The sequence below is a fragment of the Crocuta crocuta genome, unplaced genomic scaffold (genome assembly GCF_008692635.1).
Source record: "Crocuta crocuta isolate KB4526 unplaced genomic scaffold, BGI_CrCroc_1.0 scaffold90, whole genome shotgun sequence".
Taxonomy (NCBI): Eukaryota; Metazoa; Chordata; class Mammalia; order Carnivora; family Hyaenidae; genus Crocuta; species Crocuta crocuta.
In genome coordinates, this window is record NW_027527449.1 from 5,532,767 (window position 1) to 5,604,855 (window position 72,089).

The window sequence follows — 72,089 nt, forward strand, 5'->3', positions numbered from 1 at the left end:
GTCTTACCTGAATACCCAGGACCACATAAAACTGTTATTACCCATCGCCTATACTAAACTCCATTCTGAAGTTAGAGGGTAAAGGTGATTCGGTGACTTGCCCTTGTCTGCGCATGGGCTTACTTGTCTGTACAACAGGGACCTGACAAGATTGTTGTGAGGAGTAGTGGGTCCTGTGTAACAGGTCCTGCTACCATAGGTACAGTGGGTACAGAGGAGGCAGATACAGAATGGTAGCTCTAGATCTCAGAGTCTAAGGTGAAATTTTGTGAACAGTGTTGATATTTTTTCCTTATGTAAAAAGATTTGCTACTTCAACTGAAAAAGATTCAAGGGGCGTTGGGTAGCTCAGTCGGTTAAGTGTCCAATTCTTGGTTTCGACTCTGGTCATGATCTCACGGTTCATGAATTTAAGTCCTGCATTGGGCTCTGTACTAATACTGCAGAGCCTGCATGGGATTCTCTCTCCCCGCCTCTCTCTACTACTCCCTTGTTCACTCTCTCTGTCTCTCTCAAAAAAAGGAAATAAATTTAAAAATTTGTTTTAAAAAGATTCAAATATTTTAGCTCAAATATCAGAAAAACTATGTTTTATTCTACTTTTAAATTTTTATTTAAATCCAAGTTAGTTAATATATAGTGTAATAGTGATCTCAGGAGTAGAATTCATCACTTACATATAATACCTGGTGCTCATCCCAACAAGTACCCTCCTTAATGCCCATCACCCACTTAACCCAACCTCTCCCCACCTCCCCTCCAGCAACCATCAATTTGTTCTCTGTATCTAAGAGTCTCTTATGATTTGCCTTCCTCTCTGTTTTTATCTTATTTTTCCTTTTCTTCTCCTTTGTTCATCTGTTTTGTATCACAAATTCCATATATGAGTTAAATCATATGACATTTGTCTTTCTCTGACTTATTTCACTTACAATAATACATTCTAGCTCCATCCATGTTGTTGCAAATGGTAAGATTTCATTCTTTTGATTGTCTCAATTGTCTGCTTGTCTGTCTCTCTCTCTATAGAACATATATATATTCGTGTGTGTGTGTGTATTATTGTATCCTTCGGATAAATACCTAATAGTGTAATTGCTGGGTGTTAGGGTAGCTCTCTTTAATTTTTTGAGCACCCTCCACTGTTTTCCACTGTAGCGGCACGGTTTGCATTCCCACCAAAAGTGCAAAAGTACTACCCTTTCTTCACATTCTCGCCAACATCCATTGTTTCCTGAGTTCTTAATTTTAGCCATTCTGATAGGTGTGAGGTGGTATCTCATTGTGGTTTTGATTTGTATTTCCCTGATGATGAGTGATGTTAAGCATGTTTTCATGTGTCTCTTAGCCATCTGGATGTCTTCTTTGGAAAAGTGTCTATTTATGTCTTTTGCCCATCTCTTCACTGGATTGGTTTTTTTGAGGGTTTTTTTCTCCAGTTGAGTTTGATAACTTTATAGATTTTATATACTAAGCCTTTATCTGATATGTCATTTGCAAATATCTTCTCTCATTCTGTTGGTTGCCTTTTAGTTTTGTTGATTGTTTCCTTCACTGTGCAGAAGCTTTTTATCTTGATGAGGTCCCAAGAGTTCATGTTTGCTTTTGTTTTCCTTGCCCCCAGAGGCACATCTAGTAGGAAGTTTTTGCAATGGAGGTCAAAGAAGCTGTTGCCTGTTTTCCCCTCTAGGATTTTGATGGTTTCTTGCCTTATATTTAGGTCTTTCATCCATTTTGAGTTTATTTTTGTGTATGGTGTAAAAAAGTGGTCCAGGTTCATTCTTCTGTATGTCTCTGTACAGTTTTCCCAGCACTGTTTGTTGAAGAGACTGTTTTTTTTCCATTGGATATTCTTTCCTACTTTGTTGAAGATTAGTTGGCCCTATATTTGTGGATCCATTTCTGGGCTTTCTGTTCTGTTCCATTGATCTGTGTGTTTGTTTCATTGACTTATGTGACCTATGTATCAATACTATACTGTCTTGATGACTACAGCTTGGTAATACAGTTTGAAGTTCAGAATTATGATGCCTCCAGTTTTGGTTTTCTTTTTCAATATTACTTTGGCTGTTTGGGGTCTTTTCTGGTTCCATACAAATTTTAGGATTATTTGTTCTAGCTCTATGAAGTATACTTATGTTATTTTGATAGTGATTGCCTTGAATATGTAGATTGCTTTTGGTACTATGGACATTTTAACAGTATTGTTCTTCTAACCCATGAGCATGGCTTTTCCATTTCTTTGTATCTTCTTCAGTTTCTTTCATAAGTTTTATATAGTTTTTAGCATACCGATCTTTTACCTCTTAAGCTAGGTATATTCCTATGCATTTTATGGTTTTTGATGCAATAGTAAATGGGATCGATTCCTTGATTTCTTTTTCTGGTGCTTCATTATTAGTGTATAGAAATGCAACCAACTTGCAACCTGTGACTTTGCTGAATTCATGTATCATTTCTAGAAGTTTTTTGGTGGAGAAAAACCTTATATTTTATTTTAATCTATTTTTATTTTTAAAATTTGTTTTAATGTTTATTTTTGAGAGAGAGAGAGAACTCAAGAGGGGGGGGGAGTTAGAGAGAGAAAGAGGCACAGAATCCAAAGCAGGCTCCAGGCTATGAGCTGTCAGTACAGAGCCCAACGCGGGGCCTGAACTCAGGAACCACAAAATCATGACCTAAGTTGAAGTTGGATACTTAACGGACCGAGCCACCGGGTGCCCCAAAAAACTTTATATTTTAAAAATCAGGGAAGGGGCTCCTGGGTGGCTCAGTTAGTTGGGCATCCGACTTTGGCTCAGGTCATGATCTCGCGGTTCATGGATTCGAGCCCTGCATTGGGCTCTGTGCAGGCAGCTGGGAGCCTGGAACCTGTTTCAGATTCTGTGTCTCCCTCTCTCTCTCTGCTCCTCCCCTGCTCATGCTCTGTCTCTCTCTGTTTCAAAAATAAATAAAAACTATTTAAAAAATTTTGTTAAAAAAATAAAATGCAGGAAATGTGTTGTCTAATATGTATTGTATGTCAACTCTGTTGTTAAATTTGCCAAACTTTTAAAAATTTGACAAGCTTCTAAGTAAATGCACATTTAAATGACCTGTAAAATGTAAAGTTCTCATTATATGTTACTTATTAATTTTTTTGGATAAATTTAAAAATGGAAAATGCAAATAAAGATGTAACAGACCCTTTGCTTCCATCTCCCAGAATCAAGTTATAACTCTCTTGACATACTTGATTTATATTTATTTAGAAAGAATAAAATATTACATAGAATTGAACCCCCCACTGCCCCCTATCCTTTCCTATATTCCTCCCACAGGAAACCACTATCCTGAATTTTGGGTATAGCCTTCCAGTCCATTTTTATATTTTTATAGTAATTGCATGTGTTCTCATGAGTAATATAGATGATTGCTCTTGTTTGCTTGAAAATTTTTCATAAATGGTATCATAGTTTATATTTTATTCTTCAGCTTATTCTTTTTACTCATAATTGTATTCTTTTTAGCATATTAAAAATATATCTTTAATTGAGTTGTGAAAATAAGCTTGAAATGTCTTTCATTTCTTGCATTGTTTTTGCCTTTTTAGTTTCCTTTAATTTTTTTAAATTCTGAAATTATTGCTAACTTATAGGAAAGTTGGAACTATTTCTGATACATGTTTCATTTTTTTCTTGAACTCTTCAGAGGGAGTGGCTGACATGGTGTCCCACCACTCCTGAATACTGTAATATGTATTTTATAAGGACATTCTTCATTATGAACACAATACAGCCATTAAAATCTAGATATCAGCACTGCTATATTACTACTGTTTAGTTTTCAGACCCCACTCATCTTTCACTGATTCTCCCAATATTGTCCTTTATAGCAAAAGGATCTAGTCCAAAGTCTTGCATTGCATGTAGTTGTTGTGACATGTATCTTGAATCAGAGTCTCACGGACTCAGAGTTTCCTATTTTATTTGGTGGGTCATAATGGATTATTTTCTGTCGCTAACATGATTCATATTGTTGCTAACATTTCCTAGTTGGGTCAGTGGGAGTTTCTTTAGCTGGCTTCTGTGTACTTTTGACATGTCTCCTTTATTACTGGAGTGCTTCTTTATTTTTTTTTGACTGGACAACCAGATATTCCAGTCTCATCCCATACTTCCCCTGCCCTAGCCTTGAAATCAGCCCCTTTTCCAAAGAGCTTTGGTTTCTTTTAGAATAGAATTGTATTTAGAAGCCAGGATATGAGTGCTAAGTGTGAGTGTTGCTATTTGGTGTAGCTGCTTCCAAGCCATCTCAGTTGATAGAGCTAGGGAATGCCTATATGTGTGTGTATATCTATACATACACACATGCAAACACATGCATATTCATATCCGTATTTATTTCTATATCTATCTGTATATATTGGGAATCATGAGTTCATGATACCTCCAGTTCTAGTCCAACATCACCGTGCTCTTTCTGGTTTTCTCTCTTTCCATATTTGTAGTTTCCCTTACCAACAGTGAGAAAGTTGGCTCCTATTTTCTTTGATATATTTATGTATATGAGCAGTGCCTTTGTAAATATCCATTCTCTCAATGCCAATCTCTCACCAAGTCCCCATGTGGATGCCCTTGTCATCCACTTAGGTTCGAATACCCAACACTACCTCTTCGCTCCTACTTGGTCTTTGACTCTGGACCCTATATTGGGTCTATTCCTCACCCTTCTTGGGCTCTTTCACCCTATGCTGAACCTCCTCTCTGTGTGGAAGACCTCCACATCTCCCCTCCCCTGAACATTGACACCATGCACCAGTCACTCCCATGCAGGGCCACCCCCTTCACCCCACTTGGACTACCTACTGATGCTAGTGCTAATCCACACATGGATATTCCCCTTTCCCTCTTTGGGATTGGACATTCAATGTCTGCTTTTGCAAGGTTGTGAAATGATTCTTCCATGTTTTCCCCTCTAAAAGCTGTGTTGTTTTACCTATCGTATTTAGATTTGTTAATTCATCTGGAACTGATTTTTATATAGAGTGTGAGGCAGGTGTCAATATCCATTTTTAAAAATATGGCTATCTGATTGACCTACCATTTATCATAAAGAATATAATTCCTCAGAAAAATGATATACTTCAATAAATTTTAAAGTATATTTTTCTTATATGTGTTCTCATTCTACCATTTTAACCCTGAAGTTCTTCAATTCCAGATTGCTAAAGTCAAGTAAGATGATTATTTCCTTACCCGGAACATAGATTAGAATTAGGTAAAAGGGATAGTGTAATGAAATTTTCTTTAGACCTCTAAAATGGGGAAAACCACATTCTCTTGAGTGAGACCAGAACAACCTGGTCCTCCGAGATTCTCGTGGGTTCTTTGTTTGCTGTTGAGTACTCAGTATCTTCTACAACACTCATGTTTTCAATACATAGAAATGAAGGGTCATTGATGTACCAAAAAAGTTGGCAAAGTTATGCATTCCACTTGCCAGAGCCTACCTGCCACTGTTTCTGCTCCACACTGAATGGCTCATTATCTCCTTTGAAATTGGTAAACAGTGTTTATTATCAGATCACTTACTCTGAGGGATATTAAATTGCTTCCCTCTCTAATGTATTTATTTCCCCACTACTTAAGCATTTGGTGAAATATTCTTTTTTTTAATGTTTATTTTTGAGCACGTGAGAGAGAGACAGAGCACAAGCAGGGGAGGGGTAGAGAGAAAGGGAGACACAGAATCCAAAGCAGGCTCCAGGCTCTGAGCTGTCAGCAAGAACTGACATGGGGCTTCAACTCATGAACCTTGAGATTGTGACCTGAGCTGAAGTTGGAACCTCAACGGACTGAGCCACCCTGGTGCCCACAGTGAAGTATTCTTACCTATACTTATTGGTATTGAGAATTGAGGAATTTTGTGAAGAAAATTATTTTCCAGATTGGTATAGAGAAAAACTGAAATATGGGAAGATTTAGAAAATTGTTAAAAACTCTGTAACTTGTCAGTGCCAGACTTGCTGATTCTGACACACTGGTTTAGCCCAAATCAGTTTATTTTAATGTTTTTTCACCATAACAAGTTATAGCTTTATGAGACGATGCTATATCATTTTAAATTTTATGAAAGCATAGATGAAGTATAGATATAATTAATACTAGAGCTAAAAGTTCCTATTTCTTGATACGATACCCCGGTTCACCTGTACTTTCTCAGTGAGGTAAGGCTCTTTTTATTTCATTTGGCCTTATATCAGATAGACAGTGGACAATATTCTGTCAGGAGATATGCTGTCTCTAGTCACACATGTCAGTCAGTTCAACAACTTCCCTGAGACTCAGGGAAATCAGAAGTATCTAATTTTTTTTATTGTGAAATTCATTGCTACAGAACAGAGTTAAAATCTGTACTGCTGCTGAAAAATATTTGTGAGTCACAGTATTTCAAAATCTTCAAATGGTAGCTTCTCCTAGAGAATCCTCTTTCACCTATTGACTAACAGCTGCAAATTCAAGAATCTGGAACAAATTCAAAAGCACTGCACAAACACAAGCTAGTCAAATCTATTCTTAGCAATTTATTACCAGACTAAAATACTTCTGGGCTTTTTTAGATCCAGAAGATTTTTTTTCAAGCCTCAGATCACAAGGCTATCACTCATAGCTGAGATCCACAGTAGTGTGAACAAGTAACCAAACTATTCCTAGGGTATAATAAATTAGGGAAATTTTCTTAAGGCAATAAAGGGGGACTGTGCTGGTGTGCTGGTGACTTAGGAAGTCTATGATTCATAGTGGGCCTTTGAGCTGTCAAATGCAAATACCTCTACTTTGCCTTCTCTAAGTTTCCTTTAGTGTTGATTTAACCCGATTTCACCTGTATAGAATGAAGCCTACAACTCACTAAGGATGGCCATTAGCTTTGGCTTTTAGGAAGCTGATTGCCATTTTAAGAGAACTTACTAATGGTGGTAAAGGGGGCATACAGAGAAGGTGGAGTTGGTTTAAGTCTGAGAAGTTTGATGTGCTAAAGGGATAGACCCTAGATCGCAATAAAGGTAGCTTGAGAAGGATAGGTATTAGGGAAAGAGATACTTTAAGGATGGTGTATAGTAGTTGGTCCATGCTTGCAGGCTGGGAAGAGTCAGTGATAGAGAGAGACACAAAGGAAGAAATAGGTCGGGAAGAGAACATGAGGAATGAAGTAATGAGCATGATTTCAACCAAGAAGACAGAGGACCACCAGTCTCTTTGAACATGTGAAGGTTTGGCCACTTTGTAGAGATGATATAGAGCTTTCCTCTCTGTGACAGAGGCTAGCAGTCCGGAACGAATGCCCCTTCTCTGAAACAAGGCACTTCAGGTAGTTAAGTGCCCATGTGAAGTTTCTTGTGGGTAAGTAGGGTTTATCAGTTTGGGCAAATTTAGAGGTAGTGGTCTCTGTATCCTCTTCTAGACTGAGGAGTCTAATTCAGCTCAAAGTATGTGACCCCCCCTTCTTCTGATGATAAACTGCTTTCTGGTTGTTGGACACTAAAGGAGCTGCACTGACAAAGGCCACTTGGTCACACTTTAATAATAGTAACATGTTTTCTTTGCTATATGGAGATACCATTAATGTTTACTCCCAACAGAGTGAATGAGTTTGCAATAAGAAATCCATATTCCTTACTTGATTTCAGCTGTGAGCTATGACATGAGTCAGAGGTAGTGTCCATGACCATTGGAACAGAATGAAATGTCTAAATTGAACCAAGAACCTAGTCACATTGATGGCATGCTCTCTCTGGAGAAAATGGCATGCTGGCTAATATTGATAAAGACAATGTCATGTTCGGGTCTGGACTCTTTGGGCTGGTAGAATTTCGAGATCATCCAGTCTATCTCCATTTTTCTGCAGATTAAGGGGTTAAAGCCCAGGGGAAGAGCTGCAGTTAGGATCCAGAACCTTCTTTAGAGCTCTTTCCATGACAATCTCCTTACCTGTTGCATTACTTAATATTTTTATTATTCCACACTCCTTTTCCTAGCACTTATGGAAGAGATGTCTCTTATTATAAAGAGAATAAACATGGGCTACAAGTTAAGACTGATATAAATAAAACAAAACTATAGAGAGGAAGAATTATAATAGTGTTTAGAATTCATAGATTTAAAGATTTCCAAAACATATTACTTATTACTAGGGAATATTAGTGAGTTTAAATGCTTTTTTCTTTAATTGTTTGGCCTTGTACAAAAGTTAAGCTCTCTGATACTTTTTCTCATCTGTAAAATATTTATTTGGCAAAGTAATAAGGATTAGAAATAATGTATAAATATGACCAGTATTATGTCAAGAATTTTGTAAGCATTCAATTAAGAGTCTATACACTCAAAATACATATAGTCAATAAAGGGACCTTAGTCCTCTTTATAGCTATAAGATTATAACCTATAGTTTTTGTTGTTGTTGCCATTCTTTGCCTTTGTTTGAGCAACTGGAGTTTTTACTTGGAGTCACTATAATTTTGTTAGTCCTCTAAATCCCTAAAGTATATAAGAACAGCTTTGAACTTACCATTGAGAATAACAGAATATTGCCAGTGAGTCTTTGGTGGAGTCAGGTTGCATGAATTCAGGCTTTAAAAATTTTCCTCCTCAATGAAGAAAACTTCCAGTGAACTTCATGAATCTGATGCATCTCAGGATGAAATGTCAACGCTCCTGGGATTGTTGGGAATAGGCATCTAGTTCTGTGAATTTTCCAGCTTGATACAGTTGTGCTCATTTGATTGGCTCTTGATTTTGGACCCCAAGAACAATTAGATGGCATAGAAATAATATTTTGAATCTGGGATTAAATGGTGAAATGTATACAGAATAATAGTTTTTAGGAGGAAATGTGTCAGATATTTTTATATGAATTATCTTAATTTAATCCTTACAACAATCCTGTAAAGTAGAGATTATCATCCTACTTTTTTGATTGATGAAACTGAGGTCTGGGAAGATTTCATGATTTCTCCATAGTTTACAGCTAGAAGATAGTGGAGCTAGTTTTGTTTCAGGTTTGCCAAAGCCCAGAGCTCATTTCTGTAACCACCATTTTGTAACTAAAAACTTGGAGTAAGTTGTATTGAAATGGAGTCTAGGAGATACTTTTTATAAAGCTCACTGAGGGCTTTGTTGTCCTATGGAAGCTTTATAATCATCCTAAATGAAAAGCTTTTAAATCTCTTGTGCAGAAGTAATGTGAAGCAGCAGAGACAGGATTCAAGAGCATGGATTCTAAAACCAGACTACCCAGGTTCAAATTCTATCTCCACTATTTACTACAGGAAAAACCTTAGCTAACTTTTTTGTGTTTCAGTTTCCTTGTGGTAAAATGGGAAGAAAAGTAATGCCTGCCTCACAGCACTGCTGTGAAGACTGAATGAGTTCATACATGTAAAGCACTTAGAACAGTTCTTGGTACAGAGCAAGAGACATGTTAAGTGTTAGCTATTGCTATTATTTTAGCATTGATCAAGGATTTTCCAGAAAAAGAATTTGTGACTCATCTAAATAAGGAACAATATTTAATGTTGTTTCTTTTGGTCCTAACCATTTCTTTTTCTTTTTTAATTTTTTAAATGTTTATTTATTCTTGAGAGAAAGAGACAGAGTGTGAGTGGGAGAGGGGCAGAGAGAGAGGGAGACACAGAATTGGAAGCAGGCTCCAGGCTCTGAGGTGTCAGCACAGAGCCCCATGTGGGGCTCAGACTGTCCAGCAGTGAGATCATGACCTGAGCTGAAGTCAGATGCTTAACTGACTGAGCCACCACCCAGGTGCTGGTTCTAGCCATTTCTAATCTTATGAATCTGTCTATTTAACAGATTGGTGACAAATACATATTTATATTAATAATGTTCTTTTAAAAAATAATAGCTTTTTTGAGATATAATTTACATATCACATAATTAACTCCTTTAAAGTATAATTCAAAATGCCAACACACTGGGCAATCTGGAAGGAACTGACAGATTCTCAGAAACTCAAGAACTATCAAAACTGAAACAGGAAAAAATAGAAAATTTGAACAGAGCTATTACCAGCAAAGAAATTGAGTCAGTTATCAAAAATCCCTCAACGAACAAGAGTACTGGGCCAGGTGGCTTCCCAGGGGAATTCTACCAGACATTTAAAGAAGAGTTAATACCTATTCATCCCAAACTGTTAAAAAAAAAAAAAAAGAAATGGAAGGAAAGCTTCTAGACTCATTCTATGAAGTCAGCATTACTTTGATTCCAAAACCAAAGACCCCGCTAAAAAGGAGAATTAGAGGCCAACCTCCCTGATGAGCCTGGATGCAGACGTTCTCAACAAGATACTAGCAAATTGAATTCAACAGTACATTAAAAGAATTACCACAATCAAGTGTGATTTATTCCTGGGCTGCAAGGCTGGTTCAATTTTCACAAATCAACAGGATACACCACATTAATAAAAGAAAGAATAAGAACCATATGATCCTGTCAGTAGATGCAGAAAAAGCATTTGAGAAGATACAACATCCATTCTTGATAAAAACCCTCAACAAAGCAAGGGCAGATGGAATGTATCTCAACATAATAAAGGCCAAATATGAAACACTCACAGCTAATATTGGGAAAAACTGAGATCCTCTCAGGAACAAGACAAGGAGATCCACTTTTATCATTACTATTTACCATAGTACTGGAAGCCTTAGCCTCAGCAATCAGAGAACAAAAAGAAATAAAAGCATAAAGATTGGTAAGTAAGAGGTCAAACTTTCACTCTTTGCAGTTGACATGATGCTCTCTCTATGTAGAAAACCTGAAAGACTCCACCAAAAAATTGCTAGATCTAATACATGAATTCAGCAAAGTCACAGGATATAAAATCAATGTACAGAAATCTATTGCATTTTTACACACCAATAACGAAGTAGCAGAAAAAGAAATCAAGAAATCGATCCCATTTACATTGCACCAAAAACAATAAGATGTCTAGGAATAGACCTAAGTAAAGAAGTAAAAGATTTGTACTCTGAAAACTATAAACAGTGATGAAAGACACTGAAGAGGGCACAAAGAAATGGAAAAGCATTCCATGCTTATGGATTAGAAGAATAAACATTATTAAAATGCCTACACTACCCAAAATAATCTACACATTTAATGGAATTCCTATCAAAATAGCACCAGCATTTTTCACAGAGCTGGAACAAACAATCCTAAAATTTGTATGGAACCACAAAAGAACCTGAATAACCAAAGCAATCCTGAAAAAGGAAAACAAAACTGGAGACATCACAATTTTGGATTTCAAGCTACATTACAAAGCTGTAGTCATCAAGACAGTATGGTACTGGCACAAAAATAGACACATAGATCAATGGAACACAATAGAAAACCCAAAAATGGACCAACACCTATATGGTCAGCTAATCTTTGATAAAGCAGGAAAGGATACCCAATGGAAAAAAAGACAATCTCTTCAACGAATGGTGTTGGGAAAACTGGGATGGCAATATGTGGAAGAATGAAACTGGACCACTTTCTTACACCATACACAAAAATAAGTTCAAAATGGATGAAAGGCCTACATGTGAGACAGGAAACCATCAAATCCTAGAGGAGGACATAGGCAGCAACCTCTTTGATTATGGCCAGAGAAACTTCTTATTAGACATGTCTCTGGAGGAAAGGGAAACAAAAGCAAACATGAACAATTGGGAACTCATCAAGACAAAAAGCTTCTGCACAGCAAAGGGAACAATCGACAAAACTAAAAGGCAGCCTACAGAATGGGAGAAGACATTCGTAAATGATATATTGGATAAAGGGTTAGTATCCAGAATCTATAAAGAATTTGTCAAACTCAACACCCAAAAAACAAACAACCCAGTTAAGAAATGGACAGAAGACATGGATGGACACTTTTCTAAAGAAAACATCCAGATGGTTAATAGACACATGAAAAGATGCTCAACATCACTCATTCTCAGGGAAATATAAATCAAAACTGTGATGAGAGATCCCATCTCATGCCTGTCAGAATGGCTAAAATTAACAACACAGAAAACAACAGGTGTTGGCAAGGATGCAGAGAAAGGGGAACCCTCTTACACTGCTGGTGGGAATGCAAACTGGTGCAGCCATTCTGCAGAACAGTATGAAGGTTCCTCAAAAAACTGCAAATAGAACTACCCTGTGACCCAGCAAATTGCATTATTAGGTATTTACCCAAAGTTTATAAAAATACAGATTCAGAGGGGTACATGCACCCCAATGCTTATACAGCATTATCAACAATAGCCAAACTATGGAGAGAGCCCAAATGTCCATTGACTGATGAACACACACACACACACACACACACCCACACACACACACACTATGGAATATTACTCAACCATCAAAAATAATGAAATCTTGCCATTTGCAATGATGTGGTTAGAGCTAGAATGTATTATGCTAAGTGAAACGTCAGTCAGAGAAAGACGAATACCATATGCTTTCACTCATGTGGAATTTAAGAAATGAAACAGATAAACATATAGGAAGTAGGGGGAAAAAGAGGAGAGAGGGAAGCAAACCATAAGAGACTCTTAATGATAGAGAACAAACTGAGGGTTGATGGAGGGAGGTGTGTGGGAGATGGATTAGATGGGTGATGGGTACTAAGAAGGGTACTTATAATGATGAGCACTGGGTTATGAATGTAAGTGACGAATCACTGAACTCTACTCCTGAAACCAACATTGTACTGCATATTAACTAAGTAAGATTTTTTAAAAAGCAATAGAACATATTGTTAAAAAATAATAAAGTGTAATTCAATGGTTCTTAGTACATTCACAGAGTTGTGTGATCTGAATTAGATTCCTCAGTCTAAAGGAGACTAAAGGGACCACTACCTTTAAATTTACTCAAACTGATAAACGCTTACTTACCCTCTGTAAGCTTCACAAACAAAGCATTTATCTGAGCTAAGTGCTTTGGTCCAGAGAAAGTGCATTGCCCATTGCTTTGGCCTCTGTCAGAGGGAGAAAAGCTCTATGTCATCCCTACAAATGTGAAACCTTCATATATCTGTCTTCTTTGTCCAAATCCTACCCATAACCTATTCCTCTAGTTCTGTTCCAACTTATTTTTCTCTATCTAGAATTTCTACCATTGAAGACATTTCAAAATACACACAACACAAATATTTGACACGAATGGAGGCAGTAGAAGACTTTTAGTACTTGTTAGCACAAATGAGTCCATTCGATGGCAGAGCAAGCATTGATCAGAGAGACTGGAATCAAGTACAGGTGTATTCATGAGGAGGAATGAAAAGCTCTGTGACATGAAGCAGTACTCTGAAAGGGTTGGGAGCTTTGGGAAGTCAGATAGCAGCACCTGGAGCCCAGATGTGTGAAAGGGCAGGCTGAGCAACCACAGCACCTGTGGACATAATTGTGCCTCAAGCAGCTCTTATCCATGACTTTGGTTGCATAACCTCCATGCTTTTGTGAAACAGAGATATGTGCATGCCTAGGTGCATATACATATGATGGCTAATACACATACCTGTGTTTTTCAACCCCTATACTCCAGAAAAGGATATAGGATCAGAATTTGACCTCATGAGAAATAGTTCTCAAACTCACAACATTGTTTTGCTTTTGGTGCAGAAATAATAACTTGCACCAGGTGAAAAACTGAATAAATAAAGGAATGGAATAATTGTTATCCCCAAATATTTGGCATCTAATATATAATCTTAAAATCTATTTATGGTTAATAGTTATGATAGAGGTAGTAATTGGGTTTTAAGAGCAGGTATTGTATTATTCTTTGATGGACAATGGAATTGTGCTTTGGGTTTGCGTAAATTTACAAATACTGACATGCCTTATTCCTAGAGAAAGGAAAACATGTTGGACATTCTTTGCATATTTAGACAAAGTTTTCAGGTAACTAAAAAGACAATGTTAATATCTGATTTTGTGTTCTTCTGAAATGAATGATTAATAATACTATTAAAAATTTGGAAGGATAATTACAAGCAACCAGTTCTTATATGTGCTTTGTTTTAAAATTAATCACATGAAGCATTCTAATTAGTTTAAAAATGTTAATTTGTAAATGTAGAGAGAAGTATTCAAACATCCATATTGTTATGCCTGTATTCAACATCTCTTACTTGGTAGGTTTTCAAATAAATATTTACTGAGTGCTCTCCAAAATGAACAGACTTGAGAGGATTATCTTGAAGTGGTCCTAGAGGAGATGAATGGTTTATTTACTTCAATTATCTGAACATCTCATTCTTTCTTGAATCACCTTTTTTGTGCTTAAGATTCAGATGGCACAGCATAAATAATAAGAGAACATTAGGTTATGATGACATGATAATAGAGTAATGGTTATAAGTAACAGTTTTGCAAGGCAGAAATCAAATCTGTTTAAAGGTCAACCTGACAAACTTGCAACTAAAGTTGTTAATAGAAGAAACCCAGAGTTCCATTCTGTTTATCTTGGAGTGTTCTCATGTTGGACAAACTGGAGATTATCTTACATGGAGATGAGTAACCTCTTTGTGTGTCATGTTAACCGTTACATTTTACTCTGCTTACACAGGTGCAAACCTATATGATAACTAGGAGTGCTTTTTATTCACTTGTTTATCCTATTGGTAGAGAGCGTAGCAACTCTACCCTATGTTTACTTTGAAAAAAAAAAAAAACACCTATAATTTAGTTAATCATGAGCCCAAAGTCCATAGATACTCTTATAAGATAGTTCTTATTCTTAATGGATAGTTTCGTTGATTAATGTTAGCTTTAATAAGCTTGTAAATATAAACGTAGTGACTCGTCTGCTTACTAAGGAAATGTGTTGTTCTGTGAGCAATATCAAAATCGGTTGGCAGTCTTTGTTCATGGCGTGAATTCCAATGTAGAATCTAGTGTGAACTTATTGAGAGACAAAATGCTAGTATGGGAGGGTTATACTGCTTTCTCATTTTTTTTTTTTTGCTTTAATTCCTTTCCATTTTAACATTGTATTTTTATTTTGTACTTTATATATTTAAAAACAATGTTCATATTGCATTTATTTTTTTCATTTTATTTAGGTTTTTAGTTTAATCCCAATTAGTTAACATACAGTGTTATATTAGTTTTGGGTGTACAATATAGTACACCCATACTTCCATACAAGACCTAGTGCTCATCACTACAAGTTTACTCCTTAACCTCCATCACCTATATTACCCATTGTCCACCCCCTTCCCTCAGATTATTCTCTATAATTAGGAAATCTGTTTCTTACTCTCTCTCTTTCATTTTCCTCCCTTTGCTTGTTTGTTTTATTTCTTAAGTTCCACATATGTGTGAAATCATATGGTATTTGTCTTTCTCTGACTTATTTTGTTTAGCATTATAGTTTTTAGTTCCATTCATCATTGCAAATGGCAAGATTCCATTCTTTTTTATGGTTGAATAGTACCGTATATATATATCACTGCTTCTTTATCCATTCATCAATTGATGGACACTTAGGCTGCTTCCATATCTTGGCTATTGTAAATAATGTTGCTATAAGCATAGGAGTGCATATATCCCTTTGAATTAGTGTTTTTGTATTCTTTAGGTAAATATCCAGTATTGCAATTGCTGGATCATAAGGTAATTCTATTTGTAACTTTTTGAGGAACCTCCATACTGTTTTCCAGAGTGGCTGCATCAGTGTGCATTCCCACCAACAGTGCACAAGGGTTCCTTTTTCTTCACATCCTTGAAAACATCTTTTGTTTCTTGTGTTGTTGATTTTAGCCATTCTGACAGGCCTGAAGTGATATCTCACTGTATTTTTATTTGTAGTTCCCTGATGTTGAGTGATGCTGAGCATCTTTTCATGTGTCTGTTGGCCATCTGGATGTCTTCTTTGGGGAAATGTCTGTTCATGTTTTCTGGCCATTTTTATTTTATTTTTTAAAATGTTTGTTTATTTTTGAGAGAGAGAGAGAGAGAACGTGAGCAGGGGAAGAGTAGAGAAAGAGGGAGACAGAGAATCCCAAGCAAGTTCCATACTGTGAGTGCAAAGCTATATATAAATTATTGCATTCATTTCTATTTATTAATTCTCTACATGTTGAAATGTCTAGATTTAATTGTCAAAAGAATAATTTGTATTAAATATAATGAACATGCAGCTTCAGGACATACTTCCCAAGCCTTGGTCACATAGTCTGAATTACTAGATTTAAGCTTTATCTCTCTTGAACTTTGAATTAGAAGTATACTATTAAAAAAACTACACTACTTTTTTTTCTTGTTATTAAACATGTGAAGTTAAGCCATCCATTATTATTCTACTATATACAAATATACAGTGTGCATTAATATACAGCATAATGTCTCATGTACACTTTTATCATGAAGTCTTTCATTCTTTTTTAAAAAATGTTTTATTTATTTCTGAGAGAGAGAGAGAGAGAGAGAGGCAGCATGAGCAGGGGAGGGTCAGAGAGAGAGGGAGACAAAGAATCCGAAAACAGCTTCCAGGCTTTGAGCTAGCTGTCAGCACAGAGCCCGATGCGGGGCTCGAACCCACGAACTGTGAGATCACGACCTGAGTGGAAGTCGGATGCTTAACTGACTGAGCCACCCATGTGCCCCAAAGTCTTTCATTCTTTTTTTTTTTTTAATTAAAAAAAATTTTTTTTAATATTTTATTTCTAGGAGAGAGAAAGAGAGAGAGAGACAGCGTGAGCAGGGGAGGGTCAGAGAGAGAGGAAGGCACAGACTCCGAAATAGGCTCCAGGCTCTGAGCTGGCAGTCAGCACAGAGCCCGATGCAGGGCTCCAACCCACGAACCGTGAGACCATGACCTAAGCGAAAGTCGGACGCTCAACCGACTAAGCCACCCAGGCACCCCAAGTCTTTCATTCTTAATTTTACCTCTTTCTAGTACAGTACACTGTCTTCAGCTGTGCTTCCTGATTCCCATTTGGATGTTGTTTTACCTTCTACAGATAGTTCCTAGAGGACTTCCACTGGAAAGGGCCATATGCTATAAGAAAGGGGACAGCTGTGGGGATTAAGTATTTCTCAAACAGCTTCTATTTGCTCTTCCCGATAGTCATGCCGCCTTTATCCCCTAGTCCAGAAATGCTATAGCTGATAATTTCCATACCTTGGCAAGATTCTGGAGGGTATATTGGGTTGTTTTTCAGTTTTCTCCATTGCTACTTTGGATTTCAACTTTCTTGAATCTTCTAAGTCAATTACCATTTATTTGTTCTATAGCTCCCAATCTTCTAAGTTTATATCCTTCCCAGACCAAAATGTTTTAAACTAACATCTGAAAGAAATGTAATCTACTTTGGGTATGTTCATTTCCTTGATCTCTATGTATTTTATTCATTTTATCTGAATCCTTTTGTTAATGAATTGGTTTTGGTGCAGGGGCTCCAGTTGCAATCTCAGATGCCTGAGGGGCCAGGCTGGTGTTCTGGCTTGTCTCACTAGATCAAAACCTTAGACGGGTCAGAGTCAGAAATAATTGGTTAAGTCTGGGGGAATCCCAGAGCAATACAATATGTGCCCTATTTTCCATTTGGGACAGAAGGAGATTACCTGCTCCAGGCCCACTGGCAGCAGCTGTAATAGGGTAGAGATGACTTTGTGACCAGGGGGTGAGACAGAGGGCCTGAGACGGTCCCTACCTCTCCACCTCCACACCCTGCCAGTTTGATTGGTTTGTGTGCGGCAGTTTGAGAAGCTTCCCAGGTATCCCCAGTGAGGATCATAGGAAGTAGGTAAGACATGTAAGTTAAGGACATTGCCACATGGCCACCATAGTGAGAGGCAAGGTGACAAAACAGCCAGGGGCCAGGTGGAGTTCAGGGCTGAGTTGCAAAGGATCCGTGACTCCAGGGAAGGCTGAGCTGGGATTTCCTGAGATGATGCTGGAGGTGGGTTAGTTGCCTGCCGCCAACCACGTGGAGAAAACAAACCACAAGTGAAACCATGAACTTTAGCTGTGGGTACAATAGGGCCCCAGGAGGCAGCAGCCCCTCCCTTCCTCTCAAGTGTCCTGAAACTGTCCCCTTTTGGAGATGCCATCTTGGGAAGGAGGAGGCAGCAGTGGTGAAATTTTGGGCAAGAAGAGATAGCCTTCAGGGAGGTCTGAGCCTTGAACTTGATTGAATAGTTCATCTGAAAGAAGCATTTAAAATGAAAGAGACCATTTCAGAGCATAAGCAACTGTTTTAATGGAAAGGGAGTGAATTATCTTTAATTAGCAAATTTAAGTGTTCGTCCTATCAGTAGAAATTGTGGGCTTATAAGAAAGAGTGAAGGACTTACAAAAACTAAACCATATTTTTCTTAAAATAGCTGGGTTGTTAGTGTACATGTCAAGATATGATTGGGTCTCTTGTTGGAATGTTGCTTTTATTTGAATGCATTGAGTGCCACTTCATTCGGTATTTTAAAAATATTTTATGTATTTATTATGGATATTGCATCTGGTGGTATAATTGTTTGAATATGAAACTAGAGAAATCTAGGGAATTTCTTCCTGACATGCACTATAATAAAACAATAACAGACAACTGTCATTTGGTATTTACTACAATTGCAAAAACAGCTTGTTAAAGAAAGGTAATTAGGCTTCCCCAAATATCTTGATGTCATAATACAAATGTAAGTTGTGGAGTAGGACATAGAAAAAAAGTATTGCTTTAAATGTCATTCAGTCACTGCTAGCCCCAGAGAGAAAAGCTGCAAAACATAGCTAAATGTGTGTTTACACATATATTTATAGCAGGCATTTGTCTCCCACTCCTTTTCTTCAGTAACAATAAGATGAATGTCTAAAAGCCTTGGTTTTAGATTTGGAGTCAACAGTTTGCTATACTTCTGCGCAAAGCTATTGATGTCTTCCTGCGTTAAGTGCGCGTGAGGGTGTGCGTGCTCCGGTCTGGGTTAAGACTCAAATTAAGCTTTGGGATAAAGAGTGACTGTGTCGTAGCCCTCTGGGGGCCGCGTGCGAGCTCTTGCATGGGTTTCGCAGTACAGCTCCCCCTCCACGAAGAAGTAGCCCTTCTGTTTGAGGTTGAGGTTACAGTCGGCACACACGAAGCACTCGGGATGCCGGTACTTATCCCGCGCCTTCACAACAGCACCACTGTAGAGAAAAGGGAGATCAAGTAAAACAAAACAAAACAAAACAAAACACAAAGCCAAAAACATGATACAAAGGGGGAGGACGCTGCAGATAAGGCAGGTGTTATCTGTTTCATATTCAGGAAACGGCCTCCAGCTGTAAAACCAGCAAGGCTGTGAAACTGATGTCATTGTCACATCCATGAGGACCACAATAACACATCACGTGTTTCTCGCTCACGTTGACGGGGGCATATTTTTCAGAGTTTTCAAACAAGTCCTTTCTACATCAGTTATTTGGTCTCACCTCATGATCTTTGCCGATTGTTTCTTTGAAAGAAGAAAGCATGATATAAATAAGACTAACACCTCTGCACGGGATTCTGATTTTGACCAAGGTTGCCTACAAGGCTAGAAATCCCTCTGCCTGCTTTCTGTATTGGTGGTGCAGCCTTTATTCTATGGGGCACAGAGAAAATCGACTCAAGAGCAGAGATGGGATTGCCATGGGTGGGTGGGCTGACCTCTGCTGTCAAAACAGTTTACTCCAGCGTGGGTGAGGTCACTGCTTTTGGTACCATTATAAACTCTTGTGTTTTATGAGATCCTTTCTGCTCCGGAGCTCCCTGTCCTGCTTCTTTCTTTCCATGTCACATTCTGCCACTTGCTGGAATCAGGCTTGGCCTGCACTACCCTCCTGGGATGAATCCCGGAAACTTGGACCAATGGTACCTCAGTGTGGAATAGAGGAACAGAATAAAGGGGTGGGAGAAGTGGCCATGTGAGGCATTTGCGGTGGAGAGATTGAAATGACTTGGTTCGCTGGAAGATTTGAACTAGCAAGTGTGGCTATTCGAACATAAGGCCCTTGAATGGAAGCTGACTGCATTTTTAAAAATTATATTTCAATATTTGTGCAACTTAAGAAACAAAGTAAAGATAATGTGTTCTAATGAACAACCTGATGATCCAAGTATTTGGTTCCCTGAGTTTATACAGAAAAGTAAGTATTTAAAGATTGTATATTAATAAAAAGAGGGCTTTTTGAAGTGAAATTGTGATTCTTGGATGTGGTTTTTTAAAAATACTTCTAGGAAAATTTTTTATGAGAAAATATATGAAATTATAAGTTCAGATTGCTGATTCACATTATATGCCAATTTTAGGGTGCATTGAATGCATTCTGGTCAAATGTACTAAATGTCATGGATATCTTTTAAGTCACTGAATAGACATAGAGAGCAGATACCAAGATTTATAGTGAATTCCTGGGTTAAAAATGAAACTTACACAATGCCACTCCCACATTTGTCACAGAGTGGCATCTTCTGTGTGCTGCCAGAGCTACCGTGGACTTTTGTAACTGGAGCTCTCACACTCCGAGTGCCAGCAGGACGGTCATCTGAAAAACAAAGTGTTTCCATTTATGGCAAGGGAACAGCTGGCTACTGGCTAGTTCGTACTTTGCTTCTATTTTAAGGTGTGCACTTTAACTTAAGGAATTCTTAAGTTGCACGGCTACCATCATTTCAAAAGGAGTAGGACTGCTTCAAGCATAACTTGCTCTGAAGCAGGCCCTTACGAACCAGAATTAGTTAAAAGTTGTTGTTGTCATTGTTGTAAGGAGCTGTTTTAAAATGAACAAAGAGGCAGAAAACATTTTGCATTTTTTCCTGTTTCTTATTGGCGTAAAATATGCATAACATAAAATTGACCATCTTAACCATTTTAAAATGGGTAAATCAGTAGCAGTAAGTCTATTCACAAGGTTGTGCAACCATAACCAATAATTTTTTTTTCCAGAACTCTTCCATCATCCAAACAAAAACCCTGTACACATTGAAAAGTACCTACCTATTCTCTCCTCCTCCCAGACCCTGGTGACCTCTATTCTACTTGCTGTCTTTATGACTTGCCTATTCTAGGTACCTCAAATGAGTGGACTCACACAATATTTGTCCTTTTGTGTCTGGCCTGTCTGACTCAGCATGTTTGCAAGGTTCATCCATGTGGCAGCATGTATTGGAATTTCATTGTTTGAGGCTGCATAATATTCTGTTGTGTGGGTAGACCATATTTTGTTTATCCATTGATGAGTTGATAGACGTATGCGTTGTTTTCACTCTCTGGCTATTTGAATAATGCTGCTATGAACATTGGTGTATAAACATCTGTTTGAATCCTTGCTTTCAATTCTTTGAGTATGGACCCAGGAATGTAATTGTTGGTTTATATTGAAATTCTACATTAAGTTTTTGAGGAACCTCTATACTGTTTTTCGCAATGGCTGCACCATCTTGCATTCCCATCAACAATGAACAAAGGTTCCAATTTTTCCACATGCTCACCAACACTTGTTTTTTCTTTTAAAAAGATATTAGCTCTCCTAGTGGGGCATTTTTGTGCAGTTTTTTATTATTTTTATTATTTAAATTTTTTTTAAAATGTTTTATTTATTTCTGAGAGAGAGAGAGAGCGTGAGCAGGGGAGAGTCAGAGAGAGACGGGGATACAAAATCCGAAGCAGGCTCTAGGCTCTGAGCTAGCTGTCAGCACAGAGCCCAAAGTGGGGCTGGAACCCACGAACCATGAGATCATGACCAAGCCGAAGTCAGATGCTTAACCGACTGAGCCACCCGGGTGCCCCTAAAGGACAGTGTATCTTTTACTGATGGAAAAACATTGGTAAGAGTGTAAGCCCTGAGGACAGCAAGGGTGGTTAGAGATTCAGCCCTGCTTCTTACTGGCTGCATCTCTTTGTACAAATCTGCTGTCTCTATGCCTCAGTTTCTCATTTATTAAGTAGAGAAAATAATAGTTCCTATCTCACAAGTTACTGTGAGGATAAATGATCGAGTATGCAAAGTACTTAGCACAGGGTTTGGAACATAGTAAGGGTTCATTTCAGTGTTATTTAAAAATTTTGATGATGATGATGATGATACCCTGGAATGTGGGGGGAGGCTGAGAAATTTTGCAATATCCGTTGAAAATTGGAATTTATGATTTTGAAGCTGAATTAGCCCCTTGATTACTGTGGAGGGAATCTGTTTTGTTCTCATTTATCACCACGTTGGTGGCAACTTGGACACATTCTGGATGCTCCTTTCCAAAACCAAGCACCACCCCAGTCCTTCTGAGGAAAGATTCATTTGATCACTGAATTGAATAAAGTTTTAGACTTTCATTCCCAGTATGTTTACTGTCCTCCCGTCCCTTGACTTTTCTAATGTCCTTCATAATACTGTCCCAGCACACATTCATGGCTGCTCACCAGGGCCGTCGTTCACTAATTCCTGGAGCACTCTGAAGGAGCCCGACTGGCGGGGCTGGGTAGGTTCATTCCGATTGTCATGGAGCATCCGGTACACATCTGACTGGGGGGGCACGGAGGCTACGGGTTCACTGAAACACAGGGTGGCAGGTGAAGCAGTGTCAGGAGCGTCGTGGCACAGGGGGTGTGCAAGAAGCCACAAGACATGAATAAGCAATGATCACTCTATTTGCAGTAACTCCTGAACAAAGCTTCTGTATTTTTAAGTTGATCTCTATGACAGTTAAAAATATGATATGAATTCACGTGGGTCATCTTGAAGATGTCATTAAATTACGTTACATCTCCATCTGGCAGAATACTTTGGAGGGCAACTAAAATGTGATTGTTAGAGAATAGCAGTTAAAAAAATAACACTCGTGTTTGACGGATATATAATTATAATGTGAACAAAATGAACTTTTCTCAGAAAAAAAACAACATACATGTGGTAGGAAGTGTAGGAGTGACCCCAGTTTGATAATTCTCAGTCATAAAATGGTCAATACAATTCAGATACACTTCTGATATTAAACAGAAAGGTATGGTTTCATTTTATTTTTAAGGTTAATTTGTTAACTCCTGAAAACAACAAAGGTATAATTTTGTTTATAAATTGAAGATATTCAACTCGTATCTGAAAGTACATAACGTAGAGACTTTCAGTTATATTGACTACATTATGTTTTTTAATAGACACATTATAAATCACTTCTAACAATGATAGCTTTATTTTTAATATTCTACAAATACAATTCAAGTATAAGAAAATGTCTCAATAATAATACTACATGTCAGGTACACAATGTTTTATTATTTTATGTCATTTAATTGCATTGTGTATAAAAGGTAGTTGCTATCTGCACATATTTTTCTATCTATATCCTATTTGAAAATCATCATCCTATATATCCAAAATTCCTTGCAAAAAAGCTTTGAGATACATTACATGATTATTATCTCATTGTATTCATCCCAAGAGATATTTTTGAAAATTGTTACATAGTACTCTTAAACATTACAAAACTTTAATTTATAAAAAGTGGTTATGTAATGCTGAAAGAAGTAATAAGGCTTTATCTTATAATCTTTTTAATTGGAAAAGCTTGATGGCAAAAGTGCTTTGAACAAATATTCATAAATAAGAAAAAATTAGTCAAAATAAGAGACCAATGGAAATTAAATATTTACATTATTAGCTTGAGTTTATAAAACCTTACTTATGGCAAAAATTCCAAATGAAAAAATGATTACCTCTCCATAAGGTACCATTAAAAGAGAGAAGAGGCGTCATCTCTTAAAATCCCTCTGAACCTCCCATCACTTTCCCAAACTTTGACCTCCGAAGGAGAAGGATAGAGTAGACTATATTATTAATCACTTTTGAAAAGTATCGTACCAGACATTTTAAAGAACACTGTAGCTTTCCAAGAGATATACACATTTGGTTCTTCCATGATTTCATTTTTTTGTGATCTGTCACATAAAACTCTACTTAATTCATTCTGGAAATCACTTTTATCATTATGTCTAGATATTTGTAATACATCCTTAGTATTTTTCTCTTGAAAGCTTTCCACGTAACTTTCTCCCAGTTAAGACAACGTTAAAAGACACCAGTAAAGTTGACATTGCCCATGTGTTTAATTAATATGCCCATTGTTCAAAAAGACTCATATTACCTCATTGAGGGTGTTTCCCCTAGAGCTGTTGAAACCTGACCCTGAAGTGTTTCCATAATATTGTCATCTGAGTACAACTGCATAGGTGTATTAAACTGAGCATGTACAATCTTCACACCAGGAAGTTCCATTTCCAAAGGAATGTTAGGGGCCATCTTAGCAGCAACTTTCAAGTCACCTGGGCAAATAGTACTAAGAGTACTGACAGAAGAAGGGGTGCTACGTCCACTGCCACCGTCAATACCGGACGGAGTACTGCATCCACTGTGTTAATGACCACGTTACACAGAGAGGTGACACAGGAATCAGAAAATCCAGACAGAAGAACACAGAGAACAAGTACAGAGAGGTTAAAAGGAATTGAAGACAGAAAGTAAGAAGTGAATTCAATCAAATTCAAACAAAATGTTTATGTCTGGCTAGAATATATTTTAAAAGGGGAAGACATTTAAAAATTCATGATTGAAAAAATTTCAAGAAAATTGAAACAGTACAGGTGATATTGCATTTTTTGGTTCTGTTCTCCTAGGCAATATGTTAAGCTGAGGGTTACACATAGATTTGTATGTAAAGTAGAAAAGATGAAACTAGCTTTACTTTTTAAAAGTAGGCCACACAATTTTAAACTTGCCAACATCACAAACAAATGATGCAGGGAGATTACATTGGCTGGATGGCCTTTTACCTTTATGATCTGCAGTGTTTAAAAATTAAAACATTAATGAATGATCCTTCACAAATAGTAACTGACTTTGCAGCGTGAAGAATAATTAGGTATTTAGGCTGAACATTTCAAAATAGGAAGCATGTTTCAGAAATGCAGTTATGTGTTCATTGAATAGGAACCCACAACTTGTATGTTCTGTGATAAAGATTATGTTTGAAAGCTGTTTTGTACATGTTGTTACTATTTTAACTTTTTCTACTTTCACGCTTTAATTTCGGGACACTTTAAAAAATTGTTCAGTGATTTAGTACAGCCTCTAGAAACAGCCAATAAATGCTTGTCACCTTGAAATTAATTGATTAGAGGGCAAATAAGGTGCCTTGGACTCTTTAGATGCTGTCTAGGGTATCATATGCAGCTATTTCATGTAACATTTTGGAGGTTCACATATATTTCCATACATATTTCTTATTTCCTTTTAAAGATCAATTGAGGGGAATTCTTAAAACACTAGAAAGGCCAGCCATGCAGTTTTAAAAACAGCTAGGAAGATTTCATTTTGTCTTTGAATCTGGATAGGCAACTGACATGCCAGTGACTAAAAAGTAATTTTTGTACATGCATTCTAAGTGCAACATGAGAAATGCATTTTAGAAGAAAATGGAATGTATTAAGTTTTTTTAAAGCCCAATCATTTAAGACTAAACCAAAAGAAATATTAGTATTTGTAAATTTCTATCATGCTTGCAGGTTAGTGTTGCTATAAAGTCAAGACAGAGAACAATTTATATGATGTATTTATCTCAAAGTCTGTTTTCTCTTAGGGCTTAGGTATGGCTCTTGCATTTACTTTCTAGGGCTACCAGTGTTAACCCCATATGGAGAGCAAAAACCAGAAGGATATTGGGCATTGATTTTGCTGACTATATCAATGTTGTAGCCTGTTTAGTCTGGACAACCCATGTCAGTAAATGGATTAAAATTTTTTTTGTCTGGTGTTATCCAGTTCAACCACCTGCATGACCTGAATGAGGCCAGAACACATAGATGTGCTCCTTCACTTCCTGGCTGTTGAGAGCCTATTTAAAACCCAGTCTGTAAACTGGTTAATCACCTACAAAATGCCAAGTGGCTTATTTGTCATTTTTGTAGGCTCAACACTCCTCACTCCTGAAATCGACCAAAGTTTGTAAAAGAATAAAAGTAAATTTTCAGTTACAGTGCAGTTTACCCAGGATCATATTGATTTGACCTAACCTATTTAACCTTCGTTTAATATGCAACGAAGCATATTAAATTGTAATTCTGGGATTTGAAACACTGAGTTAAATCTTGAGAAAGTTGAGCTTAAAATGGTGAACTTTGTCAGGAAGCACTTATAGCTATTCTGACACTACTGTGTGCAGGCATAGACCTAGACAGTAGATAAATAAGCTATGAGCAGTCAGAACTTACAGATAGGCCTTATTTTGTAGTTGTAATTAGTAATCTTTGTCTGTTATTAGTGTTCTTGTATATAGCATGCTTGTGTACATAATTTTATTTAAGCCAAGATTGTATCTTCTATTCCCTGATTTCTTTATCATTCTATTTAGGGGCTCATGGTTATTAAATACATGGAAATATACCCTAAGCAAACAAGAATGACCTTTTCATAACTTCTTGGGACAATTTTAAAAGATCTCTTGAACTGATACTTTAATAGTTTTCATGGCCTCCGGTCACTATGGGTAATACCATGGGTCACCATGACCTATCCTATGACCTGGAAAGTTAGATACTAATGAGATTTCTTGACTTTGACTTAGTGACTTGGCGAGTGTAAGCTTGATGATACACTCAATTACTTCATGCTTCTATATCATCAGACAGAGAACTAGTTTCCCTGGTCTGTGTACAGATTTTTTGGAACAAATTTCTGCAAGTGAGCTATCTGAAAACCACTCCCAGGATTCTGTTGTATCATTTGATCTATAAAATACGTTGTGTATATTTTTAACTATAAATTTGGGTTTAAAACTTTACATGTTTGTCTATGAAAATACTGTTTTTTAATATGCTTCAATATAAAGTAATTAAAAGAAACATAACTAAGGCCCTAGGGATATTAACATATGAACAGTTTAGCATCTCCCACTTACTTCTGATTAAAAAGTTGTTCATTGATGGTGTGGCTGTAGCTCGGTACATAGCCACCTAAAATTCCACCTCAATGAAGAATCACTTGGTAAGAACAAGAAATTTAGAAGTTAGAACAAATAGTGAGGGGACACAGGAAGAAAGGAAAGATAGTAGAGGCATTTGCTCTGTGCTGACAGCAGAGAGCCCCATATGGGGCTCAAACTCATAAACCATGAGATCATGGCCTGAGGCAAAGTCAGATGCTTAACCAATTGAGCCACCCAGATGCTCCTAGTACCTGTCTTTAAAGCAAACCCTTTTGTTCCTGTTTCTCCTTTCTCCTCTCCCAAATTCAGCTATATTGAAATAACAAAATTACAAAAACAAAATTATGAGTGGCTTGCACTATCACCATGTTTGAGTTAAAATGAAAATATAAAAGAAGGCCATTAGCTACCTGAATCCCTCTGACTTTCCCTGAATTTTTATAAAATTAAATGTGTTACTGGTCTTCAGCAAAAGCAAGATCTGTGTTACTCGAATGTACCACTTTACTCATCTCCTAAAGTCCTAGGGTTTGGGATTAGTGAACTTCCAGTTAAACCAACCTCAAAAGAATGCAAGTGCATTAATTTTACTATGCTTCTTTAGAAAGTTGCATATATATTTATTCAATAGTAACATAGCATTTTAACTCTTAATCTAGTGTTGTGAACTTGTAGGAGGGGCTGGGAAGCTGTTGAAGGTGGAGAAATAGGGAGAAGATATGCAAGAAAATAGAATGGGGACCAGGGAACAACGAAGGAAAGAAAGGCTTGTGCAGAGTTCATGTATGAGGTAAGGTGGTAGCTCTTGATTCTTCTTGCCACTCAAATATTATAAGGTACTCTTAGGACTTCATTGCTTTATCTAAGAACATTATGAAGCATTTAGTCTGTCCCAGCCTTGTTCCTAGGTGCTGGGAAGATATAAGGTGCTCATTCTAGTTGGGGAAGATGTATTTGGTAGTCACTGCCTTTTTAGCCTCGTCTGCTGCTCTTCCACTTACTGCTTCTGTCTGAGTCTGATTTCACAAAATTGGCCAGCTTATTTTGAGATAATCCTCTGGCCCTGACTCTAGCTTACGGAAAGGTCTGCACAAGGAGATCACAGATCACATATCAAGCGATGACTGACCATCCAGAGCAGGTATCATAAACTTGGACGCCCCCAGGGCCTAGCAGGGTTACACATACATGAAAATGGGCCAGGTATTGGGAGTGATGAGCATTTTGGCAGGATGGAGAGTGGATGTTCCATCTGAAGGCATTTACTTAAGTTCATTTTTTTTTTTTAACAACAGAAGGGTTACACAAAACACCCTCTGTAAATTGGATGGGACGCTAGTTTTTGACATTGGATTTAGATCATTATTCAAAAACCCTAACTGCCAACTCCCTTCCTCTGGGCTGACTGATGTAGCTGAGGTCAGAGGAATGGGTTTGAGGTTTCCTAAAGTCACTCTTTCCCAATGTGCCAACACAGGGCATTAATTTCTCCCCCGGGTTGGAGTACAGTTTCTAGATAAGATATTTATTTGAAAAGGATCATCTGACTGAAGATGATGATCTGTTTCTCTGACTGACAGAACTGAAGGGCTTGCTTATTCTTACTATAGTGTGTACAGAGTTATATCCATGAGGGTGACCAACATACCACCCTTTCTCCCAGCTCTTTCCTTCTACTGCTTTCCTCCATGTAGCAAAGTTCCTTTTCAGATGGCCTCTCTTTCTTTGCAAGTGTCCATAAGGACGAAGATTTATTTTTTTATTTAAATTTTTAAAAAATGTTTATTTATTTTTGAGAGAGAGAGAGAACATGAGTGGGGAGCGGCAGAGAGAGAGGGAGAGAGAGAATCCCAAGCAGGCTTCAGGCTATGAGCTGTCAGCACAGACCCCTATGTGGGGCTCAAACTCATGAATCGGAAGATCATGACCTGAGCCAAATTCGGACTCTTCGCCAACTAAGTCACCCAGGTGCCCCCAGATTTATTTTTATGTAAGAGCTAGAACGAGTGGGATTACAGAGCAGGCTGATGGCGGTGTGAGAAACAGGGCTGAGAAGGGCTGCTCACAGCCTATCAAACATAGAAAGCTGCACCAACATTTCCACTAGGCCCCACCTCCTTCCTTACCCCTGATGGGGTGCTGGTTGCCATGTTTGTTCCTGCCGGCTGGGCTATCCTGCCCTGGGAATGGGGTACGTCTGCCTGCCTCAAAGGTCACTGTGTTCTGGATGGGATCCTCAGAGCAGCAGGGGTATTAGTTATAAATATACATGGTGATTGCCTAACATTTCACAGCTCTATAATCTGGTCAGTATTTACTCTCTGAAATGGAGGTTAGTTACCTACTGTTCTCAGCTAAAAGTGAGTTTGTTTCTTTTGCTTTTGAAATAGGCTTCAAAATGAGCAGAGTCACTCCAAACACCTAAGTGTTACTCTTCTTAGTAATTAGTAAGGATTTATTAGAGAAGCATGCACACCAGACATCACAATCTCAGAGCTTATGACCTGCTTCGGCCTGGGATTATGAAAGGTTTGGGCCGAATATTGTGCTTGTGTTCAAAGTAGTTCACATCCTGTAAAAACAAAGGGTTAAAAAGTTCCTCAGTGGAAGATAGTTTTTTTTTTTAGATAAAAGTAAATGAATGATAATTGCACAAAGAAGATTATTTACCACCAAATATTGACATGACTAAGAAGGGGGATGATGGAAGCGAGCTATTTCTTCGTTTTAAGCCTCTGTTCATTAAATGTTCAGGAACTGGCAGACTGGACTCCAGAACATTAGAACCATGTTCTAGATGCTTGTCTTTAAATTAAAAATCTGACTGTGCCTTCAGGAAAGTAAAAATAAAACAGCAAGAGCTGGACTTCGGAAAGGAAAAGAAACTGCACTATCACTGTTAAGAGCATGGTGGCCAGAAGGCGAGTCGGATACTTACTTTTGAGGTGAACTAGGAATGAGACCCCGCAGCTGTCCGTGAAGCGCGTCTTGGATATTGCTAGTTGAATAGAGCCCAATGGGTGAGTTATAGGAAGCACTCACTACCTGTCTTTTGTCATCAATGTTTGCTGCTGCAACAAAAGGTTGGGCCCTTCTGTTGTGCGCGGTACCAATGGGTTTGAACTCCTGTACAACGGCAGACAAAATACACAGAGCCACAGAATGCACAACAAAGCTGTTAATGAGCAAACCTACAGCATCGCTATTGTTAATTAAGGCTTCTTTACCCCACTGCAAGATTAATGGCAAGGTTAAAGGAGGAGTTAAGTATAAACCTTTCTATATTTTTCATGAAATTTACATGTGCTGTATCCAGCCACCAGATGTTAAGGTGCAGATGAACTGACCTTATTTAAAATACCATAAAATATTTCGAACATTATTCTTTTTGTCTGGCCCTACTGACTTTTACATCTGTAGCTGTTAACAAATTCTCATATGACTCATTTGGATACCGAAATTCCATGTCAGAAGTGAGATTTGTGGCTTAGAAGAATTATCATACTTAACATTTTCTCAAGTAGAACTTATATATACTTTCTCTTCTATTAATATCTTATTAAAGCTTCCTCCACTTTAGGAAACAGGGGAACAAAACAATCATAGAGAGGGAGCATTTATGAATCATTATACTGAATCATTTTAACTAATCCAAGTAAAAGCTTTGGTTTTTCTTCATGCTTACCACAAAAAATTCTTATTTTGCATTAAGTTCTAACCTTAAATTTAGAACAAATAATAAGCATTAAAAGACTATTTTTCCTTATGAGAAGAGGGATACCATTTATACAGAACTTTCCTTTTTTTATTGTGATGATTGCACAGTGTGTATTTAGAGAACTTTTTGTGTTTCCTCTAGTCTCGGAAGGACTAAAGTCAGCAGTTCAGAGATAGCTAATGTATAAGACTCACAAGAGGATCTCTACTTTATTGCTTGGAGAAAAGGACCAAACATCTAAGTCCCAAAAAGTCTGAAACATGCGTGAATGATGTGAAATTCTATATTATTATTTTTTAATGTAGGAATAAGGTTTTCTAATTTTTACACAGATTTTTAATTTTGTAAAGTCATTAAATATCTTTTTCTTCTAAGCGACAGAAGAAAACCAAGAGGAAAGGCTAAAATACACACGAGCTGATTCTCTTTCCAGATCTTTTCAGTTGGCAGAATCAGTAAGCTAAATCTTTCCAATATTTTCACTCACTCACTTACATCAACTTCGCTTACTTTTGTGAATGTGCCACCAGTTATTCACACAGATTTCAACGAGTACAAACATTTATGATTCTTTGAAATGTTACTGAAAGGAGGCTGTTTTTATTTAAGAAATAAGATATTGTAATATTCTTGCTCATGTCACTTTTTCTCTTCTTGTCATTACAAATGAGTAAGTCGTGGGATGGTGCTTTTCTTGTTATTGTTAGAAAGAGTCTGTCTTCCTTTCTTAGGGGAGGAATCAGAGTTTTACACAGAGATTTTTGTGCTTGAGAACATACCAACAACTTCCTTTAGAGACCCAAGCCACAAAATGCTTTGGTGTTTTGGTTCTGAGCAGGCAGTCATCACACGAAGTCCCTAGTCCCTCTTCTAGGTCTATTGATTGGGAAAGTTCACTTAAAACATAGTTGTAATAGGCAAATGGGGTGCAGTTTCAAATAGTAGCTGTACTGAGTCTTTGACTCCAGCTGCCCCAAATCTTCTGGTGCCGAAAATCGGGGATGTGGTAAAGAGCAACGTTTCTCTCTTCAACCTTGGACATCATATTATAATAGCCTCTTGAACTCGAAAAGGTCTGAGTTGTATACAATAGGCTGTGATCCTAAACTGTGATTGGATTGACTGATATCTTACTGATTCATTATTTTTACCTCCAGAATGATGGCTCACTGCCTAGGAATTGATTGGGTTGACAGTATAATTGCCACTGACTGAAATAACCAAATGTGGCTTTAGAAAAATGCCAAGTCCCAGAACATGGGAAAATGTGTGTAGTCACATATTTATACAGTGGTACCATCTGATTGTTTTGGCTGATTTAATAATGAATTTTGCTTGCCTTTTTTTTTTTTATGATTAACCTTTCTGATTAGCCATTATTATGGCATGAGAAGAGTGAATTGGAAATAATTGTAGGTAATACCAGTGGCAATGATTCAAGCCTTTGTTATTCTTTTTGAAATGAAAGAAGACAGAAGGCTAATTGCCTCTTTTAGTTTTGGTAAATTATAAATTTCTCAGGCCAATTAAAAGTGAATCAGGCAGAACTGAAGGTCTCAAGCTTTGTGGAATTTTTTTACTCAAAGTATGATATGCCTTAAAGATCTTGATAAATAGAATTGAATTTATAAAAAATAGTTAATATAATATGATGGTTTTACGGGGGAAAAAGTCACTGCTCTTATTTCTTCTTAGTCTTAAAATGAGTAATAAGCATGGATGGTGATTGTCCTGTAAATGAGGCATCTCCACTGAAAATATTTGTGCACTAATAATTTCTAATAGCGCTTCCAAAAAGCAGCATTTGAGTTAATCAGCTCCAAGCTTTTCCTTTGCTGTTTTCAGTTTTGGTTATATATTTCAAGGGTCACAAGTGTGTAATTTGTTAAAATTAAAAAAAACTTTCTATTTTCTTCACATAATCATAAGAGGAGATAAAAGAAAGTGTTTCTATCATAGGCTTCACACATTTGTATTTAGGCTTTGCAAAGCATTAGTTTATGGGCTGCTAGTGTCATTCCAAAAAAGCACAATGAAGTTGTTTACATCAAAGGTAAATAAATTTAAGTATGGCACGGGGAGGCAATGTTCTAGCCATGTCTTACATCATTGTTGATGGTCAAAAAGAATCAAAAGACAAAGCCAATGAAAAGTTTGGTATTCCACATTAATTTCTTTTTCCTTTTTCTGGAAAATCATCAGTAACAGTAATACCAGTAAAAAAATTATGTACCAGTCAGTATAGTCCAGCTCTTGTGTTTATTTTACCCAGACAAAAGCATCCAAATGATTCTCATCTCTTAGGAATTCAATAATTAATCACTGCAATTAATTAATGCATTTTAAATATACTATTTTTACATGTTAGCTTATACTAAGGAATAATAATTTGAATTAATAAAATGCTATAGCTGACAGTGTAAAAGCTAGGTAACTTAATAGAGACTTGTTGGTATTGGGGAGAATGCAGCTCATGGCAACAATCTCCAGGCCTCAGCAGTGATAGCATTCAAAGACAGTTGCACCTTCCAACTTCTTACTTGAAGAAGTTGTCCACAGATAAAGATTCAGTCCAAGAACTGAGGCTATTACCAGCTCCAAAGAAACAATGTGTTTGATGATGTACACAGATGTATGTATTTACTTACCAAAAACAGTGGCAGGGAAATAAGAAAAAGGCATCATACATTTGATTAAGCCACAGTGAAGCACTACTGGTGTTTTATCACATTTGGAATTTATGAAAAATACCACCCCGACCTCATGCTCACCACTCAAATGACAAATAGTCACCCTTACAAATTTTTTTCAGTGATCTGTTTCAAGTGTTTCCTGTATATAGTAGGGACGAGTTTGGGGAAATGGGGAGTAAGAAAGGTTGTTTTGTATGGGCTGCCTTCTAGTTATCGAAAAATTGTAGACTAAAGCTATCTTTTGAAAATATAAATAATTCCAACCCACACCTCACTTGATTGTGTGTATAGTTCCTGTACATCTTTATTATCCTATCTTCAATGGCCAAGGATGCAATCCTTTATGGAAACAGAAACAACTACCTTCTCATTTAGAAACAAATGATATTTGTTTCTGAAAAGCATCTTTCCTATATTGTGATAACTACATTATAATTTTGAGTTGTTCAACTAACATTAAACAAAGATGAGCATAATGTCTTATTTGAGAATGCCAGCTTTGAAGGACACAGAACTTTAACAATATAGCATTAGCCTACAGCAATAATGCTTTGTATAGGAAAATGCATATCTGCTCCCAGTCCATGGTCAGAATTGTATGGAAGGCTTTTCTTCAATGGCTACAGATTGATCTAAACAACTTCTAAGATTCTTTTTAAGTCTACGATTCAAGTCTGAATTCATAAAAACAAAATTTAACTATTTAATAATAGCATGGACAAATTAAAAAAACCGAGGCATTAAAATTTCATGTCAATTATTACTATAACTGTGTAAGGGAAGTCCCTAAATCCCAATTCTACGCATAGGGAAAAGACTGGAAATAAATACACTAACATTTTCTTAATTGTGGCTGGGCTTGGGTGGTAGAATGTAATTTTTTCCCCCTCACGGAATATATTACTTTTAAAATGAAAAAAAGAGTATTTTATTCTAATAGTTAAGGTCACAAAACTTAAGAGGGGAAGTTTCACTTGGCTTGAGAAATAAGAACTCAAATACCGATTTGCTCAGTGGCAATTTTTATTCACCTATAGAGGCATCTTAAAGCATGAGATATCAACATCATTTGTTTCTCAGACGGACATATCTTTGTTGTCCATAAAGTTGCTTTATTTGCAGAGTTCCTATTTTGTGTCTGTGTGTGTGTGTGTGTACAGGGCAAAGACCTGTCTTTGCAAGATATCTTTTTGCATGGTGTCATGTTAATTAAAAAATAAAATAAGAAGACAAACATAACCTCTGCTTAGCTTTCCTCCACGCTCATGCTCCAAGTTAAATTCACTGCTTATTATTTTCTTTCAATTACTGCATTTTGTTTAGTTTATGTTTTGGCGATTCAGATAGCAGGGGTTCTGCTGAAGTGGAGCTATGTGTGTAGGGAATGTCCGTCCTGAAGTGCCAAGTTATGTGAACTGATCATGCAGAAATCTGGCCTGAGGATCATAAGGGTAGGAATCCTCTGGCCCATTAAGGGAAGAATTGAAATGGTTCTTATCTCTGAGACCTTCGAACACCAGCCTCCTGGAGAGGGTGCCAGTAAGAACGAGCCATGACTCAAAGTAAAGGAATGTTCAAAGACTCCATCTGACTGGCTTCTGGAGCCTTTAACCCAAGCTTCACCTTTCTTTCTTTTTTTTTTTTAAACCCATCTCATTCTCTGTGTTTTCCCCATTTGTGCTCTCATAAGAAAATATCCATATTGCTTAACCCCAAGACGTGGGACACGTGGGCTTCTACATGATCGACAAGAGGCCAGAGTATTTAAAATTAGGGTTATTTTTTAAAATCCAGTTTTTGTAATAATTATGGTCATAAATTAGAGCTCATAGATTTATAAAAGGGGCTTCTAGAACCAAAACTCAGACAATTTCCCTTAAACTCCAATTCTGGACAGATGTTAGCAAAACACAGGCTTCCATTTTGGTCTGAGCTCAGCCTGTGCTTAATAAATACTTGCTGAGTCCCCCACGTGTGAGAGTAGCAGGTACTGTGACGTGGTCAGGGATCACTGGGGATTTGGTACTTTGGTCATATTATATATATTTTAAAATAATTTTTTTAAATGTTTATTTATTTTTGAGAGAGAGAGAGTACAAGTGGAGGAGGGGCAGAGAGAGGGAGACAGAGGATCTGAAGCAGGCTCTGCCCTGATTGCAGAGAGCCTGATGTGGCTCAAACTCATAAACCATGAGATCATGAACTGAGCCAAAATCAGATGCTGAGCTGACTGAGCCACCAGGTGACCCTGAACCCATACCTTAGCATCTCATATTGGTGAGATCAGATTTTAAACATTAGGAGAAATTTTGAATGGAAAATTAGTTTGCAGAAAAGTGCAGTACAATTTTGGATGTGTACTATATACAGAAAAGGAAATTCAGAATTTTATCCATTTTGTCCTGGTAATAAGAAGAGATTGGGTGATCAATAAATGCATATAGGTGAGCCTTAAACTTTCCTTTCTTTCTGTTGTTTTTTAAAGCACTACATGATCTCTTTTTCTCATGTGTATCCTCTAAGGGATGACTTGGAGGTGAGAGGAAGCAGTTGGGATCAGGTATTATTGCAAAGGACCATCTACAAGGGACGGCTCTGCCTGGGGACTTTGTTTTTCCCTTTTCCAATCTTTTCTTCTATCAAAGGTAATGTTGATTACAGGTATTTCTCTTCACCAATCCACCTCAGATGCCAGGAGCTAAGCCACCACCAGCATTTAGATCCCTTCTCGCCACATTTATGGCCTGTCTCATCCATTTCATCTTTTGCTCCCTTACCCTGAAGAGCTGAGCTCTTACCTGACCTAAATCCCATTCACCTTGCACGACCACTTTTACCCTGCAGCAGCTGGGGCTGGGGGCAGTCAAGCACCATTCTGAGAATTGGTTCCCAGGTTTGGTCCTGGGCGATGTTAGAAAATGCACTTTATCCATTTACTTTCATTCATTTGTCAGCTATTTATTGAGCACTTGCTGTGTGCTTTGCCTGGGAGACTCAGAGTAAAGAGAACACGCACAGCAGTCCTCACCTTCAAGGATATCCCACATTCTGCCCACTGCCTTTGGGGCGTGATTTCTCCTCCTTTGCTCTTAGCGATTTTTAGGCTCAAGCTCTTCCTTTCCTCCAGTCATAAGGCTCCGGCAAAGATCTAATAAACTCATGCCCTCTAAAGGTTAAACTACTCAGGATACATCTGTCTCTCTAAACTTGGGAAACGTCTGGCTAAGGAGAAGTTCTAAAATCCTTTCCTTAATTACATTTTCCATACAGCAAATGGAGGGTCAGTTTAATTTTAGTGTTTTTGGAGCTTTTGAAAGTAGACATGGTCAGATAAGCATCAGATTATTAGATTAATTTAGCTCATTAGAATTGCCTCAAGGGAAAATCCTCTATCTTTTGTAATTCTACTGCATACTCAGAATATCACCATGTTTACATAATGCAAACCCTTTTTTGTAGTGTAAACTTAATTACAGAATGACAGAACTGAGAATTAAAGAAGCATGTAAAATAAAATCTGGGTGAAGACCTCGAAGAATTGAAATTCACAACAATTATTAAATTAGAGACACCTGTTTTAAATGCTAGACCCTAATTTTGTTATGCTTTATTTTAACATTTTAAACTTCTTGGATTATGGCAGGGTCATTTGGCAGAAGTCCATCATAAAGAATGAAAAAATAAGTGAACTGTACGTAGATATAGCCAGATTTTTCCAGAGAACATATCTGTCTTTAAACAGGGTGCTTGTCTGTGCATACTTCTTTTTTTCCTTGATGTAAAAAGGGCGTGTATAATATAAATTAATCTCACAGAGTAAAGATAGATAATTGCTTTATCAGGTGGCTTGTTCCAAGTTTTTCTATTGTCCACTTCTTTCTCTTGGAAGGCATCCACATCACTTAAAAGGAAATAGAATGTGAATATCATTTACTCTAAAATTCATACCTGTGGTTCTGATTCCAAGTTGATTTTGAAAGGATGCGCTTTCCCATCTTCAGATACCTGTGGAGACCATAAGCGAGTTTCTGCCCTGTAAATAAAAGAAATTTTGTAAGCTCCAAGTTCTAATGGTCCTTCCAGGTATAGTATACCTATATACTATCTATATATACTTTAATCTCCCATAATTTTTATCAAAATATTATCAAACTTTGATAATGTAAACAAAAGCAACACTCCTTGCTCATTATTCTGTATTCTCCCCTCTAATTAGTTTTTTCATACTTTTGGGGAAACTTGAGTAGATAAAAATTGCATGGAGGACTACTATAGACTGAGGTTTAGGTTCCCACAAGTCCCTGTGTTGAAGCCCTAGCCCCCAGTGTGATGGTGTTTGTAGGTGATGTCTCTGGGAGGTAATTAGGATTAGAGTAGGGCATGAGGGTAGAGCTGTCACGATAGGATCAATGTCCTTACATAAAGAGGAAGAGGCACAAGATCTCTGTCTGTGTGCATGCACCAAGAATGGCCATGTGAGGACATAATTAGGAACCTGACCATGCTGGCACCCTGATCTCAGACTTCCAGCTTCTGGAACTGTGAGAAATAAATACTTGTTGTTTAAGCCACCCAATCTATGGTATTTTTGTTACAGGAGCCTGAGTTAAGAAAAAGACATTGTACAGTTCCTGGAGAAAGTAGGTCTCCAGTACCTATAGGAAACAGTACAGGAGAGGAAGATTCTAGAGGCAGATGACCACACTCTAGGTTTCCCTCCTTCCCTCCTTCCTACCCAGGCCACCACAGGAGACAGTGAGTGGTTTGCCAGGGTGATTTACTGTTGGCATCAAGGAAATGAGCTTTGTCCAATCTCATGTCCTTCTCATGTATCTGTTTGGGACCATGTGCTCCTAAGGGACTGCGTGCTTGGCAGGAACACAGGTTAAGGGTAAATAGGGAAAGAATCCATTTCACCCCTGAAATGGCAGATTGGCTGATTGATTGTGCCTTCCGAACCACAGGAGGGAAAGTTGGGAACACAATAGCAATGGGATAAGCACACACTAACAACCACTATACCAAAACATTATTTTCACAGTTCAGTTTCAGATCAGGGCTATGATGGCAAAAGATCAGGTTCCATTTCCTAATATGTTTTTGGTTAGAAATGTCTCACTATCTAACACTCTCACTACACAGGCACTCTTACACCTGGTCACATTCTTCTGGGCTGAGCCCTCTACAAAACAGCCAATGGCATACAGGGTATTAGCAACTGGTTACCGACATGATCACATTTTGGTAAGTCAAGAGATTCTTTGGGAGAATCTTTGAATTCCATTCCATTCTCTACTACATTTAGAACAGCACTACAAGTAGCTGTGCTGTGCATTCTTTCTTTGGCCAGTTCCTTTAATGGTGCTATTAACAGGAAAAAAAATTCTTTTAGCCTCTTTCATTATTCTGACATTCCAAGAGAATTCTTTTCAGAAACAGTTTGTTAACAACTACTAGATTGATCGACATCCGTGAAGAACAGGCGGACATGTTTTAAAAAGCCAGTCAAAATTCTAGGTCCTGTGACACTCCTTCTCACTGGGGGGATGAAATCATTTATAATTCTGGTTCAGGTTCTCCTGCCAAACAGATCACATTTTAACACCATTACTTAAAGAGCACCTGTCAATTTTGAGGCACAGCTGGTGGCCTGCTGCTTTAATCCTGTCCTGTGCATCAGCGTGAGTCATGGACTCTGTACCAAAGCCATCAATAGCCAGGATGACATCTCCAGGACACAGGTGGGCAGCTGCCGCCTTGCTTCCTGGAGTAATCTGGAAGAAATCATGGCATCATTTAAAGATCAACATTCCACACTATCTTGAGTTTTGTGACTGACATTTATATTTCAGCTTGGTAACATTTTAAATGTTATACCGGGCAGGGAAATATAAATCTAACTTAAAATAACTCTTAATTGATCAATTGTGTTAGCTCTATTTTTCCACCATGCTAAATATTTTTGTTTCTTACTAACCACATGTCATCTATAATGACCTCTCTTATTCTCTTTTAAAACATCCTCCTTAACTCCTTATTTGAAACATATTTTCTTTGCTTTAAACAAAATAGTTTTCTTTAGGTATTATTTCACCCATAACTCCCTATTCGGAAATACAACTTCACCAAATTGGGGAGCTTTTATATTTGAATTGAAACTACTGTAGCATCCCTGTAAGTAATGACCTTTAAAATTCACATGAAGGGGCATCTAGACTGTAGAAAGCTAGGAAGGGAGTCACTCCTGCATTAATAAGAAGCCATATAATATATAAAATTATAACTTTTTACAAACTATTCAGAGAGCTGAAGCTGCAGGACAAGCAACTAGCCTGGGATCCATGGAAAGACAGATGCCTCCAAGGAAGTCAAGATGTAAGCAACTTGTATCACTGTATCAGAGCATAGCATGAGACCACCATTTTAGCCATAAAGAAGAATTTAGGTAAAACTATGAACAAATTACTAAAGTTAGCATTGAGATTTGAGAACCCTTGCGAATGGCAGACACAGAGAAGTTTGCATCCGTAAACAATCTCTTTCTCCATGAATGAAAAACAGATTGAACAAGTAAAAGCAACTAACGAGATGCTGTATTTTAGTTAAACCTTATCAGTAATTACATTAAATGTAAATGATCTAACCATATTCTATTTTTTTAACAGAGATTGTCAAACTAGTTTTAAAAAATATGCAGTTTTATGTTGTCTACAAGAAAACCACATGGATTTCTCTTTTTTGGGGGGTGGGGGTAGGGTAGGGCTATGAAAGGAATACTTAATGGGAAACATATGGTTATTAAATGTTTAAAAGATAGCAAATTTGAAATTATTACCATGTTGAGTATTCAGTTTTTGATTGCTATACCTACTCCTAATCTTTCTGGGTAAATCCCAATTATTTACAACTGCCTAATAGCCCTTACCGGGTCTTATCCTACCTACTTCTCTAACATCATCTTACACCATTCCTGCTCCCCATCACCCACTGCGCTGTAGCTATTCCAATTTCCTTTTTGTTCCTCAAATAGGGCAGGTGTGTACCCTCTTTAGGGCTTTACATGCACTGTTATTTTTGTCTGAAATGTTTCCGCCACTCTTCACCCAGTTGCTTCTCCTCATCCTTTAGGTCTAGACTTACACATCACATTCTGAAAGAGACTTCCCCAAACATCTGAAGTAGCTTCTCCAGATCCTCCCCCATCATTCTCCACCATTACATTTTATTCACTTCCTTCCTGAAGATAATTTGTACTTTAATGTTTGTTGATTTACTTGTGTATTGTCTTGGCAGCCAGACTGGAAGTTCTTGAGCACATCTATAGTAGCATATATATTTCTAATGCATCACAGTGTATATTCCAGTGTTTGGAATTAATGAATAACTGAAAATGAATGAAATGGATATTTAAATAAGCTCATGGAACAAAAACACCTACTCCCTGCAGGCCCAAAGATTATAGCTATTAAGGTCAACCCATCATTATTACATTTGCAAGTTTCCATTGTTTAGAGCAGAAGAATGCACAGGACTTTACTTAAACCTCTACCTGCTCTAGGAATAAACAGATTGTTCCTAATATTTTACTTGAGGATAGTCATTCATTCATTTTTTTTCTATTAATCTAGCTATCAATTCTGTTTAACTTTGTGGCTCTAAGGGATATCCAAGTTTCGTCTAAATGAATAAAATTGCTAAGGTAATGAATTCTTGTACATTTGGGATCTTCAGTCTCATCACTAAAATATTTATTGTACTCACTTCATTTATGTGATCGTGTCACTGTAGTGATTGTCATCATTTTCTGATAGGAACAGTTAATAGAAGCTTGGTGAAGACAATGGGGATTATTATATTTCAGCCTTTGGGAAGCATTTCTTAGCTGTTTTCCATTTGGAAATTCTCCCAGACCCAGAACTGATAGAAGAATAAAAGTTTCCATCCCTAGTGTGACTTGCAGGGATAAAAATAATATTAAACTTTTAATTTTCTCTAGCTATAGTTTGTCAAAATCAGTACTATCTATTTTTAAACTTCTAAGACCAAAAGTCTTTTCTTCGAGTAAAAACATGTTAGAACCTGGGGTTCTTGCTGGTCATAAAGACTCCCATTCCACTCTAGATGCCTGGAATCACAAATCATAAACTCTAGGAGAGGAACTAGGGAATTTGTGTTTTAACAAATGCCTCAGATGATTTCCATTATTCACATCAATCTACTGTTTGGGTCCATTTGGAAAAAAAACTAATTTAAATTACATATAATGCATCTATAATATTCTATTTACTGCAGGAGACATGAGGAAGCATAAGATATGGCTGTGGTGAGACTTTTATGTTAAGAATAAAAACGACTGAAATAGTTATAAACAAGGCAAGTATATACTAAAGGGCTGTACTGTGGGGTATTGAGCAAAATAGTGAGAAAGCCCTTGTTCAGTTGTTCTTTGTTGCCTACAAATAAACTCCAATGCCCCACCTGGCATATAAAGCCCTCTAGTGCCTGGCTGTAATCTACATTTCTAGGGCCGTCCCTCACACCAGTTGCATCAGAACTTCTACAAGTAACGTCTGGGCATGAGTATTTCACAAGTTATCTGGGTGAATCTAATGGGCAGCCAGGGTTGAGAACTATTGTTGGTATTGTATTACTGAGAACAATTGTCTCACTGAATTCTCAAGACACTCTTTTAAGATGAGACAACTGATGCTCTCAGAGTAGAGGAAACTTGCTGGGGGTCACACATCCGGTGAAAATCTGTAATTTCTCATAGGTCTAACTCTGTAGCTCAAGTTCTTCCACCATCCTACAAGACCACTCCTGCAGGCAGTCTCTGCCCCGACTCCTCCTACCCTTGGCCATACTTTTCTCATGGTATCCTGGACAGGATATGTCATTGTAGTTCATATACGTGTATGTCCCTTCTCTTCTTGTATTTGAAAATCTTGGGGGGAGGAAGGGGGAGGAAACCCATTACATTATAACTCTATCCCCCACAGTGCCTTCCACATACGGTACATTCTGCACTTAATAGATATTTGTGGGATGTAGGAAAGTTATGAACATATGAACCAACATTTGCATGCAGACATGTCTTTGGTAGAATAAAATTCAATAGGTTTTCCCATCAGCCTTCCTAGTGCACTTGAATCCTGTTAAAGGATTACATTCAACTGTAAACATTTCCTTCTAAAAATTCAAATTTCAAATATAGCTTATATTTAAGTAACATACTTTTCTATGTTCAAGCCTGAAAAACTTAAGAATACAGTCACATTTTGTATATTGGTACCCAAGTCCATATAGTGTTCTCAGTTACAGTGATCTTGGCCCTGACTGTGCTCTGAATAGGAAGGAGGGAGGAGGAGGGGGAGGAAGAGGCACTGAGTGGGAAAAGACATACCAGCATCAGATGTATACAATAATTTTACATCATATACACAAAAGAAACTTGTACTTTATTCCAAATTGGACCAGTTGTGCAAACAAACCATCTGTAACTTGGCTGATCGTAGATCCACCTTCTGGGTGGTCCAAACACTTAAGAAGAGAGACTCCTTAGACTCTTCTTGCCAGAAACAGAAAAGCTGCTCACTTAGAGATGTGAGCTTCAGATCTATTCTGTGAAATGTGGAGGCCAGTAATGTACAGTGTTTGCAATAACAACCCTTCCACATCCACAACTCAAATTTATATTGCACCAAGTATAGCACTTGAAACTGTTTTCCTGCAATTGTGCGTATCACAACCCATTGCTAATTTTTTTTTTTCAGGAATGCATTGTTTGGTTTACCTTACTTCTGATGTCTTTTGTGATACAGATCAACCTGGCTGATTAATTGAATTGTAAATGATTTCTAGGGTGGGGACCCTTTGTCCTATCTAATTTTGTGAATTGTAATATCAGTTGCTGGGGAAGTGTTCCATTGGTAACCCCCTCCCCCAACTGTAGTGGAGTAGAGGCCCACTGTCTAGGAGCATTTGCATTTGCAGAGTGTGAGGCAAAGAGGGAAGGCCATGGCTTGCTGCAAGACAAAAGCTGATTCGATTTGAGGCATGTATCTCATTTATAGGGATTTTTGTGGTATTAAGTGCAGCCATTGGTTTCACAATTCTTTGCATACTTAAGAACTTATCTCAGACAGAACAATTAACAATAAAACAATTCACACTTATCTTTATTGTAGAATATTTTGAGCACACAATCTGCACCTATTATGATAATAATAGTTATATAAAAAGCAAACAATTTAACCAATCATTCATACTATGTCTATATTCTGTAACATATATGATGTAGTAGACACTCTGTTCAGCACTGAGTGGGCCCCTAAATGTACAAGTTTCTACCTTCAGGGAGCCTGCAATCTATGGGATACAGATGTATTCAAACATCTGTGCTCCAAAGCATGATATAAGGAGAGGTTGTAGGGCAAAAGCTATGGTAAGTAAATGGATGAAATATTTGTTATTACAAGAATACTATGCAATTGGTATTTGATTGGGTTTTCCTAGGTATAGAGGACAGTGGGGTAGGATGAAGAGGAACAATCTGGAGATGAATGATAGTGGGTGTAGACATCATAGAGAGAGCCTAAGTTGTCCAGGGTAGTGATGCAACTGCCAATCAATCTATGGTAGTGGGAGAAGGAAAGGGAGTGAGAAGGAAGAGAGAGGGAGGAAATGAAGTTGGAAACTTGAGTTGGGAAGAGAGTGAAGGCCGGGAATGTACGCACAGGCCACACATTTTATTCTCTCCAAACTGGTGTTGCCATTGGGGGATTTTTAAGAATGGAGACAATAGAAGCAATCCCCAAGACAGCTGGTAGGAATATGCAGAGTGAATAGAGAGGGGAGACAAATAGCTAGGTGTGAAGTTATGGAAGCTTAAAGACAGACAGTGGTAGGGGAAAAAGGTACGTGGTAGATCTTATAGATATAGAATCATTAGGACCAGTTGATGACGTGGATGGCACAAAACACCTATTTGGAAAGATCTGTACAACAAACAGGACTTTTTACATGTGTGGACTTCACAATGCAGGCTTTGGACACATGCAGAGCTAGTGTCGAGTTCTGTCCACTTGTGATCATCATCAGGTTAATGGAATTCTTGAAGCTTCATTCTCTCATGTGCAACAAAGTATATATTACTACTTCTCCTCTTACAGGATTATTGTGAGATTTCAGCTTCAGCGAGTTAGTGCATGTAAAGGGCCAAGGAACATGCACAGGAAACAAAGGCGTGCGCTAACCCATATACAATCGTATCACTACCTGTTAGTATAATACAACATTCATAAAAGTAATAGAATTTTACTGTTTAATTACAACACTGATAATTAATTTTGTGTAATATCTTTCAGTGTTTTTACAAGTGATTTTTTAGGTGTTCACAAAGGCAAAAAAGTTCAAGTGAATATGCTTTTGTTTATTCAGTATGAATCTGTTTTGTGTATGGTTTGGGGGGCACTTGGAATACAAAATCATTGAATTTTACCTGGTATTCTTGAGTTAAATTAATTGAAGAGAAAAGGCAGAGTCAAATGAAATAATCATTTATGGTCATGCATTGTTATTGAACCATGGCCAAATGAATGATACAAATTAGTAATGAATCAAAAAATCAAGAATGAATTGGCTACCCAAACAATAACTGTCATGTCAACTACATTATCCAATAGCACCTGTAGTCCAATGACCAAATATAAGTACTGCTTTTAAAAAAACATTATTTATGTCAACAATGCAAACTTTCAAACATAAGATTAATCATATTGATGTGTTACATAGTAATAGCAAGATATTTCTTTTATAAATCACTTAAAAGATTTTGGTGACAAAATTATTTCTTTAGCATTTACTATAAATACGATTTATTCTTTGTTAAGACTCAAAAGCTTATTTCCTTTAAACAAATGAAAGCTATACTTCAGAAACTTTAAAAATATTTCTTAGTAGAGATAATGGAAACTGTTTTGGTTGGTAAATCCATAAAAGGCATTCATTGCTTGGCCCAGATCACTGAACCATTTTCTGCTTAATTTACTTAGGAACATTTTTGGAGGTATGTTAAGTTTTCATGTCTCATACAAAAACATATGTCAGATGTGTTTATATGTTTTCAAAAAATGTAAAACAAAGCTCGAAATGTTCCATGATACGCGTATGTATGGTACATGTTTTGAGATATTTTAAAAAGACATTGGTTCCCAAAGCTCATAGATATATAAGTAGAACAGAGTTTAAAAGGTATTACCTTGTTTAAAAATCTACAGGAGCAAGTCAGATTATAATGTATACATTTATAAAATACAATATAAGCAGTAAGGAAGAAAAGAAAATATAAGAAAAGTAGAATATTCTGAAAGTTTATGTTTTTAGATTATCTTTAATATACCTTATATTGACAATTGAAGTAACAGTTTTCTATTCAGACAAACACTTGTGTTAGAAAAAAAATGAACTAGACCAACTAGTTATTTACTGACAGGACAGAAATCCCAAAATTTCCTTTTTCTTTTTTTTTTTTCAAATTAGAAAATACTCTAGGGAATATTAAGTAAGGAAAGTTGGACGCTGATAATAAGGTATTATTTTCAGAGTTATTAGGCTGAATGTGACTTTCCATCAGGTAAACTAAACTATCTGACATATTTTCTTTGTAGTTTGAGTTATAGGTGATGATTCCTAAGCCAAATTCCCAGCTTTGGAAAATATTTATTCAAAATGCCTGGAAACCTAGGAAAACACATTCGTAATATTTTCCCTGTCTGGGCTGATATGAGTGGTTCCAACTCGGCCGGCCCAGGTTGTGCCCTGCGATCAGGGCTCTGCTGAAGGAGAAAAGCGCTCAGGTGCGCGTTTGGCTCTAAGGAGCAAACGCCAATGTCAGTCATTCCTCCCTCCTTCCTGGGACCTCATTTCTTTCGTTACTGAAAGGAAACGGGGGTTGAGAGCAGAAGCCCCCCCCCCCCCCCCACAACCCTTGCAGACTAGCCTTCTCTGATCCCAGAGGAATCACGGTGTCAGTTCACCTCTCTTCCAAAGTTGTTGGGGACCGACAGGATGCAGATTGCAGCGGACTCTGTAAATACTCGTAAGTTGCCCTGCATCCTCCCAGCTCGTTTGCCAAGTTGCTGCTGTGAGCCCGAAGTGGAGGACCCACCTAGCGCACCCGGGGACGTTGGCCACTCTCCGTTCCTGGGAACCCCGCCGCACGCCAGCCCCCGACCTGCAGCGAAGAACCGAAAACACCTACCCTGGTGATGACCAAAGGCTGGTTGAAGTCTATGCCCCCCGAGAGTCTGAAGCCCCAGGGCGCAGGGCCCGGAAGAACCACGTTCTGGGGCATGGTGCTCTTGGCGTGGTGGCCTTGGCTCCCAAGGACTGGAGCGCAGTGAGCGGCAGCAAGTGTCNNNAGTGGCCCTGCCCGGGACAGCCACTCCGCTCCCCAGAAAGTGCCCTGGCCGGGAGTGCGGCGGGCGAGCTTTATCCCCGCTCCCGAGTGACGTCACTGGCCTACCCGCTTCCCCACCCCCTCCCACCAGGGAGAGCTCCAACTTTGGAAGAAAGAACCGCGCCTGACCCGCGGGAGTTTACAGACGCGCAGCGGCTGGGTGCAGCCTCCCAGACCCCTCTGGCGCGCTGCAGGCGGCTTCGGGTTACAACCTCCAGCCGTCTCTTAAAGTAACACCTGTCCCCATGTTTATCTTCTGGGAGCTCAGCAGTGCGCTTCATTCAGGGTTAAAAGCACTTAAAACACAGTTTCTATGCTTCCAATTAAAATGAAACAAAAGCTTCACAAATGCAGTTAGTTGTTTAGCAATTTTGAGTGCGCTAATATTTGCTTATTAGATGTGCCACCTTGGTTAAGTTACCTAACGTCCTTAAGTCTCGGTTTCTCCATCTGTAAAACAGGAGTAATAATTGTACTTCTCTCCTAAGGTTATCTCGAGAATTAAATGAGCTACTTCTGCATAGCATCAATAATAAGCACTGCTACAATAAATACAGCTAGTCACATGTATTTATGGCTATATATGATATACATTAATACACATACACATATATTCAAAATCTAGTTTTTAAAACAAAGAAATATACAAATGAAAATGTCATGCAAACATATGTAATCCAGTGAGCATTTAAAAGTATATGTGAGAGGGGAACCTGGGTGGCTCAGTCGGTTAAGCGCTCTACCTTGGCTCAAGTCATATCTCATAATCTCATGGTTCATGGAATCGAGCCCTGTGTAGGGCTGGCTCTGTGCTCACAGTGTAGACTGCTTCTCCCCTACTTGCTCTCAAAAATAAATAATCTTTTAAGAGTGTACATAAGAAGATGATTCATCACTATACTGAAAATATAGTTTAATTTTGGCTGGAGCAATTGTCAACTCCCTCAATTTAAATCTCTACACTTATTTTTTGACACACATGGGAGGTGAGTGTAATAGAAACCTAGGAATTGAGAGTGTCCTGTGTGGGCTTTACAGTCACAGTGAGGGTGCTGAGTGGAGTCCGGTCGACCAAGAGGATTCCCCAAGCCAGATGAAACTGCATGGAGGAAAAGGTGGGGGACAAGCATATTCACTGAATATCTCTAGGGTTCAGGTGGTGTAGTGATTGTTCTACTGATGTGACCTTACTTCATCCTCAGGCCAAATCCATTAGAATGCTATTATTATTCCTATTTTTTTTTCAGGTAAGGAAATAATTTATTAGAAGTTGAATAACTTGTGTAAGATCACAAACCTAGGTCCGCGTGCCACCATTGTCTGCCTGGCGCAGGTGTAAAGGTCAGGAGAGTCTGGGGAGCATCCGGGCATAGTTTCACTCCTCGGAGTGGAATCAGATGTTTCTGGGATCATACCCCAGGATGATCTGATTCACAAGGCAGGCGAGAGGGAGGAGGGCAGACAAGCATGAAATGCTTTAAAAACGTGAGAATGAGGATTCTGGACTTCATGCCCAATGTGATAGGGCCGTATCAGTCCTGGAGAGAGAGCTATAGCATACCTTTAATCACGTGGTTTCTTTGGAAGCGGTTTTAACACTGATAAAGAAAAGAGATTCAGGAAGCTACAAGCCAAATATACCAGCCTGTGGATAGTGTAAACCACAAAACCAGGATTGGCACTACTTTACCCACTGTGGTAAATTATATAAAAGTCCCAGGGGATAGGTATTTTCTGGTATCAAACATTTTCCAGGGCCCCACCTATATTGGGTTAGCAGGGAAATAAGCATCATAAGTCCTTATCAATTTTTCTGGTTTGGGCTGGCTATGTTGTTGCAAATCACATTTCCTGTCAGTCACTGACTGTCTTATGGTATACACACACACACCCAGAAGTCAATTCAGAAAGAAAATATCAGACAAGATATTTGGCATAGCGTAACTGTAATAACCAATTGTTTACACCTCACCTCATGAGTTGGCTTATGTAATCAGTTGATTATATGCTTTTTTTGTTTTCTGCCTTTTTACCTGTCATTTTGGTATCATTTAGATATAAGCAACGTCTGTACAACATCAGTATAATACTTCATTAGTTCTTAAGGCAGAGAGAATGGAAAGCAAGGACATGAAGTGGGTAGTTTTTCTCTATCCTGTTTTCTGGGGTCGGCGAGAAAGTGTTCAGAGGTTACTGTCAGGGCAGGGCTGAGCATAGCTGTGACAATTCTAAGGAAGAAGCAGTGGCCTGACTCTCATCATTCCTAGAGGTTTCTGCTTTGGGTTTGAGTCCTCTTCTAAGAAGAGGTGCTTTCTGGATTATGCTTTCATAATTTTCTTTTTGTATTTCACTTCTTAAAGGATTATGATAGTAGAGATAAAAACAAGGAACAATTGAAAGAAATCATGATAAACTATTTATGGTTCTGTTAAATATGACTTTTGTGATTACTGTTATAAACTATGTTTAGAGAGTCCTTTAACATTTTCTTTTTAGAAGAGGGTCAGTAAAGGGATGCCTCGGTGGTTCATTTGGTTATGCACTTGACTTTTGATTTTGGGTCAGGCTATGATCTCACAGTTCATGAAGGCTCTGTGCTGCCAGAGTCTGTCTCTTAGAGTTCTCTTTCTCCCTCTTTCTCTCTGCCCCTTCCTCACTTGTGTATGTGCGCGCTCTCTCTCTCTCTCTCCAAATAAATAAATAAATAAACTTAAAAAAAAAGAGAAGAGGGTCAGTAAAATTGTTCATTCTACTCTTACATAACTGGAAAACTCTTCTGTTGGTAAAAAAAAAAAAAACACTTCTATTTTAATTGTCAAACCTACAATTTTAACCTTGAGCTCTCATCTATTTTCTGATCTTGTTTTTCTAACCACTTAGTGGTACATATACAATCTAACCTGTTTATACCCAAACCTATCATTTTCTTTACTCACCTTAAGCTGATTTCCTGGTCTCTATGCCTTTCAATTTCCTTGTTTCCATTCATTTTTCTTCTCCTGTAAATGGTTAGTAGGATAGATGCTGTAAATTTTGCCTCTTCTTTATTTCCTATATGACAAATGTCTCTATGTATTGTGGTTTTATTCATTCACTCATTTGATCATTCAACAAGCATTCATTGGACATCTCTGACATGCCAGGCACTGGGAATACAATGATGAACAAGGTCCACTTTTCTGTCCTCTAGGAGCCAGTAATAAAATGAGGGAGACGGAGACGTAAGATGTGATCACCTTATGGGATGAGTGCCAAGTCAGCATTCTATACACTGATAAAGAATGAAGTAATCAGCTCTTCTTGCCAAGGTGTCCAGGGGTGTTACCAGAAGAAGGGATATTAGAGCTGGATTTTGAAGGATAAATAAGAATTTTCTAGGTGACTGGGAATTGAAAAGGGAAAAGGAAGGAGAACATTTAAAGTAGAAAAAAAAAAAAACAACACCTGTATAGGATGTGCCATGGTAGGGAGGCAAGAAACAGATGGGTAAGTAATTTGGTGTGGATAGATCTTAGCACAGTGGGTGGGAACAGGAGACAAGGGCCATAGTAGTCAGGGACTATATCAAGGGGTGTTTTCTGTTACACTAACATTTTGATTTTATCTTATCGGCAGCATTTGAAGAGTTTTAAGCAACATGTATAATAATATATAATATTTATATTTATGTATTTAGTTTTAAGCAGCATATATAATAATCAGAGTTGCATTTTACAAGCATTATTTTGGATGTTGGCAGGTTGAATCACAGTAGTAAGAGATAGGAAGCAGGGAGTCGATTTAAACTTACAGAAGAAGGTGTTGATTTGGGCAGTGGGGGGTGGAGACGAATGGGGGAGATGGGGAAATCATTTAGAAGGTTAACTGACACAATCTGAGGACAGATCTCATGTGGGGAATCAGTGAGGTTAGGAGATTTGGGTGGCTCCCAGACTTCTTCATTTGGGTATTATGTGAATATTGGAATTATTAACAGGGAGGAAATATATAAGAAGAACAGTGAGATATTTTTGTTTTGATGAGGGTGTGGCAGATTAAAGCACAGTTTTGGTAATGCTGGGTTTGAAATACCTATAGAATATAGTGCTGTATAGTGTACTGGGTATAAAACTAAAATTTGGAGTCAGACTGCCTGAATGATATCCTTGCTGCATGATCTTAGGCAGATTATTTTAACATCTTTATTAAAATGATGATATCTAGGGGCGCCTGGGTGGCTTAGTCGGTTAAGCGTCCGACTTTCGCTTAGGTCATGATCTCGTGGTTTGTGGGTTCGAGCCCCGCGTCGGGCTCTGTGCTGACTGCCAGCTCAGAGCCTGGAGCCTATTTCAGAGTCTGTGTCTCCCTCTCTCTCTGACCCTCCCCTGCTCATGCTGTCTCTCTCTCTCCTAGAAATAAATAAAAATATTTTTTAAAAAATGATGATATCTAAGGTACTTGCCTCCTAGAGTTATTGTAAGGTTTATATGAATTAACAAGTACAAAATGGTTACAAGTGTGCCTGGCACATGCTAAATGTGCTATTTGCTATTATTAGGTTTTTACAAGGTTATGTATTGATTGGTTGATGAAAATGTTGTGACCAGACGCTCATAGGAACCTAACCCTGTACTTCCCCTAGGAGCAATGGTTGAGTATTTGCTATTTGGTGTTTGTGGCAGCTTTATATAGAACATAACTAATGTGAATAAAAAGAACTGACCATGTATAATATCATATAAATATGGTGTACTCACAGATGTAGTCATGGGCAGTAAGCACATCTCTGATGATAATTAAGGACATTCCATAGCATCCCTGCTCACCTAAATTCCCAGTCTCTCTCTTTGGAGCCCAAGGTAAAGAGATTCATGCATTTAACCTTTTTTCTCTTTAATTTGTCTGTCTTGATTACTGGGAAGTTTAGGCATATGTCATTTCTCTAACACTTATTTTTGTTTCATTTAATTTTTTTTTAAACTTAAAAAAAAAAACTATTTCATCCGTTCTCCCTTATCTCCTTACTCCCTGCCTCTGGCAATCACCAAATTGAGTTTTCTTTTCTTTCCCCTCCCCTCCTCTCCTCTTTTCTCCTCTCCTTTCCTCTGCTCTCCTTTTCTTTTATTTGATTCCACATATAAGAGAGATCATATGGTATTTGTCTTTCTCTGTCTGACTTATTTCACTTAGCAGAATGCTCTTAAGGTCCATCCATATTGTTACAAATGGCAAGGTTTCATTATTTTTTATGTCTGAATAATAGTAATATTATTACTATTACATATCATGGCTTGGTAAATAAGGTTGTAGTGAACATGGGGGTACAGATATCTTTTCAAATTAGCATTTTTCTTTTCCTCAGATAAATAGCCAGACGTGGAATTTCTAGATCATAAGGTAGTTCTATTTTCAATTATTTGAGGAACCTACATACTGAAGAGTTGAACCAATTTACATTCTGCCAACAGTGTACAAAGGTTTCCTTTTCTCCACAATCACACCAACACTTGTTATTTCTTGTCCTTTTGATATTACCTATTCTGAATGGTGTGAGGTGATATCTCACTGTGGTTTTGACTTGTAATTCTCAGGTGATTATTGATGCTGAGCATCTTTTCATGGAACTGTTGACCATCTATCTGTTTGTTTTCTTTTAAAAAAATGCCTTTTCAGATCTTCTGCCCACTTTTAATTTGATTACTTTTTTTTTTACCCTTGAGTTGTATGAATTCTTCATATGTTTTGGATTTTAGCTTCTTTTTTAAATGTTTATTTATTCATTTTGAGAGAGAGAGAGAGAGAGTGAAAGAGAGAGAGTGAGTGAGCGCATGTGTGAGCAAGGGAGGGACAGAGAGAATCCCAAGCAGGCTCCATGCTATCAGCATCAAGCCTGTTGTGGGGCTCAGTCTCAAGAAATGTAACATCATGACCTTAGCCGATTCAAGAGTCAGATGCTTAACCAACTGAGCCACGCAGGTGCCCCTGATAAGAAGGTAATAGCTTCTTATCATATATATAATTTGCAGTTATTTTCTCCCATTCAGTAGCTTGCCTTTTCATTTTGCTGATAGTTTCCTTTGCTGTGCAGTTTTATGGTTTGATGTATTCCCCCAAACAAGGGGGACTTGCTTTTGTTGCTTTGCCTTTGGTTAAAAAACCATTGTCAAGATCCATGTCAAGAAGCTTACTACCTATATTTTCTTCTAGGAGATTTTATGGTTTCACATCTTATGTTCAATTTTTTATTCCATTTGGAGTCAATTTTTATATATGGTGTAAGGTAGTGGTCCAGTTTTGTTCTTTTACGTGTCACTGTCTGGTTTTCTCGGCACTATTTATTGAATAGAGTGTCTTTTCCTCATTGTATATTCTTGGCTCCTATGTGATAAATTAATTGGCCATACATATATGGGTTTACTTCTGGACTCTATTGTGTTCCAATGATCTATGTGTCTGTTTGTATGCCAACACCATACTGTTTTAATTACTTTTGCTTTGTAATACAATTTGAAATCAGGGAGTGTGATGCCTCTTGCTTTGTTCTCTTTTTTCATGATTGTTTTGGCTAATTCAGAGTCTTTTGTGGTTCCATACCAATTTAAAAATTGTTTGTTTTGTTGCTTTGAAGAATACCATTGGAATTGTGATAGAGACTTCATTGAGTCTCTAGATTGTTTTGGGTGGTATGGATATTTTAACAGTATTAATTCTTCTAATCAATGAGCATGGAATATCTTCCCATTTATTTATGTCTTTTTCAGTTTCTTTCATTATTGTCTTGTGGTTTTCAGTACACAGATCTTTCACTTCCTTTGTTAAATTTATTCCTAAGTATTATTTCTTTTTCATGCAATTGTGAATGGGATTATTTTCTTAATTTCTTTTCCTGATAGTTCACTATTAGTGTAAAGAAATATAGCAGATTTTTGTATATTGATTTTGTCTCCTGTTTCTGAATTCACTTATTAGTGTGAACAGTTTTTTGATGGAGTCTTTAAGGTTTTCTATGTGTAATATCATATCATGTGCAAATACTGACAGTTTTACTCCTTCATTTGCTATTATTAGTGGTGATGATACTACAGTAAGCAATTGGGTATATAGAGAGCACTTGGATATAAAAGTCTAGGGATCTGGGCTTGAGATGAGTACTATGGAGCATTAGCAGGATATGTGGCTACGAATGCTGGACTTTCCAAAAAAAATCGCTGAAAATATTTTCCTTAATGGGGAAAAACTGAGAGCTTTTCCCCTAAGGTAAGGAACAAGACAAGGATGTGTCTCACCACTCTATTCAACATAGTACTGGAAGTCCTAGACACAGCACTCGATGAGAAAAAGAAACAAGAGACATATGTAATGATAAAGAAGAAGTTAAACTGTTACTATTTTCAGATGATTATGATACTATACATACAAAACCTAAAGACCTCATCAAAAAACCATTAGAACTAATAACCAAATTTAGTAAATTTGCAGGATACAAAATAATACCCAGAAATTTGTAGCATTTCTTTCTTTAAAAAAATTAACATTTATTTATTTTTGAGAGACAGAGTGTGAGTGGGGGAGGGGCAGAGAGAGAGGGAGACACAGAATCTGAAGCAGGCTCCAGGCTCCAGGCTGTCAGCACAGAGCCTGATGCAGGGCTCGAACTCACTGACTGCGAGATCATAACATGAGCTGAAGTCGGATGCTTAACCAACTGAGCCACCAAGGTGCCCCAAATTTGTAGCATTTCTGTGCACTAATAACAAAGCAGCAGAAAGAGAAATTAAAAAACCAATTCCCTTTACAAGTGCGCCAGATGTACAGGTAAAAAGACCTGTACTCTGAAAACCGTAAAACAATGATGAAAGAAATTGAAGATGACACAAACAAATGGAAAGATACCCATGCTCACGGATTGGAAGAATTCATATTGTTAAAATGTCCATACTGCCCCAAGCAGCCTACATATTCAATACAATCTTTAGCAAAACACCAATATCATTTTTCACAGAACTATAACAAATAATACTAAAATTTGTATAGATCCATAAAAGACCCTGAATAGCCATAGCAATCTTGAGAAAGAAAAACAAAACTAGAGATATCACAATTCCAGATTTCAAGATATACTACACTGCTGTAGTAATCCAAACAGTATGGTACTGGCACAAAAACAGACACATAGATCAATAGAACAGAGTAGACAGCCCAGAAATAAACCCATATTTAAATGGTCAGTTGATCTATGACAAAGGAGGCAAGAATATACAATGGGGAAAAAACAGTCTCTTTAAAATTTTTTTTAAATGTTTATTCATTTTTGAGAGAGAGAGAGAGCAGGGAAGAGGCAGAGATAGGGGGAGACAGAATCCAAAGCAGGCCCCAAGCTCTGAGCTGTCAGCACAGAACCTGATGCAGGGCTTAAACCCGCAGACTGTGAGATCATAACCTGAGCCGAAGTTGGCACTTTAACCAGCTGAGCCAACCAGACACCCCAAGACAGTCTCTTCAATAAGTGGTGCTGAGAAAGCTGGACAGCAATATGAAAAGAGTGAAACTGGATCACTTAAAAAATTATTTATATATTTTGAAAGAGAGAAGGGGAGAGAGAGACAGAGAGAGAGAGAGAAAGAGAGAATCCCAAGCAGGCTCTGCACTGTCAGCGAAGAGCCCAGTGTGGGGCTCAAACTCATAAACCATGAGATCACGACCTGAGCTGAAATCAAGAGTTTGTTGCTTAACCAACTGAGCAACTCAGGCATCCCCAAAATTGGATTACTGTCTAACACCATACACAAAAATAAACTCAAAATGGACTAAAGACCTAAATGTGAGATCTGAAACCGTAAAAATCCTCAAAGAGAGCACAGGCTGTGATTTCTCTGACATTGGCCATAACACCATTTTTCTAGATATGTTTCTGAAGGCAAAGCAAGCAAAAGTCAAAATAAACTACTGAGACTCCACCAAACCAAAAATTCTACACAGCAAAGGAAACCATCAACAAAACAAAAAGGCAACCTATGGAATGGGAGAAGGTATTTGCAAATGCTGTATCTGATAAGGGTTAATATCCCAAAAATATAAATAATGCATACAACTAAACACCAACCCCCACACACAAATAATTTGATTTAAAAAATGAGCAGAAGACCTGAATAGACATTTTTCCAAAGTAGACATACAGAGGGCCCACTGATACATGAAAAGATGCTCAACATCACTAATTATCAGGAAAATTAAAATCAAAAACCACAATGAGATATTACCTTACCCCTGTCAGAATGGCTAAAATAAAAAAGACGAGAAATATAGTACTGGTGGGGATGTGGAGAAAAAGAAACTTTCATGCCCTATTGGTAGGAATGTAAACTGGTACAGCCACTGTGGAAAAAAGTATGGAGGCTCCTCAAAAAAATAAAAATAGAAATACCATACAATCCAATAATTTCACTACAAGGTATTTACCCAAAGAAAACAAAATCACCAATTTAGAGATATGTGCTCCCCTATGTTTATTGCAGCATTATTTATAATAGCCAAGATATGGAAGTCACCTAAGTGTCCACTGATAGACAAATGGATAAGGAAGAAATGGTGTGTGTATGTGACACCACACATGCACACCTATACAACGGAGTATTATGCAGCCATAAAAAGGGTGAGGTCGTGTCATTTGTGACAACATGAGTGAACCTAGGAGATAGTGAAATAAGAAGATAGTCAAACTGTGTAAGACAAACATTGGGTGATTTCACTGTGCAGAATCTAAAAAAAATGAATAGATGAACAAACAAATAGCAAAATCAGACCCACAAATATAGAGAACAAATTGATGACTGCCAGAGGAGATGGAAGGAGGAAGGACAAAATGGATGAAGTGGAGTGGTAAATACAGGCTTCCAGTTATGGAATGGATAAATCATGGGAATAAAAGGCATGGCATAAGAAATACAGTCAATGATTTTGTAAGTGATGTTTTAGGACAGATGGTAACTAGACTTGTGGAGAACAAGGTATAAAGAGGTTAAATCACTGTGTTGTGTACCTGAAACTAAGGTAACATTGTGTTTCAACTATACTCACATTAAAAAGAGATTTTTAAAAAAATATTTTTATTTATTACTAGGAGAGAGAGAGACAGCCTGAGCAGGGGAGGGTCAGCGAGAGAGAGAGACACAGATTCTGAAATAGGCTCCAGGCTCTGAGCTGGCAGTCAGCACAGAGCCCGATGTGGGGCTCGAACCCACGAACCGTGAGATCATGACCTAAGCAAAAGTCGGACGCTTAACCGACTAAGCCACCCAGGCGCCCAAAAAGAGATTTTTAAAAGAGTCCCCCTTCCAGCCACCATCCTCTATGTCACCCCCAACTTCCAAGTCCTCCCAGCTCAGTCCATAGACATTGTGGAGCAGAGAGGAGTCATCCTCACTTGTACACTCTTCAAATTGTTGACCACAGATTCTGTGATAAATAATAAATGATAAAAATTATTAATATTAATAATAAAAATTAAATAAAAAAATAATAAAATTGTTTTTACCTTCTAAACTCTAGCATAACTTGTTACACAGCAGTAGTAACTGATACAGGATGAAGTCACTCAAGGAAATTAGGTGTGTGAAGCAATGCGAAGATGATTAATGATTAAACTCTAAGGAACAACAGAAACAGCAACAATTAAGAGGCAAGAGTAGGAAAAGGTGGTTTTGCTCTTAAAAAACTTAAGAAAAGCATTTAAAAGTGTCATGGAAGACATACAGGGAGAAGAATTCAAGGAGAGAAGGCAACTATCACAGGGAGGCAGGGGTGAAAGTTGCAATGGCGAGTGCTGATGGACCTGGTGATTGCGATACCCTAGGTTTCCAAGCAGGAGCGGAAATGGTGAGACAGGAGCAGACTGAGTGGTTTGAAGAACAATGGGAAGAGGGGTGAATATAGACTATCTTTTCAAGGGATTGGTAAAGGAAAGGAACAGGGAGACCTGGGTGGTCAGCTGAGGGGATGCAGGCCAAGAGAAAGACCTTTAAACAAAAATGGAAAGCTTAGTGATGTTTGCTGAAGTCAGAGGGAAGAAGATTCTGACGAACCGGGGGAATGTCATTTGGGGGATTGACACTGGAGATCTAAGTCTTGAAGAGGACAGACCCCTTTTCTTCTGAGAGTAGATGGAGCTCCCATAACTTGAGGTTTTCATTTAGAATTCTGCCTGAGTGTTTCAGGCACTCAGTGACTTCACCACTTGATGGTGGCAAGCGTTCTGAGATTGCCTCCTTGCCAAAAATCTCTCCCATTCTTTCCACCTCACAGACTATGGCCAGATTGAAATACTGTCACTGTCTTGGTTAGGAACCTGCAACAGCACTTTATTATCCCTAGGACAGAGGCCAGTTCTGCTACTGAAGGGCTTTGAGGGCCTTTTATCATGTGACATATGCGTAGTTGTATTCAGATTTGGTTTCCTCATCACACAGCGGTGACTGCAGAGCCTGCCTGGCAAGTGGAATCTGACTCCACTTCTTGTCTTGCTTCCCACACGTCACTTTTTCCTTTCTTCCTTTCTTTTTTCCTCTCTTCCTTCCCTACCTCTCTCTGTTTATGCCTCTTTAAGGGAAGGATATGTCTTTGTTTAAATCTGAGATTACCGTGGTCAGTGGTTCTGAATTTTGATGAGCATTAAAAGAGCCTAGGTGCTTATTAGAAATGCAAATGTGGGCTCCACTCACAAGATATTTGAATCCTGTTTCTGGAGTCAGATCCATTGTGGGTGGTGTATGGACCACATATTTAGAAAAAGTGATTAAATGCTATGTCTTTATATGTGCTGTTCTTCCTTTCTGGAATGTTCTCTTTTCTCTATCACATCCCACTCTCTTTTCACATTTTCTGGGAAGACATGATTGACCACCTGCATCTATGTCAAGGTTTCTTTTTACTTAGTTCTTATTTCTAGTCAGTCTATCACAATTTCAAACTTAGCTCTTCTCCATTTTAATTGAGCACCAGACAGTGTGATGGCTTCTGGGGTTACATGAAGCACCAGGGCATGGATCTGAACGTTGGGAGGCACATAATCTTACAAGGATGACGTTTTCCATGGAGCTATTTTTTGCATTGCCAATCAGACAGTAGCCTCCTCTAGGAGACAGGCTTTATTTATTTAGAATCTACCACAACTGCCATCCAGTGCAGGGCACTGAGGAGGGAGTCAGTAATTATTGGTAGGTAGAAACAGGTTTTGGTCCTGAGATCTGTTCGGTTGGGGGAGCTAGTTCTTTCTTTTAGATTCTGTCCTCTAAGTGGTCCTACCAGAAGCATCTTCCTTGACAATTGCCATTATGCCCATTGTTTACAGTTTCGTCTCCCTCAGCTTCACCTTGCTATTGCTGTATTTGCATGTACTTGCTGGTTTGGCTGTGCAAAGCAACACATCGAAGGGCCTGGGCAGTCAGCCAGTGCTCCCAAGCCCTTCCACACATTGTGTCTGACTTCCTCTTTGGTAGGAGTCTGTGTGATTTTCATGCTTTGGAGGATTTGGGCCCTTGTGAAATCTCTTCTGGGGAATAAGCCACACTGAATTCCATGCTTTGTGTCTGTCCTCAATGCCTGCAGGAGCCGATATTGTGTCATTCCCACGTCGTCACACTCCTTGGGACGATGTGATGGTTCAGCTCAAGTTCATTTGGTATTCCCCTCTGAAATGTCACTGAGTTTTCCCACTGTTTGCACTGAATTAAGTAATAACAATCAAGGGAATCATTAGTATGCTGGAAACATGAACTGAGGCAGTGTGGGCTGAGCATCAAATAAAGGCCTCTTCCGGGCACCGGCCTCTGTTACTGTTGGGGGTTGCCATTTTAGTGGTAGTGCTTTTACAAATTGCAGAGTCATGGAAGCAGATGGAGACACTGAGAGAGGAGGGAGAGAATTTGTTGATTAGAATAAGGGATATCTTAAAAATGTTTTCCCATAGAAGCAGCTTAATGTGGGCATTTTCATCCTTACTGGATTGTCTCCTGGATGGACTTCAAACTAAATGAGGGCATGTTGCTTCCTGCCACTGCCAGGTTGAGTAAGATGCTTCTTTATTCATGCACTAATTACCTGTTTCTGATTCTGGGAAAGTGAACTTGATCAGAAGAGCTGCCATGATGTGTCAAATGCTGTGCTAACCATTTAATATGCCAATTACTTCTTTTTAAATTTTTTAAAAATTGTACTTATTTTAGAGAGAGAGAGAAAGAGAACTAGTGGGTGGAGAGGAGCAAAGGGAAAGAGAGAGAGAGAGAGAGAGAGAGAATCTCTTTTAGAGAGAGAGAGTGTGTGGAGCCTGGCACGGAGCTCGATCCCATGACCCTGGGATCATGACGTGAGCTGAAATCAAGAGTTAGAGGCTCAAATAGCTAAGCCACCCAGGTTCACCTACATGCCAATTACTTCTAATTCTTAAAACAACCCTGCAAAATAGATATTATTATCCTAGGCTATTGAGACTGTGACAAGATAAGGAATCTGTCTGAGATCATACATCTAGTAAGCGGCAGAACTGGATTCAAATCTGGATCTGCCTCTTTCTGCATCTTTCTGATTCTTCTGCTATTCAGTGTTTCCTTTTAAGGCACATTTGCTAAGGTTATTGACCCCAGAGAGCTTCTGACAACCTCTCTAGACTGTGGGGTGCAGTTTTGAGGTCACTGTAAAGCCAGCAGCTCTATTCACACTGAAGTTTCATTTTCCATGGGGACTAAGGTAGCATCACAAAACATCGTGGAAAAGGATTCCCCAGAAAGCTGAACTCAGTCTTGGTCACTATAGCCTGTTAATGCTGTTTTCAGCATTCTAGAAATTTCTGTCTAAATGTGTCTCGGGAAATCAAAGACCTAATCTTCAGTTGAATGGTGTTTTACTTGATAGAGTTAACTGCCTTCAATTTTCTGTGGATGTACCTTTATATTTTTAACAACACTAGTGGGCAGTCAGAAGTGCCAGGATGCATATATACAGTAAAAACACAACTGAACTCATTCTTGAGTAACAGAGAACATGTGTTCTGGGGCTTTTCTATTTGGACTCAGTTTATCATCACTATAAAAACATTTCAGATGAGAATGGAGTCAGCAGAAGCCCTGGGGACTGTATAGGGAGCTCTAGATTTGGATAGCTGAATGCCTGGCCTGGGTTTAGTCACTCAGGAGGTTTGAAGCAAACCACTAATGCTAGAATGTAATCTATCACAGACGCTTTCGCCATCTCCTTGAGCATTTCCACCTGTTTCACCAGCGGGAGTCAGGGCTGGTCTCCTAACAAATAAAACGTGTGTGTTCTGCACTTAACATGTCAATTAAGTCATGAGAGAACTGGGTCCCATGTAGAGTCCTTTTAATGGTGTCTGGTTTTCTTTCTTTTTAAAAAATGTTTAACTTAAGATGAAAAGTAGGGGTAAATAACTAATAAGTAATTTATGTAATCCATATTTAAATTATCCTGATTCTAAAATAATGGGCTCAATCTCCTTTTATGTGAGAGATACATCTCGACTGGAGGAAAAGAGTACTTCTGCCCTGTTTCACCCCAGTTTTCTGGTGACACCAGAAAGGAAGTGAACATTGTAGGTTCTAAATCCTGACCCAGATGGTAGTGGTTAGAGGGAAAGTCTTCACTCTACAGAAAGCCATCTGCAAGGAAGATACATTTGATATTTCCCTAGAATAATGAATCACTAAGTTTTAGACATAATCTTGAATATTCAGGGAACAAATTAAAACCAAATTCCATGAAGTCTCTGAGCCTAGGTATTCCATTAAAATCATTCATCCCTTGGATCCTGCCATTCCACAGTGTTCTGGATTTTCTTTGACATATGTCACTGGATGCTCCTTCTTACCTCTTTCCTAAAGGCCTCTTCTTTAACTGTCTCTTAAATGTCAGTGATTCCCAGTCTCATGTGATGTTTTGGAATCTCATTACATGTTCTCATTAAAACCCAAAGCATTTTCTGCTTAAAAATTTAAGCCTACGGAGGCGCCTGGGTGGCTCAGTCAGTTAAGCATTCAACTCTTGAGTTTGGTTCAAGTCATGATCTCATGCTTCATGATTTCAAGCCCCATGTCTTCCTCTGCACTGGCAGTGCAGAGCCTGCTTGGGATTCTCTCTCTCTCTCTCTCTCTCTCTCTCCTTCTCTCTCTGCCCCTCCCCCACTCATGCTGTCTCTCTCTCTCAAAATAAATAAATAAAAACTAAAAAAAATTTAAAAATTAAAGCGTACCTCCCTCGATCAGATTTATAATCAATTATTACTCTTTTTTTTTTAATTTTTTGGACACAAGATCCAGTGTCTATTCAACTTTTTCTCTCCGAGAAACTTGAACTCAACTTGTCCAAAATTCAAATTTTTTTCTCCTTTCCTTCCTCTCCCCTCTCTTCTGGTGAAGAGTAGCATCACCACCATGATAGTTATTGAAGGCTCAAATCTGAGTGTTGTCTTCCACTCCTGCCCTCTAGTACCCCTAATATATGACTGCTTACCACATCTCATGGATCACCTCAGTACATTACTAGCTCTCGTATCAAATCCCTTGTCTCCAGGTCTAGTTCTGTACTTCAGGCACCTCACATTCCTCCTGGGATGACTAGCAAGCTCTCCTCACTTCTTTCCTTGTCCTTAGTTTTATAACCTCCAATTCCTCTGCACACTGCTGCTAAAGTGATCTTTTCCAAAATGTAAGAATAATCATGTCTCTTTATTTATCTGTTTGAAATTCCTTCAAACAGTGAAGGAACAGTGACTTCCCCAGTAGCTTCCAGGATAAATATCAGACTCCTTAGCTTAGCCCACAGGGCCTAGATGCTCTGCCTCAAACCAGAGCCTTGTCCTCAACTTCCATGCCCCCGACCAGACACACTCTCTGCAACCAAGTTACACTTCCTATGGCTAGCAGAACTCACTGAACTGCTTAGGGTTGATAAGTCTTTGACAATGATGCCTCTTTGGCTTAGAATTCATCTATTCATTCACAGATCAAATAATTGATTCAACAAACATTTGTTGCATGTTTATTCTGTACCAGGCACCATGACACTTACTAGGCACACAGCAATAAACATGAACATGAAAGACAAAGATCCTGCCCTAATGAAACTCACATTCTATTGAGAGAAGACAGTATAAAACAGACAATGAATTGCAGACGGTTTTGAAAGTTATGAAGACAGTAAGATAGCAAAGTAATGAGATAGCAAGTACCAAAGGGTATATATGAACATGGGAACTTCTTCACATGCTGTTCTCTGGGAGAGTTCTCCTGAGGAGGGCTCTTTGAACACAGATCTTTGCTGGGCAAGAACAGCCATCAGCTCTAGGGAACAACATGTGTATAGGTCCTGAGTTGAGAATGGCCTTGGCATTTTCAAGTGATACTAAGAAGCCCAAAGTGGCTATAGTTCAGAGGTTGAGGGAGAAAGTGACAAGAGATGAGGGAGAAGAGGTGGGCAAACACAAAATAGTGTTCGACATTGTAGGCCATGATGGAGAGTATAATTTTTATTTTATTTTATTTTTTTAATTATTTTTTAAATTTTATATTTTTATTTATTTCTAGGAGAGAGAGAGAGAGAGAGAGACAGCGTGGGCAGGGGAGGGGCAGAGAAGGAGGGAGAGAGACACAGACTGAAATAGGCTCCAGGCTCTGAGCCGGCAGTCAGCACAGAGCCCGACGCGGGGCTCAAACCCATGAACTGCGAGATCACGACCTGAGCGAAAGTCGGACGCTTAACCGACTAAGCCACCTAGGCGCCCCTCTAATTTTTATTTTAAACAGAGGAGTGATATCAGGTTTATATTTTTAAAAGATTATATTCTAAAACAACCCTTGTTGTCTGGATGTAAAAAAATTGGAAACCTCATACACTGCTGGTGGAAATGTAAAATGGTGCAGCGACTGGGGGAAAACAGTTAGACGGTTCCTCTGTAAGTTAATTCACAGAATTATGTTATGATTTAGCAATTGTACTCCTAAGTATACACCCCAAATAATTGAAAATTGGTGTTCAATTGAATGTTCAACATGAATGTTCCTAGTAGCACTATTTAAATAGCCAAAAGATAGAAAAAACTGAGATGTCTACCAATGAATGAATGAACGAATAAACAAAATATGGTATATACATACAATGGAATATTATTTTATATTAAAAACGAAGACAGTACTGATAAGTGCTACAATACAGATGGACCTTGAAAATAATATGCTGAGTGAAAGAAACCAGACACAAAAGTTTGCATATTCTATGATTCCATTCATATGAAAGTCCAGAATAGGCAAATCCATAGAGATAGAATGCAGATAATTGTTGCCAGGGGCATGGGGTTTGGAAACTGGGGAGAGACTATTTAATGGGATTTCCTTTTGGAGGTGATGAAAAGATTCTGAAACTAGACAGTGGTGATGGTTCCGCAACATTGTGAATGTACCCAATGCCACTGGATTGTATACTTAGAAATGGTTGAAGTGCCAAGTTTTATCCCATGCGTATTAAAATTGGGGTGGCATGACAGAATACCACAGACAGGGTTGTGGACCTGACACAACAGAAATTTATTTTCTCACAGTTCTGGACACTAGGAAATCTAAAATCAAGGTTCCAACAGGGCTGGTGTCTGGTGCCCAGCCCTTGGGTTGCAGATAGCTGCCTTCTCTACATGTGCTCAAGTGGCCTTTCCTCAGTTGCCTTCCAGAGAGAGTGAGTGGGATCTTTGGTATATCTTATCACATCAGGGTCCCACCTACATAATCGCATTTAACATAAATTACTTCTTATCTCTAATACAGTCATATTTTGGGTTAGCACTTCAATATATAAGTGTGGCGTGGAGATACAATTCAGTCCATAGCATTATGTATGTTTACAATGAAAAAATATTGTGACTATGTGGAGCTTGGATTGTAGTGAAAGTAGGGACACTAGTTAAGTAGCTTGTACAGTAATCCAAGTGAGAGATGATGGTTTGGTCTTAAGATGGTGGTAGAGAGGAATTCATAGTCTGTACCCTTCTTATTTTCATGAGGAGAGATTCTCTATTATTCTTGTCTTCCTACCCCATCCCTTAGTCTTCCTTTTCCCATAATGGCATTTGAAGGCACTGGTCCACATTTCTTAATTGGGTGGAGATATTCTATTAACAAACTCTAAGGATTGGGGACCCTGTGCCTTTTCTTCTCTCTGCTGTCAGGACCATTGTGAGATGGTAATCCTATTCTCTAGACCTCAAATTTCCCCTGGAGCGCTGTCAGTTCCAAGACAAGAGTGGGATTGGGGGGCATAATGTGTTAGCCAGTTCACTTGACTACAAACCAAATCTGTTTCTCTAATGAGCTTCATCATAATGCAGGTGCTATTTTTGTTTCCATCTTTATGGCTCATTTAGCCGACTCCACAGAGCCTTCAAATCTCAGCTCCAGTATTACTTTCTCTGGGAAGTATTTCCTGACCATCCCCACTCTCCAGGGTGCCTCTCTTCTGTTTTCTGTAGGAGAACATGTGCATTCTCCTAGCTTAGCACATACCAACCATACTGCAATCACTTATTAAGTAATTAATAATTATTAAGCCACTGCATTCCAAATACACATTATATTTCATACTATTGTAACGTAATGTAATACAGGGCTTCTAAAGACATTAAGCTTAAATGTGAGGCCAATCTTAACTGCTTTCCATTTTCCATGGCTGGTACAATGTCTGACCCAGAGTAGGTGCCTAATAAATGTTTTTTGAATACACAGCTATAGTAGAAAAGTTACTGAAGTGCTAACCCCAAATACGACTCCATTTGAGGTAAGGAAGTAATTAATGTTAAGTGCAATTATATAGATGGCATCCTGATCTGATAGAATATACCAGAGAGCCCATTCACTCTCTGGAAGGCAATTGAGGAAAGGCCGCTAGAGCACCTTTCTTTATAAAAGAGAGAACATAAGAAAGTCTCCAAATCTTCCTTGCTATCAAAAGTTAACTTACTATCAAATAGTTGACTACTACTAAAAAAAAAAAAAAAAAAAAAAGTGTTGGCGAGAACATGGAGAAATTGGAACCATTGTGCACTATTGGTGAGAATGCAAAATGGTGCAGCCTTTATGGAGAGTAGGATGATGGTTCCTCCAAAAATTAAAAATGGAACTACCATATGATCCCATAATCCCATTTCTGAGTCTATAACTAAAAAAATTGAAATCACGATCTCAAAGAGATATATGCACTTCCATGTTCACTGCAGTATTATTCACAATAGCCAAGTTATGGAAACAATCTAAATGGCTATTGACAGCTGAATGGGTAAAGGAAATGTGGTATATACACACACCAAAATATTATTCAGCTATTTAAAAGGAGTGACACCTGGGTGGCTCAGCTGCTTGAGCCTCCAACTCTAAAATGAAGGAAATCCTACCATATGTGCCAACTTGGATAAACCTGGAGGACACTATGCTACGTGAAATAAACCAGTCATAGAAGGACATAGTTCCACTTATATGAAGTATTGAAAATAATCAAACTCATAGAAACAGAGTAGAATGGCCATTGCCACGGGCTGTGGGGTGGAGGAAATGAGATACTATTCTTCCATGGGTATAAAGTTTTAGTTTTATAAGATGATTAAGGTCTAGGCATCTGCTATAAAACACTTAATTTAACAATGGTGTATTGTACATTCAAAAATTTGCTGAGAGGATGGATCTCATAGTAAGTGTTCTTACCACAATAAAAAAAAGCAGCTTAATTAAGTCATGGAAAAAATTGGATCCATAATTCATATGTAACTTCACTTACAGAATACGTCCAGCAAGACAACTGGAGTTCTTTCATGTTTTGATAAGTTCATGACTGTGATACTCAACTGGAATTTGTAGTCTTCTCTGAAGTTTTTCTGAATTCCTACAGTCATGGAGTGATATCTTCTTGGAGCTGATTGTCTGAAAGTCAGCTGGGGACATGAAGTTGGTATGTGTTTTTCATTCCTGGGATAGTGAAAGGATGTAATGTTCTTGGGGTCATCTCTCTTCTCAGAAAATTGGAAAAGGTAGGTATTAAATTATACATTCTTTCAGATGCAAAAATGAATGCCTGTCAAGAGGTCATGGACTTTGGGAAATTTTCTACCAATGCTTATGGGTTTTTGATACTCTGTGCATATATTCTCACCTAATTTCCCTGTAACTAGGGACATGAATCCTTTTGGTGGTTGACTGGGCTAATGGCTGTGGTCTAAGAACATGAAATGGGTTGAAGCCTGCTTGTAAATATGGCAGCTGAATCCTTGGATTTGCATTTTTTAAAATATATTTGTGAGAGAGAGATAGAGAGATAAAGCATGAGTGGGGAAAGGGCAGAGAGAGATGGAGACAAAGAATCCCAAGCAGGCTCTGTGCAAGTAGCACATGGGGCTTGAACTCATGAACCATGAGATCATGACCTGAGCTGAAACCAAGAGTTGGAGTCTTCACCCACTGAGCCACCCAGGCACCCCTGATTTGCATTTTTAAAATTTCCATTCTCCAAGTGGAAAATTGACCTGCTACAAGTTACAAATTTCCTGAAAGTTAGACTACAAAATGATTTAAAACCTATTTTGAGATGTTTCAAAATTTTGAAAAATATTTGTTATGTATTCCTTAAGATAGTGTTCTGCCTAAAAATATAAGCAAAATAGCTTGAACATTATGCCAATTGCAAGTGAAACATAAATAATAAGTTGTACCTTTACCTGCTGGAAGATATTTTTTAAAAGCCAAGATTAAAAAGAAAAACTTGTGTCTATGGGCGTCACAGAGAAGTGACTGTAAAGACTGCCTGCCTTTCATATGCTATGTGTGAATCTATTTGGTGGCAATATGCTCCTGTGTCCTAGGAAAATGTTGTCTTGTCTCTCTTATTGGTTAAATTTAGGCTCCCTCCCAACCTATAGCACAGGGCCTCATTGGAAGCAAGATATCTTTTTAGTTAAATATTTTTTGAAGGTGGATGAGATGGTGATTGACTCAAGAGGTTGGTGGGAGGCTTAGCAGGCATTCCTAGAATTGCAGGCATGTCCGATTTCATTTTACAAAGGAGTTTAAAATAGAAGACACAGAATTAGTCTGTCTGGGAGCTTTAATATTGCCTGGTCTTCCAGCTGTGATCTGGTGAGGCCAGAGCTGTGGCAACCAGTGCATTCAGAGCTCTCAGTGGTACATCTTCTTAGGAGTCTTTCACTGGGGCCCTCAAACTAGAAAAGTTGTCTTTATCACAGAAGCATCTAGAGAGTTTTAAGATATTTACATTGTTCTACCCAGTTAGGAAATTCAAGTTTAACCAATGACTGCAGTTTTAAGTGAATTGTAAGGAGCAGGGAACTTCTTTTACTGATGTTAGGTTTCTGTACCATCTTCTATTAAGGTTTTAATGGGCTGTCTCTCAGGATTAGGACACAGATTTTACTTTATTTAAAGAAGATCATGTGGCTACTTCTAGGGACACAAACAAAGAAAACAAAGAAAAGCAAAGCCAACTAGAGCTGGTAGCCTATGCTTTTTGCATTCAAGTTTGAATTTTTCTAGGTTTCTCTACCACATGGCATGAATCAAGATAAGACCAGTTCTCATTGTGTTGGAAGTAAATACTCTCAATAAAAGAAAGCACATATTTACAGCAGGCATGCTCTGAAATTCAAGATTATCTGGGCAAGGATGAATGAAGGGCTTGTGAGCCCACTGGGTATGAAGTGGATATTTAAATGGAGTGAAGTTACAGGAGTGACCCCTTCTGAAGAAATCGATCCTAAGGAAAGAGAGAGTAAGAGGCTGGGTAAATACTCAAAAGCTGCTGAAAGTCCATGGACCACTTTAAAAGGGGAGAGGTATATCCAGTGGTTATCATTCCAGATTGGTCATTTCAATGGATCTAAAGCCTATGGGAAAAAGTGATTTCATGAAAATATCTATGCAATTTAAGCACACACACTGCTAGTTAACTCTAGTGCTAGTGACTGGTGTCACTAAGGCCACTTCCTTAGCCATTAGCACCCCCAACACTGGGCATGGCTAGCTTCTGGTTTTGGTGGCCCTGGAACGTAAGTAGAGATTAGCAGCAATATTATTGCCTCTGGGAGGGAGCCCAGTGGTGTAGTTCCATTGCCCACTCCCCTGGGAACTGTTCTCGGGGTCAGTGACTTCAGTGGGCATAGATAGAAGTGACAGCAGCTTCTCTGGGCTCTGGTGATTTTGACTTCATCATGTGTCATTGGCATATGCTCCACTTTTAGTGTGAACAGTCATAGGAGCCGGGCCAGGCAAGAAGGCACAGTGGAGCACATGGGAAATACCCCTGGTGAGGTAGAGGAGAATTAGAGAAGAATTCAAGGGAAGTTGGAGGTCCCTCCAGAATTGTAGGGGCAGGGCCAGTGTGGCAGTCTTCAACCTGAGAATGAGATTTAACTAGTTTGGGCCAGCTTAAATTCTGATGTTTTGAAGTGTTAGGTGTTAAGAGGAAACCAACAAATCACTGAGAAAGGAGAATTGTAAAACACTCCTTTCCTTTCGGTTTTCTTTCCATCTTTCTTCCCATTTATGTTACTATATTTTTTAAATTCCCTTTATTTCAAGATGTCCAGCTTACTTTTGCAGTAAGAGAAGCTTTGTACAAGCAGACATTCCATTTGCGTTCTTTCCACAAATGTAAAAGGAATATAATGAGGATGAGTTTTATTGAAGCCCTAAAGGCCAGAGCCAACTGGATAGATTCTTCAAAAACACATGATGGCTGTTAACTCTGGAAATTGAGCATCATTACTTTCCATTCTGTCGTTTACTCCTCAGTGGCTCGGCTCCATGTTGATCTTTAGAATCAAACGTCATCTCCGAGTTTGGCAAACAGCTGCCCTATTTGGTTTAGGGCTAAAGCCTGTTCTGGCAAAGATGGGTCAACTCATTCCAGATCAGAAGGTTTGGATGAGAACAGTGTGGCTGTCTGCCAGAGCTACAGGGATCACGATTAGGGCTGCAGTACGTGTACCTCATGAGGTGGACCCAGGAGTGTAGATGAAACCTATAGATTCGAACCCTGTGTGCTAAAGGTTCAAACTTTGAGTTCTCAAGCCAGCAAAATCCAGTCATGGAACAATGGTACAGCCTTGGATCTAGGCATGTTACATCATATCCCTTGAAAATCCTTATACATGGCATAGATCAGTTACATCTCAGTTCTCTTACCAGAGGAATATTAGCCTGCTCTCTCATAAAACTCCCTGTCTATATGGCATACTTAGTGGTATTGATAATAGAAACAGTAATTTACTATTACTACTAGAAATATTCTGGATAATATTGTATTAGAAAAGCCCTTAAGTAGCTATTACGAATCTACCAGCTTCTCACTTATTTGTTGAATAAACTTCTGTGTGTCTAACATCGTGTAATGACAGATAAAAGTGAAACTAGAAATGACATTCCCTGACTTTGAGAAGACAAGATATGATTGTATAACATCACTTGAGGGTAATACACAGATAGAATGGGGGTTAGCAGTTTCAAAAGTTAAAGACAATTCTGAAGAAAAATTACAGGAGTAGGAAATAGGGAAGGATACCTGAATTTTCTGCACATGATAAAGAAAATGTTTGATCTTAGTTGGCAGAAAAGAGAGAATTTAGCTTTGTAGGCTGTTAAACATTAGCAAAACTATGTAGGTAGAAAAAAGTATCCTGTATGGGTTAAAGGTAAAGGAAGAGGCAGTGAAGAGCTTGGATAATGTTTGAAGTGGTGGGAGAAAGACTGAGTAAAGATAAGACCAACCTAAAGTTTTTTTGTTAAAGTTGTTAGAAGGAAACATTGGATAGGTTGGGTGGACCCATCTGATGGAGGCTCTTAACCATTTTGCAAGGGCCTCTGGGTTATCATTCACTTGTTGATTTATTTATCAAATGTTTATGTGCTTGGCACTGGTCTAGACATTGGGGATGAAAAGGACTGATGCCCTAAGGAAGTCACATTAGGGAAAAGAGGCACATAAACAGCCATATAACATAATGCTTCTAAAGAGGTCTATAGAAAGTAGCCTGTTGACAATGCAGAAGGATTAATTTTGCCTAGAATGGAGGCAAGGCTAAGAACCTTGGAAAATATATGTTCTTAAGCAAATGGAACTGATGAAAAAAAATCTTAAGCAGATGAAACTGATGGAGAAGGCTATAGAAACTATTGTAGAACAATCCAGACACAATGAGAACAGAATAAATGCAGTCACAAAAGCTGCAGTGGGCCCATTGAATAAGGAGAGAAGCAGAGGTACTTTAAAGATGCCATGAAGCCTAGGTGTGCAGTAGACCTAGGTTTGGGCTGCTGGAGAAAAATTGTGTGGGAAAGAGGCTGAACTCCCACCCAAGTTCCCATTCATGGGATAGCATTCTTGGTCATTTTCTTTGCATCCACTAATGCCTTAGGCATTTTCTGTGCCTCTGAATCTGTGACTATTTCCCTCTCATCCCCTTCCATCCAACCCCCACCCCCACTGCCAAATGGTCTTGTTCTCCTGGAGAAATCTTATTCATCCTTCTCATGTCACTTCTCTTGTACCCAGAGGAATTCCTCACTCTTGTAGGTAAATATCTCCCTTTTGTGTACAAGTCAACTTTGGCACTTACCTTATCATAGTTGGCCATTTACATGCGGATTTCCTCTGTAGATGGTTCATTCTTTAAGGACAGGGATTGTGTTTTATTTATAGCAAAAGCAAGATTGAGCCTAGTCTTGGCTTCAAATCCCTGTTTTACCACTTACTAGCCCTGTGAACTTCAGAAACATGGTTAATCTGTCTTTACTTATGTTCTTCATTTATAAAATAGGGCAAATAATATCTACCTAATAAGGTTACTCATTAAAAACCAAGATCATGTATGTAAAACATCTGCCAGAGTGATTCGTTCACAAAGGCTCAATAAACATTAATCTTTTTCTTCTTCCTTTCTCACCATTCATATTTACAGTGCTTAGCACAGTGGCTGGTATATAGTAGGAACTCAACAACTTGGGTTGAATATACAAACTGTAAAATTTACCGAGTGCTTATCACATTGCAGACATTGTTCTAAGTATTGTGGGTGTATATGAACTCATTTAATGCTCTCCACAACACCGTGAAAACATCATTAACATCCTCATTTTACTTTTGAGGAAAGAAGGACATGATAAGATAACTACTAACTCAGGGAAGTCCTGAGTTTATGCAAAACCGTGAAGTCCCTGCTCTTGTT

The 72,089-nt window shown here is 38.2% G+C and overlaps 1 protein-coding gene across 2 annotated transcripts; it reads right to left on the bottom strand.

Moving 5' to 3' along the window:
- Window positions 1-18,218: 18,218 nt before the first annotated feature.
- On the bottom strand, window positions 18,219-46,790 carry PDLIM3 (PDZ and LIM domain 3). Of its 2 annotated transcripts, XM_077762549.1 has the most exons (8): window positions 46,640-46,790; window positions 39,001-39,152; window positions 37,327-37,411; window positions 29,472-29,539; window positions 24,133-24,396; window positions 22,412-22,542; window positions 20,429-20,540; window positions 18,219-19,160 (listed from the first exon to the last, which is right to left on the bottom strand). In XM_077762549.1, exons 1-8 carry the CDS (start codon window positions 46,730-46,732, stop codon window positions 18,971-18,973), a joined length of 1,095 nt encoding a protein of 364 aa, XP_077618675.1. In that variant the 5' UTR covers window positions 46,733-46,790; the 3' UTR covers window positions 18,219-18,970. The 2 variants fall into 2 exon arrangements, with proteins under 2 accessions (XP_077618675.1, XP_077618685.1); XM_077762559.1 differs by lacking the exons at window positions 24,133-24,396; window positions 29,472-29,539 and adding an exon at window positions 29,906-30,093.
- Window positions 46,791-72,089: the final 25,299 nt, after the last annotated feature.

What these genes read in the sequence shown, in the direction of transcription:
- PDLIM3 (XM_077762549.1), bottom strand. Translation starts at nt 46,732, where the DNA reads ATGCCCCAGAACGTGGTTCTTCCGGGCCCTGCGCCCTGGGGCTTCAGA. An exon ending in CTGTGCCTCAAAATTGACAG is followed by an intron (nt 37,412 to 39,000) that starts GTGCTCTTTAAG and finishes TTTTATTTACAG; the next exon opens with GGCAGAAACTCGCTTATGGT. An exon ending in AAATGTGGGAGTGGCATTGT is followed by an intron (nt 19,161 to 20,428) that starts GTAAGTTTCATT and finishes TTTTCTCTACAG; the next exon opens with TGGTGCTGTTGTGAAGGCGC.